The 64,719-nt window shown below is 36.4% G+C and overlaps 4 protein-coding genes across 6 annotated transcripts; 3 read left to right on the top strand and 1 right to left on the bottom strand.

Annotated features, from left to right (window-relative positions):
• Positions 1-424: 424 nt before the first annotated feature.
• LOC129785988 (uncharacterized) lies at positions 425-16,778 on the bottom strand. 3 transcript variants are annotated; one of them, XR_008750081.1, is made up of 5 exons: positions 16,337-16,778; positions 16,020-16,264; positions 12,434-15,934; positions 12,277-12,361; positions 425-502 (listed from the first exon to the last, which is right to left on the bottom strand). XR_008750081.1 is itself a non-coding variant. In XM_055820730.1 (2 exons), the coding sequence occupies exon 2, from the start codon at positions 15,037-15,039 to the stop codon at positions 12,763-12,765; it is 2,277 nt and encodes a 758-aa protein (XP_055676705.1). In that variant the 5' UTR covers positions 15,040-16,264; positions 16,337-16,778; the 3' UTR covers positions 12,240-12,762. The 3 variants fall into 3 exon arrangements, 1 of the variants encoding a protein (XP_055676705.1); XR_008750080.1 differs by lacking the exon at positions 425-502 and having other exon boundaries at positions 12,240-12,361; positions 12,434-16,264; XM_055820730.1 differs by lacking the exon at positions 425-502 and having other exon boundaries at positions 12,240-16,264.
• LOC129786117 (luciferin sulfotransferase-like) lies at positions 10,249-12,276 on the top strand. The gene is made up of 4 exons (XM_055820938.1): positions 10,249-10,592; positions 10,746-11,002; positions 11,074-11,274; positions 11,544-12,276. The coding sequence occupies exons 1-4, from the start codon at positions 10,258-10,260 to the stop codon at positions 11,789-11,791; spliced, it is 1,041 nt and encodes a 346-aa protein (XP_055676913.1). The 5' UTR covers positions 10,249-10,257; the 3' UTR covers positions 11,792-12,276.
• Positions 16,779-16,835: 57 nt separating the features above from the next.
• On the top strand, positions 16,836-18,564 carry LOC129786112 (sulfotransferase 1B1-like). Its single transcript, XM_055820933.1, has 4 exons — positions 16,836-17,280; positions 17,360-17,616; positions 17,673-17,873; positions 18,197-18,564. The coding sequence occupies exons 1-4, from the start codon at positions 16,946-16,948 to the stop codon at positions 18,448-18,450; spliced, it is 1,047 nt and encodes a 348-aa protein (XP_055676908.1). The 5' UTR covers positions 16,836-16,945; the 3' UTR covers positions 18,451-18,564.
• A 104-nt stretch (positions 18,565-18,668) lies between these two features.
• Positions 18,669-20,145, top strand: LOC129786115 (luciferin sulfotransferase-like). Its single transcript, XM_055820936.1, has 4 exons — positions 18,669-19,026; positions 19,155-19,411; positions 19,483-19,683; positions 19,794-20,145. Exons 1-4 carry the CDS (start codon positions 18,692-18,694, stop codon positions 20,039-20,041), a joined length of 1,041 nt encoding a protein of 346 aa, XP_055676911.1. The 5' UTR covers positions 18,669-18,691; the 3' UTR covers positions 20,042-20,145.
• The last annotated feature ends 44,574 nt before the right edge of the window (positions 20,146-64,719 follow it).

Genomic DNA, 64,719 nt, shown 5'->3' on the forward strand with positions numbered 1-64,719 from the left:
TGTAAATCTTCAAGGAGGAATCACAAAAAATAATCTTCTATTTGGCACCCCGCATAGGTTAAGTAATAAAGTTTGTAGAGAGAGAAAAGAAAATCACAAAGTAACTTTAAAGACCTTTTTTCATGTGGAAAATTCATTCGTCCCCAGGAATGATAAAGTATCCCCAGGCTCTGCATGACGCACACACAGCCCACTCATGGCGCACATGAATATTAAAGAAAAGTCACATAATAGCGCTGACTGGGAGGACTTCTCGAGTGTGTTGACGAGGTGGCTGAAGTGCGTGCCGCCAGTGCAAGTCCTCTCTCTCGTATTACAGCAATTATACAGCTCTGAGGCCATTTATCACAATCGCAATCATAACACCCATGAATAGCCCAACATACACGTTCCACTGATTTTATACTGTTGTACTTTACTAACGTAAAAGTGGACATTCGTGTCTCTTTTTTTACATACCTTTCTTCATACATAAAACCCAGATAGGTAGTAGTGTAGGATCCTGCGAAGAAAAAAATGAAATAAATACTAAACTGTTTTTGAGCTTTTTGCTGTAAAAGAGTTAAATGTTCTTTATTTTTTTGTGACTCTTCGGTGAATTTATTACTTTCTTCAGGCGTATTATGGTATTCATTACCAGGCGCCTCCACTGACTTGTTTTTTTTTTATTAAAAAATTGATGAAAAGAAATAACCAGGCGCCTCCATTGCTCTTATGATTTGTCTCGCAATTAGATGGAGACGCCTGGTGAATTATATTACTTTGTCTTATCACTGATTTTGGAACAAAATTCACAAACTAAAACCTCCAAATTATTTATGGACATATTCCCAAATCAAAAATTCAGGAAAGTTGATAAATATTCAACTAATTGTTTAAATGAAATTCAATAAATAAAACTTTTACAGCTTCTTTTGAAAAAATCAAAAATAAATCAATTTTACAATTTTTTTTCTAAGCCTCTTAACACAAAACGAAGAAAATCAAATTATTTGTATTATTCTAACTTTTAATAAATATACTCACAAATTATTCTACTTATAGATTTTATTCAAAGAATGTTTTTCTTTATTTCTTCAACAGCAGCACCCCCCGAATTAATGACATGAAGAACATAATGAGCTTTAATACAATATTCCGCCTATTCTTTCATAACATTTTTGCTGGGAAATGAAAAAAAATCTACAACAATGATTAATCTGCTACTTCCGCATGCGTGAAGGGGACACACGGCTATTGCCATGGAGCTGGTACGTCCGGACGGGGGCGGAGTGTATAAATCGGGGAATTCAATTAATTCAATTCAACGTGATTAATTAAAATTTTACATGGAAGTGCGGTGTGGAAAAAAATCAGCAGCAGGGGACACAATTTTATTCACTTTTCCACTTCATTCCACCAACTGCACAAATTAGGGCACCCTCCAGAGGGATTGGGCTGGGTGGTAGAGCATGGATCAAACAGACAAAATTGGCGATTGATTGAAGTCTCTGAGCCGTGAAGTGGAATCCGCCAACGCAGTGGATGAGGAGGGGATAATATGAAGAAAGAGAGCAGAAAAAAAGAGAATTCGCAAAAGAAAAAGGAAAATTCCGCATTATTTCTTCAGGACATAATCACAAAAGGATCTCAAGAAGTGTGTCCCTTCTCTCTTTCTCCTCTTCTTTTTTAGCTGTGATTCTTTCTTCAAAGAAGCACAGCTTCTGTGTACACTCAAAAATGCAAAGTCGTCAGATCGGGCTCAAACTCGGGATGAGCACGAATTAGGGTCCCTACATTCCAAAAAACGTATGCGCCAAAAATCTTTCCGTCCGGCCGGCCGGCCGTCCGTCCGTCCGTCCGTCCGTCCGGCCGTCCGGAACCTTTTGCTAAACTACAAGAGAACGGTGATAGATAGAGACTCGCGGTCAACGGCAAAGTTCATATAACGGGTGGAAGACATCCAATTATGAAGTCAAATCCAACCCCCCACCCCCGCGTCCGCCATTTTGAATAACCCCCAAATTTTGTTTTCGCTATATCTCAGCCCCTGTAATAGCTAAAAATCTGAAATTTTGATATGTTGTAGGGGCCATCAATACCTTTCCAACGATATCTCATTTTCGAAAATCGGTCAAGCCGTTTAGTCAATATGGCCGCCACAATTTTTCATCGAAAATCGGCCATAACTCGAGAACGGCTTGACCGATTTTGATCAACTCGGGCTCAAATGAAAGATATTAATGAGCCCTACAACTGCTCGGAACATTGCAAGTTCAAAAAATGACCGCAAGTGGCGCTAAAATCGTAAACAAAATTTTCGATGAGTTTTCGATGAATATCTCGAGCACCGCTTTATAGAATTGCTTCAAATTTTGATATGTTATAGCTGGCTATAATATCTTTCATCATGCCAAAAATGAAGAAAATCTATGTAGCCGTTCCGGAGATATCGCGTTTTAAAGTTAACATGTCATATCTTGTGTTGCATAAGACCAACACAAGTTTTATATATACACATATAAAAGTAAAAGTAAAGTAAAATATATATATAAATGCATAGATATACATATAAAAATGCATAGATATATACATATAAAAATGCAAAGATAAATATTAAAAAATAAATATAGCATGGATGGAACAGTATAAAGCGAAAGAACGGTAAGTAAAACTTACGGGCTGTGATTCTTTCTTTGTCAGTGAAATGTGAAATTGACTGAAAATTGAGGATGGGCAAATTTTGAGGAGAGACTTACTCGCGAGCCGAATCACAGCCAACGCGCAGAAATTTTGAAAAAAGCCTTAATCGTGGCGGGCGTTGGCTGTGATTCGGCTCACGAGTAAGTCTCTCCTCAAAATTTGCCCATCCTCAATTTTCAGTCAATTTCACATTTCACTGACAAAGAAAGAATCACAGCCCGTAAGTTTTACTTACCGTTCTTTCGCTTTATACTGTTCCATCCATGCTATATTTATTTTTTAATATTTATCTTTGCATTTTTATATGTATATATCTATGCATTTTTATATGTATATCTATGCATTTTTGTTGCTCTCATGCCCATCCTTTTGCTGCTTTAATAATCCTTCAGACAATAAAAATACACTCCACAGTGTCTTGAGGTAGACAAGGGGCTCAACACTGATATTGTATAACGATCTTTTTCACCCGGGGAATTCAGAGCGCTCCTTGTTTATGCTTCATACCCGAGAAAGGTGCCGGGTGCTATATCGAGGGTTGGAAAATATACTATACTAACTCATTTTTGTTGATTTTCAGGAGAGCGATTTGAAGTTTGAGATTTACATTGCTTCTTATGTAAAATTTTTTACAGTTTTCGCTGTAACTTTGTAGGGAACACATATTCGAATTTGTCCTTTTGAGGGAAGATGAAGGACATCAAAAGCTATCGAAAAATGCGTTAAAAATATACTATACTAACTCGACTTAGTATAGTGTATTTTCCAACCCTCGATATAGAAGTTGGTGAAAGAGCTTGGGAGCGTATACAAAAAGCGACACACAGTACGAAATAAAGGGCAATGAAGCGAAGTAAATTAGCTTAAAAAAGAACATTTCTCCGCATTAAAGACACAGCAGCGGAGTAGCCCACTTGAGGGCGAAAAGGTATGTATATAGGTGAGTTGGTTTTTGGGTGCAAAAGAAAGGCGCACACAAGAGGATGAAAATTCTCAAGTGGCTTCAGGAGGAGACACTCTGGATGACAGTTGGAATCTCTTGAATGTCATAAAAAGAAGTTTATTGGTTTCTGTCTCCCAGGTCGACCTTGTCGAGTGGAAAATCTGAAAATTGAGTGCCAATCCCCCAGTGCTATGTATACACCTCCTTTCCATTCCACGCCATTCCCTCTTTTTTGCAGAACAAACCCAAAAATTTACCAAGGACTAGGTAATTTTGGCCCGAAAAAAAAAAGGGTTTTAAGACCGAGAATAGAGCCTAAAAAAGGAGCACTCTCGAAAATGAATTAATTTGCAAGAATGAAAGAAATTCAGGTGGTTGAATACACAAAATTTCCGGTTTCTTCCTGGAAGTAGATTCCTTTTCATTTGGAATAAAGTGTCACTGTTTGCCTATACAGGAGGGAAAAAGGTGAAAAGGGGGTTCAATGTGCGTCTTATTGAATGAAAGAGAGACATTTCTGTATAAAGTGGAACAAATTGAAAATGGGTGAGAAATAGAAACTTATACTCAATACACGTTATATTTTGCTGCCTTTATAGGGATTTCGATACAAAGGCTACAACACTTATCGTTGCAAAAGAGAGGTGAGAGTTGTATGTAAATTTTAGGGCGGATAAGAAAATTTTTCCTTCAACTTATGCTCCTGATGAAGGTACACTGGAGTAAAAAATCATACATACCCAGTAAATAAATTATTGAGCCAACAAATGCCAAATTATAATTGAGTCAATTAGATTGTTCAATGATTAATCTAAAATTGATAAATCAATTGATCCAGACAATCGATTAAGCAAATATTGATCAATCATTGGTCAATTATTGGACAATCATTGATCAATCTCAGGTCTTGCTCAATATTTGATCATCTTGGCGGACCTAAACATAAAAAGGCTAGAAAAAATCGTTTATTGTTCATTTTCTTGTCTAATAAGGATTTTTTTCTTTTAGGAAAGTTTTAATATATTTCTGTTTATAAATCGTTAAAAAAATCTCTTTAATCTTAAAAGAACTAATAACACTTCAAAGGTAATAAAATAATTTAGAATGTTATACTAAACTGAACTTTTATTAAGTTTTAAAAATTCTTAAGTCGATAAAAGAAAGAAAATAAATTTCAGAATACTAAAGAGAAGTATTTGAAAAAAATATCATTCAATAGTAAAAGGAATGAATTCCCTCGCCGCTCCTTAACACCATGGCTCTCAGCTCGGCAAGTCTTTGGGTGCAAATAAGTGAAGGGATCGAGGGTAAGGCGTCACCAGGGGGTTCCTCGGGGTGCTCTATTGAAAGAAACAAATAATCCTAACACATGATCCTGACATTATGGGCCGATGAGTACAGGGATGCGGGAAGTTTCATCCCCCATGCCCGAAAAAATGTGGCAGGGATTAAAATTGTTCCCGGTGTGTACAACCCCTCTATTGAAATTTTATGTCGTATATGAATGCGAAAATGGTATGTACTTAATGCCATAATGACAAAATGCATTGTATGGGGTGAAAATGTATTTCAATGCAATGAGATTCGGATATTTGTCATAAATTTTCAACGTACAGCAGGAGATAGTTTGACATCATTTTTCACCGGGAGGGACATATACCACAGAGAGAGGAGTACAAGGCCCATTCTATGCTAGAGTGGTCCACAACATATTTTGTGCAAGCCACTACCATTTTGTTCCATTGTGTAATTCCACTTGATGGCATAATTTCTGATTGATAGCCGAAGTGGAAGTTGCTCTCGAAATTGACGGGGAAGGGATGTTTAGTGAAGGTAAAAGTAGGGACTTGCTTTAATGGGTCATTTAATTCATTTCGATAAATTTAATATTAAAAAGGAAAGAAGAGGGTAGGAAAATTACACAAAAATTTATAGGAATATTTTTTTTTATTATTATTAAACTTTTCAGATAGCATATGAACTGTCTTTGAAGATTGTGGAAGAGCTTCTTCTGTAAGTACTTTAAAAGGTTTGCTAATCCAGGTAAAAAAAAAACCTTCTAATAGGATTGATGGGTGTTAAAATTAAAGACTATATACGTATCTCTAACGTGAGGGTGCATTTGTTTGAACTCTGCAGCTGTGTCCATTTGAGAACTCGAGTGTTAAATTTATCAATTGCATTGCATTGAAACCAACACTTTTCTCTTTCACTATATAATCATGATTTACGAGGGGAGAAAACGAGAAAGAAAAATACATAAAAGACAAATTATTTCTAATATAAAATTAATATTAATTTTGAAGTCATAATTCTGGGTAAAAAATGGAAAAAGGGAATCCTATTTTTTTTTAATCTTTAGTTGAATTTAAAAAGTAAACAGATTTCTTTTTTAGGTTGCGTCAAAATACAAGGAATAAATAAAAGAGAATAGCAATAAAAATTTAAGATCTTATTTTGATCATACGCCACTGCGACTGTTTCTTTTAATAATATTAACTTCTACCTGAGGCTATATAATAAACAATACAGGTATTAAATTGAAAGAAATGTGTTTTCTGTGGTCCATAAAAATAAATAAAAAACCTTTTATTTTCTTCGAATAAAATACAATTACTTGACCTTGTTTTTTGAATCTCGAACGTATACAGTATCTACTTAAAATGTTATAAACGAATAAATTGTGAAATGTACAAAACACCGCATCTTCCATGAGTTCTATTTTTCCCTGTAGCGCCATGTTATATCACACAGTACCACTAAGGAGCTCTTCTAGGAAGTGAAAACCCCTAAATTTCACCTTGATGGTCCCTTTAGTAGCTCTCACCGGGGGTTATTCTGGGGATTGGCAAACACGATGGAAATCGATATAAGAATGGCATACTCATAACAATTTCTCTGCATTTCACTTTGTAAGATCTTCCGTAACAAAAGAAAATTTGCACTGCCACTCAACTTTTCATCTCGTGCAACTACATATGTATGTATTTGACTCGACATAAACATTTTGTAGCACTTTGTGACCTTTATTGTTGGAATATTGATGGAATTTTCCAAATTGTATCATGCTTTCAATTTGTGATCCCATGTGTATGCAAAATTTCTGCCATATCCATCGTAAAGAAACTTCAATATGATGCGTAAATTGGTCTCATACTTTGTAGCACTATAGACTTCGCACCCAAGAAGGAACCATCGCGCAACAGCTGGGAGAAGTTTATAAAATTTTCATGTGATATGGAACACATAAAATAAATTCATTATATTATCACATTTGTCAGGTAAAATTGTAAAAAACATTGCGTAAACATAAGCCTGCAGCATTGTTCTCTAATCGATCATTGTAATAAATTCTCATTGAGTCGTATTAAATCTCGTAACGATTATTCGATTGCACAAAATATGAGAAATAAATCAACTGATTGTGATTTACATTAACTGAACAAATTGGAATGAGATCAAATAAAATTTATCGGACCACCAGGAGAAAATATTATAATGGTAATTATTCGTTTGGGATATAGCCCATGGTACTACATTAAATAAAATTAAGTACTTTACGAAACTCACAACTATTTGGAATTTAATTTAACTGAAATTTTCATTAAATTCTATGGCTTTACTTAAATGAAATTGCAATAAAGTAACATTAAAGAGCCAAAGAAAAGGTACAGACAGTGAAAGTAAACTATGCGATATGATAATTTTTTACTTTCGAATGAATATTTAATTTTTAAATAATAATAAATAAAATAAAATTGTCATTTTACCCTATTTAAAACAACCATTTCTCAGAATAAAACATCACCATTTTTTCCATTCCATTTCAGTCTATGTGTCATTTATCTACTAAATTAATTTCCAATTAATACAAAAAGTTATTTATTTAACAAATTTCTCAGAAATTTATAATAAAAAAAAAATAATAGACTCTCCGAGAATTTTCCCTGGTATGCCTAAAATTAAATTTTAAAAAAATCAGCATAAAAAAATTAAATCCATATATCAAAACTCATCTGGATCAATAGTGCGTCTATATAGCTATAGGTATGTATTTAGCAAAAAAAATCCTCTTGATGGGTTTTAAAATGAATTTAACCTAATTTTCCCGCGTATTTACTTTATCATGGGAGGAAATTCACGGTATTTTCCGCAATAATGCATGATTGAATATTATGAGTGAGAATGCACTTAATTTCCCAGATCAAAATTCACCTCGTGTGGAATGTGTCATCATTCACAGAGATGCCAATCAATGTCAACTAAATTGAGGAGATTTAGGTCCATAAATTCGTCGCTGGGATTCAATTGATTCCATTTGTTGCCTCGAGGTGTTTGGGAGTTTGTATAGTTGATGCTTGCAAAGCCACTTCCCCAATACAATTTGGATGACGAGGGCGATATAATGGGATTTTCATTTTTCTCCATCTCTCCCCCTCATCAGCAAAATCATACAACATCCGTGCATAGGTTGGAGCACAATGTTGTACGTAGGTACATGATTATGTGGGTGTCTGAATAAACTTCCCTGCGCCTCATCCTTTTTGGCTCCTCAAAGTCCTGGAATCAATAATTCCACACACATTTTTCATTGATTGTGAGATTATAGCTTGATTGGTATATCAGACCGAGTACACTGTGTTATAGGCAAAGTCCAATGGGTCTCAAATGAGCTTACGATGGGTGAATAAAATCTTTTTCCTGTGGGCAGAACCCCACAGTGCATGGCGTTGGAAAATGAGAATGAGAGGATTTTCCAAGAAATTTGAAGGGATCCCTTATTCTAGAAGGGCTCTAGGCAATTATTTAATCTTTCATTAGGGGTGTCCAAATGGAAAACATACCAACATATGACAGATGTGGGCCGTAGGCAATTTTATACGCTACTTTTCACCCCATTTTACCGGCAGATTCCGCTGAATTCATAATGAATGGGAAACAGAAACATTTCCTCTCTTGATTTTCATTTTCAATTAAAATTTTCTTCCATTCACGTCTCACTTTAAAGGCAATTTTGGGTTGAATGGGGCTCATTGAGATGAAAATTGAATTTGGTTTACAGGATCATTATCATTTACTCACAGACGCCACACAGCAGTGGTGTATATGGAATTGCTCAATTCGCCTGTCTTACTTTTCATCGCAATTTATACGTCTGCTCCATCGTGATTTGAATTTTAATTGAAAAATTGCCCCATCATATCATTTGAAATATATAAAATCAATGATTTAGAAATGAATAATCCTTCACTCTCTTTCACTTTCTCTATATATAATACTGATGATTATTGACTTATCCAAAAATAGAACAAAAGGGAAAATTAGTGTAAAAGAACAAAGTCTTATCGAGTGTGTTTGTGATAAAAATTCCACGGTACAAAAAGAATGTGAATGGGAAGCTTAATTCGAGGAAAGAAATTCTCATGAAAATGTTGTTTAAATCACAGCAAATTAACGACAAAGTACGGTACAAAAATACATAATGGTGGGATTTGTATGTATTTCTTCACCCCGTTCCTCTATTTTTGTGCCTTTGTTATCAAAGAGAAAATCATTAGTAGTAATTTCCATTCAAAATGGGATAAATATAATCCAATTTTTACATACAAAAGTCATTTGTTGACTTTCGACCATACCCAAAGAGACGAGAAATGCGGTAAACACCATTGAGAACACCTCGAAGCAACGATATTTATGCATAGATTAAAGCCCACCTGGGCATGGGGTTGGGGGGAAACATGAAAAATTCTCGTATTGCCATTTGTACATAGTTCCACGTTATGGAAATAAATGGCCAAAAAAAATTATTAGAACGTCGAGTGTGGTGAGAGGAATAACGTGATGGCGCCTTGTTGGAATAATAAGTGAATAATGGGCCACCACAGTCCAATAAATAATAATCATTTCGGCAATAAAAGTGAAATAAATGCAGATATGTACTATATTGAGGGTGAATTCATCCAACGACATGTACGGTATTGGGGGTGATTTGTTCGCACGTTTGCCCTATGTGTGAACTTAAATATGCTGCACATTCAATGAGACGACCCGTGTAATTGTCGAGCAATATCATATGTAAACTAATTTTATGCCGTTCTTGAAATTTCTTTTGGCATTGATGTCAAACAAGGAAAAAAAGTTAATTACCTATAAATTGCCCAATTCACAGACAAACAATTCTAAAGAAATTTTTTTATTATTATTGTCAATTTTAATGTAAAACGTGTAATAAAGGTGACAATGGCTATATCAGTTGAGAAAAATTTTTTTTTTATATTTCATCTAAAGTACTTAAGCAATTATCTTATAAATAACTTGCTAATCTGAAGCGTTTTCTCTAACAACAATGTATATCATTTAATTTCGTTATGAGTCTTAGATGCTATTAATCTTTAAATATATGATCATAAAATCTTTAAACAAGCATAAAAACTTTAAACAGATAAAATTATTAATAAAGTCCCGCTTAAAGTTTATGATAAATTCTTATTTTCTTGAACAAAATTTAACAAGCATTTCACAAATTACTTTTGTATGACAATAAAAGCTTTTATCGAAAATAGTCGGTTGTTTAAATAAATGCTTTAACTCTTCTAAGTTATCAGTCACAAACTAACCATTAGTGTAGCACAATGTCTACATTTTGTGAAGAAATCTCGAAGGAAGATTGCAAGAAAGCCACACATTTTGGAATAAAAGAATTTCTCCGTTATGGGAACTTCGTTCCACCACCTGAGTTTCCAATGGCAGAAAAATGGACTAAGGCTACGTACTTCCTTCCGGCGCACCACAGCAGATATATGGAGAAAATTGAGAATTTTGAGGTACGTCCGGATGATATTTGGGTGGTGACATACCTTAAGAGTGGTACAACGTGGACACAGGAAATGGTCTGGCAGATCTGCAATGATTTGGATTTTGAGAAAGGACAAGCAACAGGATTAAATGCACGATTTCCCATGTTGGAGTAAGTATTATTTCCTCCTAACATCACTCCATGTAACATTGCTCTACTTGTCGCAATTAATTATTATTAAAAATAGATAAGAAATCCTCTGATTGCTAGGTACTCTAAAAATTATTTAACAGATAATAAAATTATATTTGTTGTATTTTCCAGAATGGGCTCATTAATTCCAGAGAGCGGGACTATTGATACAGTGACTCCTGTAGCGCAGCGACCATCACCTAGATTCATCAAGTGCCACTTACCGCCGTCTTTGCTTCCCAGAAGTATTTGGAAAGTAAAACCGAAGATTATTTATACAGCAAGGAATGCAAAAGATCTATTTGTGTCATTCTACCATCACTATAGAAATATTCACCACTACAATGGGAATTTTGAAGAGTTTTCTGAGATTTTTATGAAAGATTTAGGTGAGTGTCCAAGTTAAGTATTTTCCCGATGCACTAGATGCAACATAATAGTTATCTAATCGATTTTGCAGTTATCTACGCTCCTTTCTACACCCACGTTTTGGATTTCTGGCGAATGAGAAATGAAGAAAATATCTTGTTCTTAACATTTGAAGAAATGAAAAGAGATATGCCAACAGTAATTGAGAAAACTGCTAAATTTCTTGGAAAATCTTTAAATGAACAGCAAATTCAGGATCTCAGTAAACATGTGTCTTTTGAAAATATGTCCAGTAAGTACGGAATTTTATTTATTTAATATTCATTTCAGAAATAAAAATGTAGAAAAAGTGTAAATGTAAGCAGGTTATGGTACGCTAGATGAGTAAGCTTAAGCAATTAATTTTACTATAACACGAAAAAACTCAAGTTAATTTATTTGTTTTCTTGCGTAAATAAAGAACTTTACTTTTGCTCACTGCTAATTGTTTACGACAATACGACCTAAGCTTTTGCATTATCTTAGATTTTAAAGACAATCTTTTAATGTTTTCCATTGCAGAAAATCAATCTGTAGATTTACTCTTGGAACTGAAGAGTATAAGCCATGTTCTGAATGTCGAGACACCCGATGAGGATTTTAAATTTATAAGAAAAGGACAAGTTGGAGCTTATCGAGATGATATGTCTCAAGAAATTATTGAAAAATTCGACAATTGGCTCAAAGAAAAATTGAATGACCTCCAAGTGGAGCCAGAGCTATGGAAAATATTTTTCCTTGATGATGTTCCAGGGAAAAAATCAATTTAGACGTAAAAAATTATTTTTCAGTGAGTTTAACTAGGTCTTAACATTGTTTGTTTTATTTTACTATTGGATGACTTCAATAGCTAAAAATAGAATGTCTATTAAAAAAAGCGCCCGCCAGTTATGCCATGTAGTGTACCAATAACGTAAGAATTTGTCTATATACATACATACACTCTAATTAGATATGTGTCAGAGGGTTGAGTTTTTTTTTTTGTAAAGGTTTATAAAGTTTATAGAAAGGTATTGAGTTCATATAAGAAATTAAAATGTAAAGATTATCTCTAATGAGGTTTCGAAGGAAAAATCCTGTTTAGTAAATTAGTTTAGTGTTCCCCTTCATTGTTTACACCAATTAAATTGTATTAATTTTTTCCACTTCAGGGATATCTAGTTTTAAAAACACATTGTCAAAAAAAAAGAAATATGATTAAAAGCCCAGAGTTTATAGCAATTGTACGCGCGATTGCGTAAGCTCAGCTACTGACCTTTAAGTATACGCAGAAATACAAGTTAGAATCAGATTCCTAGCCAATCCAGGTGAATATGCCCAGAACACGTGTCCTCACACACCTTTAAATACACGCAGAAATAGATTAGTAAGAAAGCCAGGTCAGTAAGCTCCTAATGCAGCCGCCCACACACCTTGAAAGATAAAGAACGATTAGTAATCGGGCCAGTGCCGGTCGAAGGACAAAAATTCTTGTCCTTCGTGGCCAGAAGAGTCCGGAAGCAATGCAAAGAGTCGTCAACGTTGGGTGTGTGGGATGGAAAATGATGATGCAGCACGTGGAAATCAAAGGCAAATTTCCCGTCACCAATTTATTTCTTCTTCTTTCACTTTACACTTATTTTTCTTCTCAATTCTTTACTTTAGCACTTCTTCTCTCGATTGTCACTTAATTTGAGTTCTTCTCTTCTGCAATTAATATAGAAAAACCACTTCACTTTGGGAGCCACTTCGATCACGCCTTTCAATTCTTACGCCATAAACGGAAGTCGATGTGACACCCAGAGTGAAGTGACGTTTCAGAAAACATCACTTTTGGGCTGCGTATAAAATGTTTCCCAGCGGCCCCAACATTCTCCCCGGTGTGGTCCATTCGGTCTTCCGACCGATAGGAGCACAGAGATTTCTCTTCCGCAAGCTGAGGAATGTCTATGTTCTGCGGAAGATTCTCCTTTCGCCAGCAATGGATTGGTTGGAGTTGCCGGAAGTATTCTTGCCAAATGATGAACTTCAGGCGATTGAGCTTTGGCAAGACGATGGGATGATTATCTTGGTGTAGCATGTGACCTTCCTGATAACTCAATGTCCGGGGATCGAGGGGAAATGGCAGAGTATTCAGCCACTTCCAATTGCGCGGCTGAATGCTCCCCGGCTGCGCAATGTTCTCTGCAGCTCTCTCGAGGATTCTCGGCTGATGCACACGCGAGATGCAATGTGAAGTGTTCCTGAATTCTGACACTGGCATGATGTTCTGAACTTGGTACTTCCTTTGTGTCAGAATTCTGCAACAGTGAGCGGTAGTGGACTGTATATTGGGCAAAGATAAATGAGTCAACCAAGTTGACCCCGACGACTCAGGCTGAGGCTGAATGCAGTCTTCTTGAAGAGATTTTTGAAGCATGATTCGAGTCAGATGGATGAGCGCTCTGTGATGATGCACGCATTGAATAGGACTCCTATTGGAGTCGTCACAAAGGGGCTTCAACCACTGAACACACTGTAGATCATCAAGAGCCTTGCAGTGAGGCATTTGCAAGGCAATGTTGTGAAACTTGTGTTCCAATGCGTGGAATTGTCGGATGACAAACCCGCGCGACTCACCAAGAATGCATAGAGGGTGATGAAAGAGAAGCAGAGGCAGAAGATTTTCACCCACAATGCACTGATGAGCCGAAGCTGAATGAGATGGTGATGCAAATTGATTCTCCAATTGTAAAAGCTTCACAGGCACATCCTCAACTGCCCTGACTTGATGCAAAGAAGATTCCGGAGTTGTGGCAATGAACGTTAAGCAATCTGAGGCAGACATAACCTCATCTTCTCCCACAACCACATGGCCAAACACTGAAGCTTTCAACATGGGACGTCCTGAGCCCAGTGAGATGGAATCGCTAAGGAAGCAATCCCAGAAATGCTTGCCAGAGATGAGAATGTCCACAGGGCGTTGCACCGCCCAATCCGGATCCGCCAGGGGAATACTTTGAGGGATGCGCATTTTGGAGGAATCCACAGGCCAATTGGGAAACGTGCCTGGGATTTGAGGCAAGATGTAGCATTTCAATGCGATGCGGATGCCGGTAGTCTTGGAAACTACGGTCGCGTTCACAAAGAATCTAGCGCGAGAGGTCGTGGCGCCAAGGCCATCGACGGAGATGCATGTTGGATGTCTCGGTAGATTCGAAAGATTCGCTAGATCTGAAGCAATGACGTTAATTTGAGCACCACTGTCCAGTAGTATGCGGCATGGGATCGTCTTGCCAGCTGCTGTTTGGAGATCCACCAAAGCCGTCGCAAGAAAGACTCTTGGAGGTGAATCAGAGTGGTGGATTCCCGATGCAGAACAGACAGCAACAGTGGCAGAAGACCCTGTGGAGCTAGTGGAGCTTTGAGCGTCTGAAGCATTGTCTACCGTTGATGCAGATGGACTGGAGGTGCTTGGATCTCCAGTGGTAGAACTGTATTTTTCATGAAGCAAGACATTGTGCCGCCCCTGGCACTTGCGACATCTGTTGTAGGTGCAAGAGTGAGTCATGTGTGTCGCGAAGCAGTTCCTGCACAGACTCAAACGCTTGACCGTCTCAAACCGCTCGTCCGGGGATTGACGCAGAAAGATGGGGCACTTGTCGAGCGGATGAGAGGACTCCTTACAGCACCGACATAAATCGGAACTAGCAGAATTGATGAAGGCTGAAGCATGATGTTTGTTAGGCTGTGATTTACTCGAATGTGAACGAGCATTCTGGTCTCCCCCGGAAGGTGGTTTGGTTGAAGCTTGAGATGAATTCCTGACGTCCAGACACCGTTGATTGAGAAACTTGATGAACATTCCCAAAGAGGGAACCTCTGATCCGCATTCACGACCCCATAGCACGCGAGATTCAGTATCGAGGCGCTCAAGGATGAACTGAATCAGCCATGGGTCGCGTTGAACCACACGCAATGCATCCAAAGCCATTGTGCACTCTGTTGCGATGTTGGTAATGTCGTGAATGGCTTGTGGGCTTGAGGACATCTGAGGCATAGCGAAGAATGTTTTAATGTGTTCCGCTACGATGTCATTCTTCCTCTCAAATTTGTCCAACAGAATTCTCCAGGCGACAATGAAATTGACTCCGGTGGTGTTTATGTGTTTGATGCAAGATGCAGCATCACCGGAAACAGCTGACTTGAGATATTCAAGCTTCTGGACGTCGGAAATGTGCGGATAATTTATCACTGAAGCAGTGATCTATCCTTGAACGTATGCCATGAGCCATACGTTCCATCAAAGGTAGGTAATTGCAGTTGAGGGAGCTTGACTGTTATCACGGGGAGTGCAGAGCCGCTAGGGGCACCCAACGGGAGTTCCTTCAGAGTATTGATAAGCATTTGCATACTCTCCCGATTCTGCACTTCCGCCGCGTGATAACGCTTTTCTGATTGTTGCATGAAGGCGAGAAATTGTTGCGTCAACTCCCCGGAAGCCGTGGGGATTGGCTTCCCATCTGTAGGAGATCCGGGAGCATCAGCGAGGAGTTTTTTGAGTTTGGCCACAAGCAAGTCGCAGCGTTGAGTGAAGTCTTCGAGATTGACAATTTCAGTGGCCTTGTGAAGCTCAAGTTCCTTGCTGACGATGATTTCTTCCTGAACGTTGAGATATTGCTGTCTCAATGCCAATACGATGTCCAACTGATTGGCTAAATTTGCAGAATAGCCAGCCAGCTGTTTATCAACGTCAGTGATGTCATCTACGAAACGTTCCACTGCGGCAATTCTGGCTAAAATTGCTCCCCGGATTTCCAGAGACATAATGGAGCCCTCTCTACCGATGCACTGGGATGAAGCAGAAGTTCTAGACGCTCTTGAAGCTGCGCTGATCCAAGCAAGAGGATCGATGGACCAAATGTACGCGCGATTGCGTAAGCTCAGCTACTGACCTTTAAGTATACGCAGAAATACAAGTTAGAATCAGATTCCTAGCCAATCCAGGTGAATATGCCCAGAACACGTGTCCTCACACACCTTTAAATACACGCAGAAATAGATTAGTAAGAAAGCCAGGTCAGTAAGCTCCTAATGCAGCCGCCCACACACCTTGAAAGATAAAGAACGATTAGTAATCGGGCCAGTGCCGGTCGAAGGACAAAAATGTACGCGCGATTGCGTAAGCTCAGCTACTGACCTTTAAGTATACGCAGAAATACAAGTTAGAATCAGATTCCTAGCCAATCCAGGTGAATATGCCCAGAACACGTGTCCTCACACACCTTTAAATACACGCAGAAATAGATTAGTAAGAAAGCCAGGTCAGTAAGCTCCTAATGCAGCCGCCCACACACCTTGAAAGATAAAGAACGATTAGTAATCGGGCCAGTGCCGGTCGAAGGACAAAAATTCTTGTCCTTCGTGGCCAGAAGAGTCCGGAAGCAATGCAAAGAGTCGTCAACGTTGGGTGTGTGGGATGGAAAATGATGATGCAGCACGTGGAAATCAAAGGCAAATTTCCCGTCACCAATTTATTTCTTCTTCTTTCACTTTACACTTATTTTTCTTCTCAATTCTTTACTTTAGCACTTCTTCTCTCGATTGTCACTTAATTTGAGTTCTTCTCTTCTGCAATTAATATAGAAAAACCACTTCACTTTGGGAGCCACTTCGATCACGCCTTTCAATTCTTACGCCATAAACGGAAGTCGATGTGACACCCAGAGTGAAGTGACGTTTCAGAAAACATCACTTTTGGGCTGCGTATAAAATGTTTCCCAGCGGCCCCAACAGCAATCTTATATAATTTTTTTCCCCTTAAACCACGTACAAAAACAGTTTATAAATAAAAAACATTAATATGACATTGAAAGTTTTCTTATCAAAAAAATTCTATCTCGTCTGAATACTTTTTTGGCGTTTAAGTTTAACTTCAGTCACAAAGTAACCGTCATTGGAGCATAATGGCTACATTTTCTGAAGAAATCTCCGAGGAGCAATGCAAGAAAGCTTCACGTGCTGGAATTAAAAAATTTCTTCGCTACGGAAATTTCGCTCCACGACCTGAGTTTCCATTGGCAGAAAAATGGACTAAGGCTACGTACTTCCTTCCGGCAACTCACAGCAGATATATGGAGAAAATTGAGAATTTTGAGGTACGTCCCGATGATATTTGGGTAGTTACATACCCCAAAAGTGGCACAACGTGGACACAGGAAATGGTATGGCAGATCTGCAATGATTTGGATTTTGAAAAAGGACAAGGAATAGGATTAGGTGAACGATTTCCTATGTTGGAGTAAGTTTTATTATTTTAGAAAAACATAATTTACATAATAAATGATTTTAAGAAGTTTTTCTTAAATAATATTCTTTAGAATGGGCACATTAATCCCAGAGGCGTTTACTACTGATACTGTAGCTGATGTAGCGCAGCGACCATCGCCTAGATTAATCAAGAGCCATTTACCACCATCTTTGCTTCCCAGAAGTATTTGGAAAGTAAAGCCAAGGATTATTTATACAGCGAGGAATGCAAAAGATATCTTTGTCTCGTTCTACCATCACTATAGAAATTTTTTCCAATATAAAGGAAGCTTTGATGAATTTTCGGAGATTTTTATGAACAACTTAAGTAAGAATCTTTTAATTTACATTGAAATTTAAAATTAATTTTTAATTTCTTTGCAGTTAATTATGCTCCTTTCTACACTCACGTTTTCGATTACTGGAATATGAGGAATGAAGAAAATATTTTGTTCCTTACATTTGAAGAAATGAAAAGAGATATGCCCGCAGTTATTGAGAAAACTGCTGAATTTCTTGGAAAATCCTTAAATAAAAAGCAGATTCAAGATCTCACTGAACATCTGTCATTTGAAAAAATGTCCAGTAAGTATATAAATAAATATATACCTATCCATAGAAATAAGAAAGTGAGTAATAAACGTAAGAAAAACATAAAAGAAAATGATTAAAAGCAGGCAAAGTAAATGCTTATTCGTATTTTCTTATCAAACCAAAGTAAAGCTAATCTCAATTATTATCAAATTATTACTTAAACTCTCCTTGATCTTAAATTTTTTGTGCGTGTTTTCTATGAATAATCTTCTTTAGGTTAACTACTTAATTCTGGTTCTATCAGCTCTATACAGTTGCATACTAAAAGTGAAACCTCTAATATATTTTTTTTTTAAATCTTTCTTTCACTGCAGAAAATCAATCTGTTGATCTTATCTTAGAATTAAAAGATGTACAAAAAAGTTTGAATATTGGAAAACACGATGACAACTTTCGATTCATCAGAAAAGGTCAAATTGGGAGCTACCGTGATGACATGTCCCCGGAATTCATTGAAAAATTCGACAATTGGCTCAAAGAAAAGTTGAATGACCTCCAAGTGGAGCCTGAGCTATGGAAAATATTTTTCCTTGATGATGTTCCAGGGGAAAAATCAATTAGGACGTAAAAAAGGCTTTATAATGAGTTTTATGGTTTTAATTTGAGTATATGTACCTACTCTTATTATTGAAAGAAATACAGCTAAAAAGGCTTGACATGACAATAAAGTTTTCTTATCGAAGATAGTCTGTTGTATAAATGTTTTATCTCTTCCAAGAATCCGATACACATGTTTATAAAAAGATCTGAATAAATTACTATTATCTCTCCGAAGATTTCAGTCATACAGTAACCGTGAGTGGAACACAATGTCTACATTTTGCGAAGAAATCCCAAAGGAAGATTGCAAGAAAGCCACACATTTTGGAATAAAAGAATTTCTCCGTTATGGGAACTTCGTTCCACCACCTGAGTTTCCAATGGCAGAAAGATGGACTAAGGCTACATACTTCCTTCCGGCGCACCACAGCAGATATATGGAGAAAATTGAGAATTTTGAGGTACGTCCGAATGATATTTGGGTGGTTACATACCCCAAAAGTGGCACAACGTGGACACAGGAAATGGTCTGGCAGATTTGCAACGACTTGGATTTTGAAAAGGGACAAGCAACAGGATTGTATGCACGATTCCCGTTGCTGGAGTAAGTGTTATTCTGTCTTAAATCAGACATTACTTCACGTAACACTGCTGACGAATGCTTAAATATATAAGAAATGTCTTTATTGTTGTCCTAAAAGACTTTTTCAGAAAATAAAAAAAAAATTTCAGAATGGGCTCATTAACTCCCGAGCGGGGAACAGTTGATACAGTGACTCGTATAGCGCAGAGACCATCACCTAGATTTATCAAGTGCCACTTACCACCGTCTTTGCTTCCTAGAAGTATTTGGAAAGTAAAACCGAAGATTATTTATACAGCAAGAAATGCAAAAGATCTATTTGTATCGTTCTATCATCACTACAGAAATCTTCACGACTATCATGGAAATTTTGAAGAGTTTTCTGAGATTTTTATGAAAGATTTAGGTGAGTGTCCAAGTTAAGTATTTTCCTGATGCACTAGATGCAACATAATAGTTATCTAATGGATTTTTCAGTTATCTACGCTCCTTTCTACACCCACGTTTTAGATTTCTGGCGAATGAGAAATGAAGAAAACATTCTTTTCCTAACATTTGAAGAAATGAAAAGGGATTTGCCCACTGTAATAAAGAAAACTGCTGAATTTCTTGGACAATCTCTAAATGAAAAGCAAATTCAGGACCTTTCTGAGCATCTATCATTTGAAAAAATGTCCAGTAAGTGATTAATCTTCATTTAGAAATATAATAAAGTAAATACTAATACCTGAAATATCACTTACATATAAATCTTATTAATAATATCTATTATTTCTTTTCTACTGTAGAAAATAAATCTGTTGATCTTGCCTTCGAAGTGAAAGATTTTCTGCAGAAAATGAACATTGAGCGACTGGATGAAGGCTTTCGATTTATTAGAAAAGGCCAAATTGGGGGCTATCGTGATGACATGTCCCCGGAATTCATTGAAAAATTCGACAATTGGCTTAAAGAAAAATTGAATGACCTGCAAGTGGAGCCTGAGATATGGAAAATATTTTTCCTTGATGATGTTCTAGGAAAAAAAAGCAATTAAGACGTAAAAAAGGCTTTATAATGAGTTTAACTGGATTATAACATTGTTTGCTTTATTTTCACTGAGGAATGACTAAAATAAATAAAATTGGATATACGATGAAATAATTCGCGCCATGGGTATTGAATTTTATTTTCTATATGCCCATTTTTGTTTGTTTCCCATTCAGGGAATTCGCCAACAAATTGGAAAGGCTCACAAAAATTGTAAATCTCCTAAAAAAAATTTAATAAAATTCGCATAAAATAGAAGGATCATTATCCATCATCTCATCTCCGTGCCATGGGCCGTTTTTTGCAATTTAACGACCAGCGACAATAAAAAAAAGGATCGCCCGATGTAGGGTTGAATGAGTTATTGCTTATCAAATAGAAAGTTTTATAATTCAGTTTGCAGCGAGACATAGCGACCCCTTTTCTTTCCTCTCAATATATTAAAATTTTTTGGGGGATTTGCAAAGGGGCTGGCAATGCACAAAAAAGGGGTTGATCAACTTTCTCCAGCAGGGCGCAAGAGGCAAAATGCTTTAGCATATTCTCCCGCGATGTGGACGCGGCGTCGTCCTCTGGCGTCTCCGGGATAATGGTGAAAATTTATGACTTTTGACAAATACTCATTCAACAAGCACACTTCCCTCCGAAATTGTATATCCCATGGCCGCCGTACACTTGAGTCTCACAATTGCTCCCGGGTCAAATATCGTTTGCTTGCAGAGAGAGGCGGAAATACGCCACACTGAGATGGATGGATGGAAGGAATGAGAGCGAAATTTCCCTGGAAAATTTCGACGGCGGCCGCCACCGAAATGATTGCGAGGGGGTGCGACGCGGGAAGGCGTTTCCCATGGCAATAAATCTTGACGGATTAGCCGCGTATTGTTTGTTGTGATAAAGGAAAACTCCTACTGTGCATGTTATGGGTGAACATAAATGAAGGAATATGCCTATGTGTCGGCCTATATTGCCTACTAAATCTCGCGTATAGCACCCTCTCTACGCTCATTTTCACATCCCGTGCTCTGGATAATTTTATATTGCACCCATTGGCAATTGAGGATTCGGGCGATCTTTCTGCCACAATTTCACACGCATCTCATTTTGCTGTGATTCACCCCCATTATGTGCCCCCTTCACAGCCCACGCTGAAGATACAGAGCACACAATGTGCCTATTGAACTGACTATTATCACGTTTTATTCATTTTGATACAAGAATGATTTTTTTTTTCAAATCATGGAAATAAATTTTCTATTTCTAAATCTTCTAATACTTTAATTTCGTGAGAAATATATTTTTAACACGACATGGAATACCTAATTATAATGAAGCTCTAAAGCGTATGCTCTATGGACGCAAAATTATAAATATACAGGGGCGTGACTAATGCATTTCTGAGCAAACTCTTAAGATTTTTATAAGATCTCACTGGAAAATTTAAAAACGCTTTTTTAATGTTATAATAAATGTGAAATAAAATATGCTTTTAAACTAAAGGAAATTTTGAAATATTTACAGTTTAATTACTCATTACTGTGGAAGCAGTAAATCTTTTCCTCAGAATGTGCGCCTCCTCGCCTATAATACGAAAACATTTTCGACTTTGTGACCTCATGCTGACATCAAAAACATGGCAATGTCATTGCCGACGACTTGTCGACCCGTGGCAGAAGCAGCTGGATCCCCCGACAGCAGTGACGAGGGCAAAAGCCATTAACTGCCGAAGAATCATTTACACTTGAAATAAGGCATTGATTAACTACGACTTTCGTGGAGAGAAATCAATTCCACCAAACTGATTAATTGATTCTCCCCATGACGCTGAAGATTTCTTTTCACTATGGCGTCGCATGAGCGTCTTCCTTATCCACTTTTCCGCGTTAATCTGTGTCGCTGTCATTAAAATTAACTATCCACCCCTGTGTGTATGTGTGTGTCTTTTTATTTCCCATCTTTGCAAGCATTTTACGATATTCCCCATATATCTTTTTTTTCCACCATCCATCGGAGCATATCGTAAAACCAGCTTGCAAGTATTAAGACTGTGAGCTTAAGCAAAAATGCTGCAGTGTTACGAGTTTTTCAGCATCTCTAATAGCTCCAAAGAATCACCACCCATAAATCTTACAAGAATTTTCCCAGAATTCATGCAATGTTTGCAAAAAAAAAGTCCTTGGGATAATTTCCTTGATAAAAAAGAGATGCGAATGCTCTGTGTGGACACTCCTGATTAACTATATATACTTGCAAAGTCCTTGTTATTTTACACTGTGCTGGCTCTAATGATGAAAATAGGTCAGCTATGTACGTTTCTTTGTTGTATGTCGAATATTAGCAAACTAAACGTTAATACAAGATACAATGTTGCTAATATATTCATTTACACACCGTAACACCAACAAGTAGCAAAGCTTGATGATTAACTCCTGAACTAAATACAAACATTATTTAGAATTTAGCGGCGTTTTACATTTCTAAATCTCAAACTCATCCTGTAATCCATAAATTAGTTCCATTTCGCGGAAAATTGCAGTGAAAATTCCCACACGAGCCAGCGGAAAATCGAACTTTCTGCATGCTAACCAACAAATCACTGAGGCAATAATAACAAAGTAAAACCACACTGGAGTGCAATGCAAGAAACAAACTCAACATTTCCTCATAGAGAGGAAAATTGGTGGAAACTCCCGGGTTTCAATTTACCACCCTCTCCCCGCCCAACTGTATCCGAAAATTTTCCAATGCTCTCAATGCCATTTGGGAACGAGTTACAAACCTCAGCAATAATGTGGACCAAATAGATTGGTGTTTGTGTTCAATTTCTCATTTTTTTTTTGTGTAAAACAGAGAGCTATACGGGATGATCCATACAGAAGTGGGAGGTTTGGGGGTGGACTAAAGAGAAATCCATATCGGACCACGCTCTTTGAAAATATCAAGGAGTCTGTGGGTAAAATTATGGATGCTGGTCGATGGTTATGGATGAAAAACGACCAAGGAGTTCATACTCAATTTCCAATCAAGAAGAAAGTTACAACTTCAGAGATTTTCCAATGAATTTTCTTATACACACCAAGAGTGAATTTTCTTGTAGCACAGACGGGAAGATGAAGGAGCTTTTTGTTGGATTGATATTTCATTTTGAAAATAAAACATTCATTGAATTCATCATAATATTTTTTCTTTTAATCTTATTTACTTCTATATTTTTTTTTTTAGTGGGAAACATTTGGGAGATTGGTGTAAATACAATTTGAAATAAAAAAAAGTTTAAAGAAAAACTTCTTAAGGTCAGATTAAGGAAATCTTTCCCTATAATGTCTTGTAACTCATCTTTTTATGTCTTGAATTCCACGTAATTTGCTTCATTTAATAAACTTGTAAAACAAAGGAAAATTATTCTATATGAAGTAGAGAATTATTCCATGAAAGCTGCAAGAAGCGTCTTTTGATCTCTATACTGTGAGGCTTGCACCAAACATGACTCAGAAATAAAATCATTAACCAAAAAACTTTCGAAGAACTTTACAGAATTTATTTGATCTTTATTACGTTACGCCACATTAAACAAACAATTAATCTAAAATTACAAAGTCATTCACACGCCCTCTGGGGTACAAGATGTTTCGTGTGAGAATATTAACCATTTGATAGATTAAATTTCAGTGATTTATTGCATACAATCAAGTAATGGAAATAAACAGAGAAGGATGCTTTTCTCTAAATTATTTCTCCCAAAGATGCAACATGCAGTCTTATGAAACAAGATTACTTTACAAAGCCACGATGAAATTCTAAACTTCCAAATAGAATTTCCCACTATTTGATTAATTGATTACATACTCGGTGTTACAAATGGAATTTTGTATATTATTGGAATAATATTAAAGTGCAAATTGCGTTTTGGGATGACACACGCTCAAATATTCGCCTCATATGTGTAGCATATATAATATTGAGAGGGGGAGGGGGGTGTTTGAGTTATATACAGACTCTAATACTGCACCAAAAAGCTAAACTACATGGAAGTTGTGAAACCAGAGAGTACCTCATAACCACAAAACCTCCATCGAATATAATTTCTAATGAAGAAGTTTTTGATCAAAATGGTTTCAACTTTCTCCCCATCGTAATTCCCAAAGTTATTTTCGCACACAAACACAACTTTAAGCCACCACTAAGTCTGTATAGTTCTGCGGCTTGCCATCTGGAAAGGAAGGTGGAAAAGCTTCACGGGACATGGAAAAAGGTGAGGGTGAGCGAGAGAACCTCAAAATTACGACACCTACCAGACACATTTATCTTCCCACTTTTCACACAAATAAGGATAAAACATTCGTAATTTCTTGTTTAGCAAACCCCGGATTAGGATTCTCAAACCACCTCCCCAATACCTCGGGAAAAAACACAGTCTCGAGTACCGAATGATTTGGAACTTGTAAGAAGAACTTCCTCCTTTTTGGCCTTCGCTTCTCTAATGGAAAACTGGATAAGGCGATAAAGGACTAGAATATATTGACATTTTGTATGAACATTTTCTAGCTATATCTATCGTGATATTTTATTTCATAACACTTTTTTTTATTTTCCTCACTATATACATAGATTTTTGCTATATGTATATAAACATAAAACAATCCAATTCATAGATTAAGAAAATAAAAAAAATAATTAACCTGATTTCTATTCAGCCAATTTAAAACCTAAAAAATATAAATAAACACTCTAAAAAAATTATTGAAGCCTAACATCATTGAAATATAGAAAATAGAGCATCCAAAATCATTAAATTTATAACAACAATTTATTTTTGGGGTCGATGCCAATTTGACACACTTTCGCCCCAAAACTTGGGACGATGAGAGGATTTTCTTCGGATGAAATCTTTTCGCATAGTTTCCCACGGAGGGTGCGGGGGTGAAAAAGTTGTTTAGTCATCATGATTATTATTTCTCTTTGGATTACACTTGAGAAAAGAAATTTCCATGGAGCTCTTGCCTTTTTTTCTCTTCATCCTCATCCTCATGCACTCGAGCACGACAATGAAACTCCTTTGACTTTTTTACTCTCACGAGGTACTCCGGGAGAAGATGGAGGAGCTGGAGGGGGGGGGGGGGAGGTAGTTGGGTGGGTGAATAAAGGGACAAGCAAAGGAATATCTCTGTGTAGAGCCATGAAGCATTCGGTAGCTTTTGTGTTTATTTGAGAAGACACTCACGATAAACTTAAACTTTATTACATGGGGAAGATATGAAGTGAACAACACTTTCAGTGGCCTCAGTTGGAGACTTGAGGATCAATTTCGTCAAGTGGGTCGGTGAAACCCCACAACATACATGGGGGTCATAGAGGACCTTCCGGGAAAAACTCTTACTTCACCATAATTTCCGGTATATTTGATTTTAGCGATAGTCCTGTGAAACTTCTCTATAACTTTTCCTTCCAACAAATTAAATTATTTCAAGCCAAAACCACAATATTCTTTTCTATAAAAACTTTCAGAGCTTTTAGGAATGAATTTTAATATGCTCAGGTAATCCAGATTTTCCGGGATAATAAATTATTTCATATACATTTTAATAAATCTAAATTTTACATGAGAATTCCTAAAAAACGGATTAAGAAATGGATTATGAATAAAAAGAGAGAATGTTCATAATTCAGTCATATATGTATGTATGTGAAAATCTCTCTTGGTCACTTCATTATTCACATTGGTTCCCATTCATATAAAAGTGGCCACATGGGGTAGAGCTTTTTGAGGGGGAGGGAGAGAGAGAGAGTGAAAAAACCTTACGGTGTGTTAGTTTCATCCCCCAGATCGTAACATTTAATAGTCACCACTCGGTGCAGCAATAATAGTGAAAATAATGAGGAGGATGTTAATCTAAATTATTGAGACACTTTTATTCCCTTTTCTCTTACTCCTCCAGCCTCCATTGATGCTTTATCCTAGTCTCTGAACTGAGGGAGTCGTTTTCCCTCTAATATACGAGGTCTAGCTAAAAAACTGACCGAAAGTTTTTATGACTCATTCGCAATAAGGAACACCGAATTGCTGCAAAAGGCAAAATTCTCTTTGTGATGCTGGTTGTTAAATATTTCCTACGCTCTCAGTGTGGACCAAGAATGAGACTTAGGGGGGCTTTTTAAGGTGATATTTTGGTGCTTTATTGAGGTGTTAATATTTAGTATCGAATCATGAGTACGGTCGTTATAAATTCTTGATGAATCCTTCAAGAATTCTATAATCATTAAAAAACTATTCAGTTCACCAGAACCATAGCTAATGATGTGAAACGGCATTTTGGGCATCACATTCTGCAACTCCAAAAATCCATTTAGACGTGTTCAATGTGCTCAATTCATAGTCCATGGAACACACGATTCTTGTTCTTATATGTTGGCCAATATGCCATGGTGGGCTTGGTCAATTAATGTCCAAAGAACAATAATTAATATCTCTGTTAGGGGATAATTTTGTCGTCCCTCTTGCGCCCCATTTTTAATTACATCACGTACACGCGGAGAGGAAAACCACCCCTGGGGGGTCCGGCTACGAGGAGTTGCCTCTTTTTCTTGCGCCCACTCAGGCACGCGCGTGAGTGTGTGCTCGAATGAATGAATGAAAATGGAATGCGGCTGTTCATTTGAATTTCCATTCTTAATGATTCAAAACATGAAATTTATTTACGTATAAATTGAATAAAGCACGCAAATGTACATTTTTCTCTTATATTTCTGCAAACATTTCCTTTTTGGGGGGCTTCTTTGTCTCAGGTGGGGGTGATACCTTAGGTATAGTTTTCACCGTAAATCATTTTTCTTTTTCTTTAAAGAAAAATCCACCAAAAATATATACATAGTTCTTGCTCCCATATTTAGTTATGAAAATTTCGTGATTTTTTTTTTTTTGTTTACAAAAGGCATTTTTGTGTTACATAAAAATGTTGAGGGAGCAATAGAAGAAGTAAAACAACCCTAGAAAAAATTAACTTAAAAAAAGCCGTTTAAATGTAGACAAATTGCATTTACGGCGGGAAATCCAGAAATCCTTCCAAGGATCTACCCCTTTGCGTTTACTTTTCAGCGTAAGGACTCACACGTGTGTACACTCCACGCACGCATTTGGAACACACGCCTCATCGAACCCTCTCTTTCGCATCTAATTGTGTATACATACACCATTCAAGGTACAAGTTTGAAAACACCATAAAATCACTCGAAAATTGAATTCCAGTTCCATGAACAAATGAGTACCTTTTCTTTTTTATGCCTTCTCTGCCCTCCATATACGTACGGGGAGGTTTAATACCATTGCGCGCCCTCTTCAAAGATTATGTGTATGTATATGAATTTGACTTGTAAACGTGAAAATTGAATGGAAAATAATTTCGCAGCTCCATCATCACCGTTCCGCTGTAAAGTCATGAGAGCAAGTGCACACATCGCACTAATTAACGCCCAACCATTTGCTATGGGTACCTGGGAATCAAATGTCATTTTAGTAATTAAGCTCTTTATAAACCAACAATTAAATTAATTGTTTAAGTAAACAGTAAAGTTTTCATAACTTTACCTTGCGTGGAAATTTATTTAATACTCCACAAATTATTCAAAAGTTAATTGAGGAGGAGCGAGAGGTAAATATGAAAGCTTCTAATTTTCAACAACGCGTTCCATACATATATATTTAAATTTCCTTCTAACAAATTGTACTGTTTTGTGGTTTATTGAGAATTTATGGGTATATTTACTGAAGAGCTTTTGAATATTGACACCCGCACACGGAGAGGAACAATTGTTTATAAGGTTAAGAATTAGAAGTTATGGAAAAGCATTGAAAGTAATATAAATTAGAGTTTTTTTTTCATTTCTCCTGCATGAAATTTTATTGACGAACCTTTTCATTTGAAAGGTGGACACCAACTTTATGATGGTTAAAAAAAATAAACGAGAGCAAATACTATTCTGCTGTAAATTCGTGTTGCTAAAAGCCAAATCCACGATATGGCAGGAAAATGGGAAGAGAGACAGAGTGGATAAATTGGGTAGAGAGCTTGTCATATCGAACGATGGGAGATGGCTAAGTTTTGGTGCCTCGTGGCAATCTCCAGATTAACTTTCCATTCACCCAAAGTGCTCCATGCCGAAAGAGCCAACCATCAACTAGAAAGCCCAATTATCTGCACAAATAAATACGGGAAAAGCCACAAAGGGCAGCGCAGAGGGCAAGTACACGCAAATACAAATTTTCCGAGATGAGGCATTTGAATAAAATAATAATGGTGGATCTGACGGTCCTCACAAATGATTTGTTGTCCGTGGGAGAGCGCACACACAAGTCCCCAGAGAGCTGTATCCAAAATGTCACCATGTAGAGGGAGGAAAATTTATATAGAATTTTCATTAAATTTATCATTTTATGCGCTCATGATTTTGGTTTGTGTGGCTGTGATTTTATATAGCCCCAAGGGTGGGTGCTGGAATATGACTTTTACACTCTAGATGGGAAGTATACAATCCAGCTATCCATGGCGACCCTTGGGGGTGGTGTGTAAGGGGGATGATAGAGCAATTGTACATAAATTTTTAAAAAAAGGGGAGTGTGGGAAAATAAAGAGAGAAAATAGAAAATTTGCCTGCGAAATGGCATTGGGGCCTTTTTGTTGGGGTAAAGGGGTAATCATGAGAAGATTGAGTACGAGGTCGTTGGGAGGACTCTGCCAACTCTGATATAATTGGTCAGATAAAAAGAAATTAAAGAGCTTAAGCTCTCTTGATTCCTTCATTTTCATCCCCATTCATTCTCCCTCCCGCCATTCTCGGCATTTTACACTAAATTATAATTTAATTTAATTTCAAACCACTTCAATGAATATCATCTATCTTACATCCATTCTTCGCATTTCGTTTGCGTTGAGCTTAAAAACTGAAGGCATATTTTGTAATATGAAATCCGGGCACATTGTCTCTCATCGATTTCATCAACATTTTCCCACACAAAGCAACAATAAAGCCATCCACCCCCGTAGAAGGGTTGAAATTTCATCACGCGGAGGAAAAGATTAAATTTTATCATGATGTCGATTGAAGGGAAAGTCTCAAGATGAGACATGTACAATGAACAACTGCAAATAATTAGTTTTAGCATGGTTGTTTTTTTGCATAAAAATCAAATTAAGTAAGTTTACTCGCCTCAATGTACGAGGCAAACTTACCACCGCAGAAAGTTTGGCACAAAAAGCCTCTTGTTTTACCTTCATGGATTTTTGGGAAGACGAAACGTGGGGTGGCGCAAAAAGGGGTTGAAATGCGAGAGAGCACATGCAGCACATCAAATAGGTAATATATATTTGAGATTTTAATTAAATTTTCACGAAATAATTATTTACAGTTTAGCATTACATGAAAGTTTAATTTTGCACCTCACCCTCCTCCCTATTTGGCATCGAAAAGGGGAGCCATAATCTCAAATAACTGAAGCCGACCACAGACTCGAGGTGGAAGTTCATGGCAAAAGCGAGGGATGACTGTTTTGCCATTTAATTTATGGCAAAAACGCGCACAGCCTACAAATGGCTCACTTTTCCACCTGAATTTACACCCACGCATCAACTCTGTAAACTCCGTCAGCATATTAGTGGACTAATTCTTTATCGGGTGTCATTTCTTCGAAGGTTGTCCTTGGTAATATTAAAGGGAACTCCGGAAAATTCGTGGAAAATGTTCTTTTTACAACTTTTTTTTTTCTTCATTTTCTACCCTTTAATATGCCTTTAATGTTGTACTCATCCCTGGTTGAAAGTCTCAGATATTTATTAAAAATTCTTTCACCACAAGAAACTTATTTAAGGAATTAAAGCTTCGATAAAGATACAAAATGTGATTTAAAAAAAGCCTTAATTTTTCGTAAAATTACGATTCAAATCATGAATAAAATGATCTCAAACTCAGCTCTGTAGTCTGCACAGAAGATTCATGCAAAGTATGTACAAGGAAACATGCGAAATATTCTATTTTATCAAACTCATAGAACAATTCAAAAAGAATCTAAGCGGACACTAAGACTTTCTTCCCACAGACTAGGATACAATTCCTCAAACCTGTTGACTAGCGATGTAATTGGAGGTGATATGCTATCGCAATATAGTAATTCTGTCGACCCTCTTTTCGCATCAATATGGTAAAATATTGCATAAATATCTCCATGGCACATTGGATGGAAGGTGTCAGGTGAAAAGGCTCCACTTCAATTTGCCACTTTCTCAAAATGGAAATTCTTCTCTCTCTCTCATGGGGCATATGTCAACCACCCAGGTTCCGGCGCACGTGTAACAATCCACATAGCTCGAGGAGGTAGCAAAGAGTGCGCAAAAAGGATGTGGGGGTATACTTTCCCATTTTGCAACCATAAATTTTTAACTGAGATTCTTCCCAGTTTTGTGGTGAATTGGAGGTTGAGGATCACAAGCATGAAATTCGCATCTTCCGAGTAAAAGGGGATTCATGTGTCTCTTTTTTTTCTCAAGTGTGTGTATACCATACTCCATCCTGGATCTTTGGAAAAGTAAAGAGAGAGAGCGAGGTAAAGCAGGAACGTCCGTTGAATATAATGTGAAATCCTTTCGTGGCGGTTAGAGTAAGGGGATTCAATGGGAAAACCTGCTTGTGATTTACGAAGAAATTGTTATCCATATTGTAATTTATTGGTACAAAATACAAATTCCATGGGATAGGTTATCGCTTTTCCCGTCACACGTTGTCGTATTTGCGTCCAATGTGTCCACCAACCACAAATTTGTCCGTCGAGAAAGGATTTTCTCACATTTCCCCATCAACTTGAATGGCAAACGATAGAATCAATTGGATTTATCGCAATCAGCTTAAAATGAAAAAAAAACTCTCGAATATTTTATTTCATCTCAATAATATTGAATATTAATTTAAATTGCACCGTGAGCTCCTAAATCATTGCAATCTTCAATCGCACCCATTAAAAGTATTCTCGCGAAAGTTTTAGAATTGAAAGCGATAAATCATTCTTTTCTCCGGGCGCCTTTTGGCCCCACACCATTCCTCTCAACTTTTCGTGGTATTTTGTCAATTTGAAATTCAAATTCCAATTAACCTCCATCAACTTTTAGGTCGTTTGTCGATAAAATTCAATAAATGGAATTTTTCTTTATTACGCTCCTTCTCCGAAAAGAATTTCTTACGTGGGGCGGGGGATGCTTCCGCCACCCATCGTGCTATATGTCATAGAATTTTAATTATATTAAAAATTTCACTTCCTGGAGCTTCCTAATTTTTGTCACATCTCTCCTACGTTGCGTCAGAATTTTGCGTAACATCTCAAACCCCTTCATTGCTGTGTGGCGACGATTAAATTGAAAGGAAATGGCGAAACGGTGTGTATTGAGGAGTGAGAGTGGGGTGCTAAAGAGTCAATGGTGAAGGATATTTTGGGGGATTTCTCTTCAATTTATTGGTTTTGGGGGTTTTCAGGGAAGTGGGAGAGGGGACGAAATGGAATGAAAATTTTTGGACTTTCCGGCTGAGAAAAGGAGAATGATAACCCTTCACATGAAATTGATTTTCTCCCATCAAATACACCTTCTGATCCCATCGAGAATCCAGAGATTTCTCCATCCGCACGCCACTTGCAGCATCCCGCACATGAATGGGTGGGTACGGAGGTGGTTCATCCATCCTTAAGCTCTTTCCCCAGGATTTAATTCTATTTTCACTTGCAGACATGTAAATAACTCAACCTATACCAACCATCCCACCCCCTGAGCTTTTCTATATACACAAACTGACTTCCAATGTAACGCAATAAAAAGCAGTATACACGGGGTGTGTATATACTGAACTAACAAGAAGAATATTTAACCCCAGACCCCTCGTTCCTATTTCAATTCATTCACGCCTGCCACCGGTCCGAGATCTGAAATATGAGATTGAACAGATTAAGAGGGAGATTGCATCGTAAATCAATTTGTCTTCATCACACAAGCAAAAGGAGCGCATGTTAAACAATAATGAAAAAAAAAGATGGAGATGGAAATTCTAAACGAAAAACAAATATTGATCATTGAAATTAAATTATTTCGACGCAAAAATAATATTCTGTAAATATTGCTTTAGTAGTACATTGAGTATGGGAATATGTGTAGTAAAGAAATATGATATAGGGGATGATTCAATATTCAATATTTTCTTCCATTTCCACGTGGTTCGTTTGAATGTTCCGGGGGTTTGTTTTTTTTTAAGAATTTTTTTAGCGGTGTATGTTCATATTGAAAGAAAAAAAATATTCTGCTTAAAGAAAATTTGAAAAATTAATTAATTTGTTTAAAATTTAGAATTTGATTTTATTTAACTTTAATTAATTTATCAAAGACTTCTTTAAATTAAAAATTAATAGGAGGAATGAACGTTAAACAAGGCGGAAATTGGGAAAATACGAAAATTTTTATAGATTATCTCAATATAGGATACCTACATAGTAATTAAGAAAGTAATATTAATTAAAATCCCGAATAAAATAGACCCATTAGAGCTATTTGAATGTCTTTTAAGCAAATATGTAGCAAAAAGATAAAGAGGTACACATGACGGTTTATAGTTCAATGGGAAAATGTTCCAATGAAATTTTAACGTGCAATTCGCGGTATTAGCATTATCTCAGTGGAAAGTGGTTAGCACACAAGGGAAAGTACGAAAGCAAAGGAAAACGTATGACAGGGAACAAACGAGAAAATCCCAGTACGAATTGCACTCATGAAATTCACTACAATTTAATCTTCCTTTGTGCATTTCATTTTCAAAGCCAAATGGAGATTTCGAATGAGATTGCGGAGGAGGAAACGAAGAGATATCTATATATTTCACATATTCTCTCCATCCGGGTTTTGGGATTTATACGACAATTGCCATTACTTTTATTGGGTTTTTTGGGGAAGAATATACCCGGCTTGTATAAATAAATTTATCTCAATGGAGTACGCTTCTTTTTTTGCTCTCTCTGTTCATCTTCAAAAACTCCATGGCTCCACTTAACTAAATACACGTTACACGAGAATTTACTCAAATAGATGTCAATTTGTGTGCATTTGCTTTACCTTGGAAAATTGTTTAAGAGCATTTTAATATCCACCTCTGTGAAAACATTTTGGTGAATTTCCTTCCTCGAGAGCTTCACAAACAGAACTTGTGCCATTGGAGCTTTTTACCACCCACCCAACGGTTGAATGGTTCAAAATTTTACACACATATCCAATCCCTATATGAACTTTATACTTCCTGAAACTTTTCAATCTCATTTGAAAATCAAACAGCCAAAGATTAGACATACTCTATGCACAAAATTCAATACACAATCTGCTATTTGGTGTGGTGTTGTACGTTAATAAACTTCCCCCGCAGACACTCTCTATGTGCTATGTATATTGCACGATCCATTTCATTCCGAAAGTAACTCTTCTTATCGAAATTAAGTATCTGTTTCCCCGTTTGAATTCGCCTTGGGCTTCCCAGGGAAGCTTCATCCCCAAATAAATTTTAATCTTAAACAAAGATGGATGTCTTGGAGATAAAACTTCGACGATGCTTAAACCTGATATGTTTCATTGTAAACAATTTTGTTTTAGAAAACCAAATTGAGGAAGAAAATGAACAAAAAACACTCAAAGCCACTACAGAGAGCACTTAATAATTTTTAGCTGTGTTTCTTTCAGACACAGCTTTTTTATTGAGTAATTTGAGTTCAAACTGTCCGTGACTTTGCAAAGTAAATCATCAAATAAATCGTTGAAATTTTAAGCAAATATTTGAAGAAGAAATAATCTTTTCGGTAGCTCAAAGATCTTCAATCAGTTTTGTTAATGCTGAAGCACGATCAAATAAAAAACTTTATTTTTGTAATTTAAAATTCTTAAAAGAAAATTTTATTTTTACAAAATTTTCACCTCCACCATTTGGAAAATTGAATTTTCATTATCTATACACAAAGTAATGTAAATTTTGCAATTAAAAAGCCTGCCGACAAACACCGTATCGATCGGGACGATAATTTGCATTGCAGGGAACTTTAATGACACTCGCTGGAGAAATTCCTAGTGGAATTGGGCCCTCAACGGGCACCTCCACAATATCTTCATCATCGGGATTTTCAGTTTCTTGCTCTGTTGCCTCTTCCTCCGTCACTTCTTGTCCTTCCTCAGCCACATCGGGATTTTGGGCATTATCCTCAGATTCCCCATGAAGGAATTCACTGGGATCCGCTGCCTCAGCCACATCAGCAACATCGTAGGCTTCGAAGGGAGTTGGAACTTCAATGCAAGTATTCCCACTGGGGCACCACCGAAGGCATCTCGCCCTACGACGCCATGGGAGACGTCGTAGGAAGTGGAATCGTCGTTTCTTCACACTGAGACGACAGCATACGTAGGTCACTTCACAATTGGCCCTTGCAGCTGCCAATTCCACCTCATCTTGACACAAAATTCTCGGCGGTACAGTGAGAAGAATCACGAGACTAACACACAGAGCAATTCCAATGAAGTTCTTCATTTTTGCTCATCACTTAATTTTGGAGGAAGAACAACTAAACTCTTCTCACAACTCTGTGGAGATTTATCTGCTAGGTCAGCATGCCACAGAGAAATCATCGGCGATAACCCGACGACACTTCTGTGGTGGGAATGGGAGCTTCGGTGAATCCCACGATGCTTATGGTTTATTTAATCACAAATGTGGGGGAAAATTTTCAATAAGTGATCTAAATGGTTTCCTGGAAAGCACATATTTTTAGAAGCTTTTATGCCAATGTTGGCGCCTTGGTGTGTGCGCAAACAGAATTGTATTTGAGTTTTGCATTAAATTTTGTCACAATTTTCACATGATTTTCCACAATTTGTTCAATTTGTTAGAAGAACTCAAGGGGTTCAAGGTAAAGTTCAAGAATTTAACACAGAAAAAATCATCAAAATGTTGCAATAATAACATTATTGCATTAACAACTCCTCTAAGTCCGATAACCCTTGATCTTTTATATGTTTTCTGGTGGGATTGATGAAAGTCAAAATTATATGTATATATTTCAGCTATTTATATAGTTGCTCTTAACGCCTCCACGACTTCCGGCAATTCCCAAAACGATCATGGCTATATCCTGGCAAACAGGGTGCGCTTATCACGAAAAAGGGATTAATGGGAATCTCAATTGTAGTGCAATTCACAATAGGTTCATGCCACTCAGCACACACAAATGGTTTAGCCTGCAGTTGAGTCTTGCACTTATAGATCCACTCACATTCTTCACGAGTACTCACAATGGGTCCTATTTCGTGCATCAACGACAACTGCACAAGCCCCAAAATCACCAAAAGTCTCAAAAGCAACATTTTTAGCACCAAGTTGAGAGTAAACTAAAGCAATTGGAATATTTTTAATTCAAGTACTCGTACCGGATGCGCTGGCAGCTTGCCTTTCAGTGGGTTATCGGGAAAATTGTGCTAAAAATATGGCTAAACATGTGTTATAGTTTTACAAAAGTTAATCAATTTTATGATGGCCCTGACCCTGCCTCGGAATTTTTTGTGCCACCAATGTTTGTTTTTCAATTTAATATTTAATTTCAGAGGTTTCCAAATCGTTTATTTATTTTTTTATCTTGAAGAAATTGAATTGTGAATTTTTCATCGTAGAGTTTATTTTTCAAAAAATAATTTTACGAAAAAAAGAAATAATTTTGATCTCAACTTTCTGGTGAAAGAGAATGAACTCTTCTTTTCCAAATGAATAAATAGGGTAAAAGCTTCAAAATTCAATCAATCTCAACACACCACAAAATGCAAATTTTCTCTTGTCATGTAATCTCTGCAATTGGAACCACATTTTGCCAAATCCAATAATTTATTTGGCACAAAATGTTACCTGATATGCCACCTCAAATGGAGCAATTGTTAATTATTTGATTGAATCACCCAATTAAATTCCATTAAGAAGTGTTTTGTGAATTATTCAGTGAACTCACAGGGCGTACGGATGGAGTCAATTAATTGTTATGCAAAAGGGCAAGTCAACGGAGTTAATCTGTTTGCATATATAGAAGTTTAATTACTTCGCCAGAGGTTAAGTTAAGGCTCATAAAATGGAAGATATTTTATTTAAAATAAAAATTATAAATATGTACAAAAATGATTTTGGAAGAAAACTAAAGCACAAAAACATCTAAATCCTAAAAGTCTCCTTTGGACTTGAATACTCAATCCCTGAGGAACTTGAGGGTATTCTCAAATAAATATTTTTTCATATTTCTACTTTCATTCTCATAAAGCCCAGAATGATAAATTATCCCAACATACTTTTGGGTTAAGGAAAAGCACAATAAAAAGCTCAACAAGTGCAAAAAGCCCATGAGGTGAGCCTGAAAGGTAAGGTGAATCAAACTCGAATATTCCATTAAAGTCTTGCCGGTGACATTTGTGTAGTCTATTGCAATTTCAGTGATTTATTCTTCAACATGTCACAATGGGAGAAGCCCAACCTTCTATGGTTAGATGCCTCCTTGGCAGATAAATTCATTCTCCGGCACGTCTTTTTTTTCTGCTACCACCACCTCCCACTGCTCATCGGCATCCTTCCTAAGTACATTTCCTGTTGTTCAGTGTCTTAAACTTATTGTCGTGCAGAGCACACCCCGTACCATTGTGTAGACACAAAACCCTCAATTCTTCTTATGTCTCTTAATATTTAATGATCTGTAAAAATTTCTTCATCGCCACAGAAGAGAAAAGTTCACGCTTTGCATTTTACATTTCTCATGTGTGTGACGCCGGAGGAAAGCTCGGGAAAGCCTTGTGTGGGAGTGACGTTAGATGGCTCAAGAGAGCAAAAAAAAGGGGAGAACTTCCCACCCACCATGTGTGTGTGTACATGAGGAATTTTCATATTGTCAGTGGCAGAATAAGGTCCTTGGGAATGAAAGTGAATTTGTAAATAAGCTTTTCTTCGACAAAAACATCCACTACCCGAGAAAAATACATTTTCTCACCGCCTCCGCACGCAATTCCGCGCAAAAGTGCGAAACAGAAGCACAAAGAACGTCTGGGTGAGAAAAAAATAATATATATCATAGAAAATGTGAAAAAGCTTCTTTTTGCCATCCGAGCGTAGATGTGGAAAATGTGTTAAAAGTAGTGAAGGAAAATGAATGATTGCGAGCTTTTATTATTTTTTTACATTCATGCTTTCTTACAATTTGTAAGGTTTAACATAGAAAAGTTTATCTATCGATTACTAAAAATTATTAAAATACAATATTGGGCCTTATTCAGCGACCAAGAAACCCTTGAAATTCGCTTGAAATCTTGAAATTTCAGTACAAAATTTAAAGATTTCAAGGGTTTCTTGGTCGTTGAATTAGGCCCATTGTTAAATAAAAAAATTCTCTACATGGTTTTGAATCCTGAAAGCTTGGAAAAGTTAAAGTTTGAAATAAAAAAACTTCTTCACCGAATTTTTATAAAAAAAGCCCAAATAAGCTCATTTTCGGAGGAAAATTGAATTTCAAAGCCTCAGTTATTTATATTTTAATCCCCTGCATGTGCCAAAAAATATTAGACGTAAAATAATATCTATAAAATTAAAAACAGTACCTACAATGTTGAACAAAAAAAAACCTTTTCCATGGAATTTATAAAGTAGCAAGGAAAATCCTCTCGAACATCCTACCTTATACATAATACAAATATGTGTAGTAGGTACATACATATGATAAAGCTTTTGCACACAACAAGCATTATCCTAATGGACAAAAAATCTAAACTCACCCTAAATTGTATTTTGCTAGCATTATTTACTAAATATACATCCAAGGCAAACAAATTAAAAATTGAGATATTTCCTTGGAAAAAAAATCAGGAAACATAGAATTGGAAAACCTAACAGAACACGATGGGCGCACAAAAATATAAATAAGCAGAATAACCAATAAAATTTTCAAACCAAAAATCCGCGGGGAATGATGAGCAAAAAAATATGTGTGTGACTTGATTTTTCCCCACAACACTGTCTCTCCCCCATTTCAGTAAAATCCCCATCCAAATATTTTCCAATTTAATAACTCTTTTTCACTGCGTACAATATTAAATAAAATATGAATGATGCTTTTTGCTGAGCTTCTGGGTGTGAGTTTTGTAATATTCGTTTGACGCACAAACATCCACACCGCCCATTCCCTTCGTCTGCAAATCGAAGCATAGAGGGTTAAAATTCATAAAAGAAACCCCATGGAAGGGGAGATAAAATTTAATATTATGAAAATTCTGGACATTTGATGCTTCCCTGCGGTGCTAATTTTACATCAAACGTAAATATTTTACTTCCTTTCCCACTTCGTCTCCTGGAAAATGCATTTATAGAAAAAAAATTAATTTAGCAAGCTACAAAAAATTATCTACACTGATTAATTTTCTATAAAATTAGTGCAAAATTTATATGATATCATCACTGTGAAGTAATTTGACATTAAACAGTTTTCAAAAAACGAAAACGGGTATTGATTTTGAAAACTAATTTAAATCCACAATTTTGAATGCCAAATCTTTTAACGTATGAGCAGAAATTTTTGAAATTTTCGCAAAGCCTGACTTCAAAAATGTCTAAAAAGTCAATTCTCAACAAAATTCTTGAAATTTCGTGTAAAAAGTCCTAAAACTTTTCCTTTAATCGAATCCATTCGATTTTCGGAACAACGTTCTTTTTAAAAAGGTAGTTTTTGTGCTCTAAAGCCAACGAAGTAAAATTTCCAAACATACTATGCAATGAAGAATATCGGGTTAAATACTTATGCATGTCTGTCACTCTAAAAGGCAGATGAATTTTCAGCAACAAAAAAAATGTTTTCCGGCCATTAAAGAGCACTCCGAAATACCAACAATTGGCCACACAAAGCAATTTTCTGATTAGACACAATTATCCGTGTCCTTTGTTTAAACTCACCGCATATTCAGCACATATAGTTAGGGGTACAAACAAAATTAATCTCATACACAAAATGCGTTTTCCACCCCCACATATATGGAATACGAAAGCATCCCAAAACTTTCCCCTTGAGCCATACATTGTGGGATAATATTTATGTGACAATATCACGATAACGAAATTTGTGTGGTCGTTGTGACAAGAATTGTGAATTATTTTGTTATATTTTCTAGGGGGTGGCGCATTTTATTGAGTGAGGTTGCACGGTAGGTAGTTAATTTACACACACTTTAAAGTCACCTAACTCCCTAACGTTGCGAATTTAATTTGATTTATCAAGTAATGCATACACATAACTCACCATATTGTATATAGTTAGGAGTGTTGCAGTAAACTACTTATAAACCTTTAGAATGCAAATGGGAAGAAAATTGATGCGCGTAAAGTTTTCGCACTTTCAATTTCATTGGGTATACCTCTTCAGTTCACGACGACAGCTTATTATTTTGGAATAACTTTTCAAGCATCCCAAAGTGCTTTGGTGCTTTCCCGAGGGGCGGGGAGGGGTCCTATAAAGAGCTTTTCTCCCCGAGAGTGAAAGTTCATCAAAGTGGAAAATGTTTAATTTTGCATTGAATTCAATACAGAATTTGCGGATGTTTCATCAAAATTGCATAAACTACTCCCGTTCCGTTGTGTCATCGTGCATAATTGATGGTGGTACACTGCAATATTCACCGTGCAGTCTGCAAAAGTGAAAAAGTCAGCATTTTCGACCAAAGAGAGAGGTGATTTTTAGCCCGTGGTACTCGTGAGCCCAAAATAAAAATTCCCATTGCAATATAAAACTCTATTCCAGCGATTTTTTTCCACCAATCCACCAGTACAATGTTTAAAGAGCTTGCGTCATTTATTTTGGGAAATTTGTGGCATTTCCCAGGAAGATACACCCATCCTAAAGAAAAAAAAATCGCAAAACGATGTGTCGTTTAGCTTAAAATTGATTACAGCTTTAAGCGTCCTCTTATCTTCTATTTTAGGATTAGTGACTGATTACTTTTTCCTTCAATTCACAGCATTTTTCATTTTGTCAAAGCCAAACAAATACGCCACGATTCGTCCTTAAGGAAATCTCATTTTATTCTTAAAGAAGGGAAAATGATCCAATTCCTGATACATTAATGGCTTTTCTGTTTGATCAAGCACAGCAAATTTTATGATTTGTTTGGAAAAAAATTAATAATTGATAAAATTAATCAGATCTCTTTCTTGCAGAACAAATTCAATAATTGATAAAATTATTACTTTTATGTACCTACATTCATCAAATGCATCATAAGAAAGTCTGACAAAATCATTAAAATATACAAAGACTTCTAAAACGAATGATTTTTTTCTCCTAATTAAATTCTTAATGTTATTAGTTGGTATACCACAATCGTGGCATACCAAGTATTGTAATCGTCGGAAAAACCGACCGTCTCAGATCGGGCTCAAACTTGGTAGGAGCACGTTTTAGACATCCCACATTACGAAAGTGGTGGTGGAAAAATTTTGTTCCGGCCGGCCGGCCGGCCTCTGCGCCAAACTTTACCTTATAACTCGAGAACAGTAACAGATAGAGACTTCCGGTTTGAAGTTTTCTATAGAAATGTGGGTGTAAATTTTCATTTTTTCGCATTTTCAAAATCCAAGATGGCCGCCGTCCGCCATTTTGAACTACCGTTTACCACTTCCCTTATAGCTAGAGATCTGAAATTTTAGTATGTTGTAGAGCTCAGTGAGACGTTTTCATCAATAATTCATACTTGAAAATCGGTCAAGCGGTTTAGCAAATATGGCGGCCTAATGCAAAAAGTGTTTTTTCAATATATTTCAAGAACGGCTTGACCGATTTTGACCATCTTGGTATCAAATGAAAGGTATTGAAAAGCCCTACAACTGTTTAGAACATTTCAATTTTCAAAAACATCCGCAAGAGGCGCTAAAATCAAAAACAAAAATTGCCTAACTTTAAGGGGCAATATCTCCGAACATCTGTTATAGATTTCCTTTAAATTTTGATATGTTGTAGCCTGACTCAATATCTTTCATCAGTCCGAAAATGAAGAAATTCTATGTCGCCGTTTAGAGGATATATCCATTTGAAAAATTCTTGAATTTGAAAAGTTCTAAGAGCCATATCTCTTGAACCGCTTGTCCGATTTGACTCAACTTAGTATCAAATTAAAGGTTTTGCAATTATCTACGTCTTTCTAGAACATCAGAAACCTCTAGAACCATTCCTTGAGGACAAAAAGTGCAAAAAACTGTTTTGGTAGAGCATAAATCCGCCATTTTGTGTTCTGGAGGTGACCTTGAAATGTATCAAAATATATGTCAGATTATAGCTTATTTCAATACCTTTCCAGAACTAGTCAAGAAATTTCTGTAGGTCTAATAGAACTTAAGATATAAGCATTTTAATCTGTCAAATTGCTAAATTTTACAAAAAATCGACTTTGCCTACTAATATTACTCACAAATTAAATTACAACGCATAGACTGACCCATCCGCGTTGTGGTATACCAACTCTAATAACTGGACGCGTTATGATTGACTTTTTGTTTGAAATATATGAGAAAATTAATTTTTCAAGCAGTGAAAATGACAGAATAAACCTACATTTCTTTTTTCAATTCAACCACCCACAAATCAAAAATTTATGAATGAAAATGATTCTTAAGCAAATATGAAAAGCAAAAAAGAAAATTTCAAAAGATTTTTTCTTATTTTCACAGCATTGCACCGATTAATGGAAAAATGAGAAAAATAGAAGCCAAAGGATATAAGCTTTGATATAGGTGAGCTAATGAAATTCATAAACATTCCATTAAGGCTCAGACAAAAGGTGGTATAATTAAAAATTTATTATGAAATACTCCCCACGAATCGTGTTAATTTTATGCATTCACAATAAATTGCAGAATATGCTGAACGTTGGGACATTTGTAAAGCATACAAGTCGAAGGGAAAAGTTAAGTAAACAAATAATGTACAGAATGATTGATGTCTGGCGACATAAAACTATTAAAATAGTTTGTGGGTGGATGGAGGTGTAGGTATAAAAGGAGAACAACTAATGGCAGTGCCGCTTTGAAATGAATAGCTCCCATCCAGAAATCCCACCGCGCTCACCTGGAATGTATAAATGATTGCCTCACGTGGGAATAACCAACTTTTTTTTTTAACAAAAGAAAAACTTTTGCAGTCAATGCTTTTGAAGGCTAAAATTAAAAAGGGGTAGCTATATATAGAAAAGGGGTAGGAAAATTAGTAGGTTTACTTGGGGGCGTTGGAATTTGATATGAATTTCTGTTGAAGAATATTAAAGAATTTACAGTTTTCTTTCTAAAATTTCGGCTAACTTGAAACCTTGTTTATCCAATGATAGAATCAAGAATTATTTTTACATACTGAATAACTACTTTAATGACTTTCAGGATGAATATTTTGGATCTTTTAAATAAGCTGGTGCTTTAAAGTGGCTTTTTCAAGTCTTTAACTTTATGTTCTGTGTTAAATTCCCCAAAATTCTTCTTTCATATGAATGAATAAAAAATATTCTACCTGTACCATCACCTACATAATACATGAAAGAACCAAATAAACAAAACTCTTCATTTTCTCTCTTTTTCATTTTCCGAGAATGAAACCCTTTTACTAGGAAAATGAACCCTATTTTTACATTATTGTTTTAAGTTACGAAGTCAACAAAATGCAATGCCAAAGGAAAATTTATTAAATGGACATTCAATATAATATTCAATTAATTAGAAAAATAAATCTACCTAACAATTTTATATTAGTATACCTATTTGAGGTAAATTTCAAAATTATTAAATGAAAATAAAAATGGGCTTCATTGTTATTTTCTTTGCTATACATAGTTGGAAGAAAATCAATAAAATTTATTAATTGGAATGCCTTTGAGAGTGAAAATGTCTTCACTTTTCCAGCTCAAAGGTTATACCTTTTCCCTAGAACTCTATGCCATTACACAGACTCTTTATCAACAATGAGATGTCTCCGTGAAATGAGTGGTAAGTGCAATTCTCTGTTTTCTGTACGAGATTCCGCAAAATTGAGCTCTCAAAGAAAATTGATTCCATCCCACACTTCCAACACTCTGGACATGTCAAACGAGCATCGTCTCAATCTCATCCCGTATTGTCGCGCAAAGAAACATCAATGGTGGCCAAGGGTAAGAGAGCAAGAAGATATGGGAATCACATTAACCAAATCTACGGGGAATTAACTGACTGACTCTCAAGTGATTGATTACTCTCGTGTGGGGTGTCATTAAGTCAAAAACTTCCCGCACATAAGTTCTTCTTTCTTTCTCTCTTCAACTTTCACCCTCAAACTGACATGTATTATGTATCTATATATAGTTTGTCTATCAAGTATTTTACAAGACATCACGGAGACAGTTTTTGAGAGTTCATTTTACATTTATTAATTTTCTTTTGCATTTACATAAAATATAAATCTTGGATTCTTTATCAGAATTCAATGCAATAATTACCTTTCTCTGTGTGGCTGTGAATACCTTTCGCCCGTGATGTATTAAAGGTTATTGAATAGAGGAGTTTTCTCATCTTTTCCCATGAAATATGGGACCCTTATTCAAAGTTAATGGCTTTCTGATATATCAATTTCATTGCAATGCTGGTGTATGGGAGTCATATAGGGCGGAATACCCACCAATATGAATAAACTACCCGGGGCGCGAAAGATTTCACGTGGAGAGATTGTCATCTAAATGCATTTGCTCAAAAAGTGAATGGGAAAATAGTTAAAGGGAACTCAGGGGGGGAGTAGGTAAGGTTTGATTGAAATTGGAGAAAGAGACAGTGTCTAAATGATAAATGTGCATGGTCATAAATTTTTCACATCCCTTAGAATACGGGGCGAGAAGAAAATCCATATGAGATATTTTCTCGGTGCCATTCTGCACCTTGAATTCCTGTCAGTGATTCACCTCAAGAGAAAGCTCTCAAACCCCCCATTTTTGGTATCTTTACCTTCACCTCCGCCAACATAGCAGCTTCCCATGGAATTTTTCCCATTTATTCTCGTACATGTCTAACACCATCCCCCCTAAAATCGCTATATATGAAGAAATAAACGATTTTCTGTTTTTCGAGAAAGGGCCGGGGGTGGTGTGAGAAAAAGAAGCAATTTCAATAATTATTATTTCTTCTCTCACACCCCATTTAATTCTTCTTTTATTCTCTCCCCGCACCTTATGCCGATGTTTCTCCTTTCTCCACACAAGACGAAAATTACACAGAGAAAAATTATTTGAGTATTAAATTACATGAATTATTAGTAGAGCGTCGCAAGAAAAGCGAAGAACAAGGAAAGAAAAAAAGAGAAGGGAGGAATTTGTACACGCAAAAGTGTAGTTATCCAAAAGCCGAGGGTGGCCTGTTGGGGGATAAAAAGAACAACGTTCAATGTAGCGTGGGAGGAGGGAAGGGGGTTGGTATGACGGGGTGGGTTATGAAAGAGAAAATTCTTTGCACAAATGGGCTGAGAGTTATTAATTGAAACCAAAACCTTTCAATTATATGAAATTACATTCCTAACATGACTTTGGTGTGAGAATTCCAATTAGTCTCCCATTTTATAGATCGCTTTGCTTTTGGATTTTTCTGAGGAATTCAATGAATGACTATTTTGTCTATATATGCAAGTAGATCAAGTAGATTGTCTACAAGAAATTGTTAAATAAAATGTTTCTTATGAGATACAAGAGATTCTTAAATTTCTTGTAAACTTCCATCTCCTGTTCCAAGAATTTGACATCAAACCTACAGTTTCTTAGATTTTAATTAAAAGGAAAGTTATCTATATATAGATACGGAAGTTGAAGACAGGTGAATTTCAATGTGATGGAATGAGATGAGTTTTGAAAGATTTAAATCGATATGAAAGTGCCATTCAATGTAAAAGCATTGAATGTGAAGGAAATTGACAAGAAGGCATGTCGACACCTTCTGATAAACACCTATGTTTTTGAAATGTGAGAGGTCAGTGTAGATATGATGCTTTCTGATGCAATGCACTCTGGTCTGTCTGTGAGAACTGATTCATTTGGGAAATTGGAAATTTTGCTTAATAAACCAGATGATGTTGAGTATTACGAGAAGAGCTGATGCCTCGATTTTCAATCAATTGATTGCAATTGGTCGAAGTTGAATCTTCACAGCTCTCTAGTGTCCAGGTGTATTTGTTTATAATGCAGTACCTCTATGCACAACAACATTTAATATCTCTCAACTAGATAAAGTTCTCAATGTCGTTCCTATATAAATTAAGAAATTACTTATTTCTATCTCCATAAGTAATTCTATGGAGATTCATTAAATCTCATCAACGGGTAGACATCCTAAAAAGGCGATTTAAAACTTTTTCCTGCAGAATCCTAATTTAATAGTTAAAATATAATGATATTTTGCATAGATAATTAAACCTAATGTTTATTGAGGCTCATATTTTTTTCCCTAACACTCTTTTTATTAAATGACTTGATGGTGTAATAATTTAGGCATCAATAGACATCGATGAAGATGAAGAGTTCGAATCTATCAAATGATAAAAAATATATATTTAATTTTTTCTGATATGAAAGTTTCCTTAAAATAATCATTAAACTATTAATATTATTTCTTTTTAATTTTAAACTCAATATTTAAATTATAACTTTCACAAAGGATCCATCATTGCCAATCACGATGTTAATATACTCATTTCCGCGAAATTTTAATTAATTGAAAAAATATGCATAAAATATAAAACATTTTCCTCTATATGAGTTTGAATTTGATTTTGTTGACATGAACGAAAGCTATGGGTTTTATGGGAAATATCACGCAATTATAGAGCTTAAAACCTTTTCATTGATACTAATTGGTGATGCCTGGAAGTCCTCTGTGTGAGGATATGACATTCATGCAAAATGGCATCATGAATAAATATGCTTGAAGCACAATTTTTGCACTGGGCGTTTTTTTCTGTGCTGTGTATTTATCCTCATACATTATGCCAATGCTATTTTGCATCGCCATTGGTTCTTTTGTCAAAAAAATGACACATTGACAGGGCCTAATTTAAAATTGCAAATTTGTCAAATATTAAACGCGTTTGCTCCAATATATGCTAAATATGATGAATTTGCATATAGACAATTTATTACCAAATTGCAGAAGCACTAACAAAAAAGAGCTTTTTGGAAATTAATGTGAAAACCTTTGTTGGCTTTATATTTGAGCGGAGCTATTCCCATATGAAAAGGATTTCACAACTGAAGTATTATCAACTGATGCGTTTAATTGTGTTTCAATGAATATGGTAATATGTAGGTAATGAGTATTGAAATGTCCGGCAGTATATTTTTGATGTCTTGAAATAATTTACAACATTATGCTTCCCATAGGAAATGTGTTGCATTGCATTAGCCTAAAACACAAAACTAATTTAAAATATACTGTTGGGTGGATAATTTTACAAAAGGGTTAGAAAACATTAATTAGAGCAAGTTTTTCATCAAAATATTTTCTATTTTTAGTTAATCTTTAAAAAATAATTAAAGTATGAAACATTTTCCTTTGAAAATATACCTCCATATTTTGCAGAAAACTGTTGTGATCCAACACCACCTCCACTTAAAAGCCCCGACCAGTGCGCCTGAGAGAAGGCAACTCTAAATCTCCTCTAGGTTAGAGCTTCACTCTAACCAAATCACCCAGTAGGGTGATGGGGAAATTCTCAGATATGACCAAATATGGTCATATTTGAAAGATGAGAATTCACAAAAAGGTAAACTCCCACGATCACCAAGAGCGAGGTGACAGAGTTTTTCTTGCCTAATTGATCAAGATGCGTGGGAAAGTAGCAGCATGCAAGATGTCGCTATCGGAAGAGAAAGCGCGATCCAATGTTTGGCGATCGCGCCGCGATAGCGGGGGTAGATGCGTTGAAGATAACCAATGGGCAGCTGCCACCTCGCGTCTCTCGAAAGGGTAAACTCCCTTTTTCTTGGAATTTCGTCATCCCGAGAATAGAGACGCTCCCTTTTCCCTGGAATTTCATTAGATAGAGTGTTGAGACGGGAGACAAGAAAGAGGGTGAACAAATTAACAAAAAGGGGCAGACGCCCTCAATCTTGGCCAGTCGATCAGTTAATTCGGAAAGTCCGTATCGGGACATTTTCATTTGAATCAGGTAGTCCAAGTTGGGACTTGTAAAATTTATGTAACTAAAATAAAATAAATAAACGTTGGAAGTGAAAAATAAAACCCAAGTGTATTCATCGACTCGACCCTAGGCCCGCTTCCAGCGTCCATCATCCAGCGCACAGGACCCGTTGTGGACAATCTCTCCCAAAAATCCACAACAAAACCATATTAGATCAGTTTTAAATGATCAAAATGCGAGCATAAAAAAAAAAGAAATTTTCTTCCATATTTTCCATAATTTTTATTATTTGAATAAACTGAGAATAAACAACTTAAAATCCATTACGATTTTATTGAGAAAAATCCCTCAAACACCCCCATTCTTAACCACACACAAAAAGAAAACTTTCCACCCTCGTCAATGCACAGCACAGCATTTATTTGCAGAAGAAATCTCCATTATCATCCCACATTTAATATCATTTTGTGGGATGAAAGACATGCGAGAATAATATTCTCACACCTCTGCACAATTATTGTAAGGGAATCATATATGGTATGTAATAGGAGAATTTTCCTTTAATTATCTGAGAGAAATGTTGGCGCATGAGGCTTGGGTGGGAGTAAAATATCACAATGGGGTTTTGAAATCCATATATCTGTTTGGATTTTCTTCACACTCGCCCTTTTGAATAGTGAGCAGGGGATTTTGCGACCCTTACTGGGTGAGAAAAACGTCTGCCACCGACTGATATCTTTGCTTGGACACAAGGTGGGCTCACGCACACCCCAAATCTCCGGCCAAACATACACCATTCCCGGGAGGGACTTTCACAATGTTATAAGCCGTCTCCTTGATTGTGACCAATAAATAATACCCTGTATACGCGTTTTGATCGTGATTTGAAATTGCTTTCTTGCATTATTTCCCGTGCGTGGCACGGTGGAGATGACGGGAAATTCGCCGCTCTAGGGCTGAATGTATGAGGGGGATGGTCGTAAATAAGGGTGCTTATAGTGGCCATTTCTAACGGGGTGGCGGACGTGGTGAGGATGTGTGGCTAGTGAAAGTGCCATGTGATGAAATAATTCCTTCACTGCGTAACTTCCCCATAATGTCTTCTTGCCACGTAGTTCCCATAATCATATTTACTTATATTTAGCTCACAGGTCGCGCTGGAAGGAAATCCGCCCTCTCCCACCCCCCGAAATACATCTCACATTCCAACCACCCACAGCACCCACATAATTTCTCCGTGGAATCCACACCTACGGCCCCGGGAATTAAATATCTCCGCCCCGCATTTGAGGTAATGAAATCGAATTTTGCGATACAATCCGAAATGCGCGAAGAGGCAGAATAAAAGTGGACAGAATTTTCCAGTAAATTGAACAAATTGTTTACGTAAATCAACCGAAACACATTCACTTTCTCCCATCCATTCACTGAATAATCTCTCTTTCTCTCACTTCGTTTTTTTTCCCTATGAGTTTGGCAAGAAAAAAAATTCAATGCGTAAAAACCAAAGAGTGGGAAGTCAATGAACGAAGTATAGAATGTGTAGAGGGAAGCTGAAAAATTGTAGAAAATTTCCAGGAGCTCATAACAATTTTCCACTTCGGCCTCTTCCACTTCATTCCCCGTTTACGCACTCACCGAAAGGGGCTAAACAGTTAAACAAATTCTGTACATTTTTTTTTGTTTTTTTTTTATTCATTAGAAAATCATCTTTACTTTTGAAATTAGAAATCTTTTTGTTTCATTCCTACATTGATTCTGAATAAATTGATCAAAGAATTTCAAGACTTTTAAAATTTTAAGTTTTTTTTAGGGAAAGCTTTGGTTATTTCTTTTTCATTTTCAAGTTTTTTTTTTTAATTTAAACAAAACTTAAAGGACTTAAAGCAATTCTTACTCGCCAATAATTTCACAAAAAAACTCATTTCAAGGCAGAATAAAAAAAATAAATAAATTTTCTAAATTAATTTATTATTCATTTTCCCAGAGCTTTCGACCTTAAAGTGACCTTTTCAGCAACTAATGAAAAGGCAAAATATTTCTGAAAAGTAATATCTACATTTGAGGTTTTTTTTCACAATTTTCTTGAATAAATCTCTAAACTTTCTCTTTTCTTTGCGAAATAATTGATAGAATCATTATCGAAAATCATACGTATAGTGCAAGGTACTTCTTCGAGGAAAATGATTAGCCCCTGTTTAGACGTGTATTCGAAATGAACGAAACGAATATCCGAAGGAATGTGTCTATAACATTGGGGTGAAGTATCACTCCAGGGAAGTTTCTAATATTGAAAGAAAATTCCAATTATTGCATGGGGATGAGAATGATTTGACACTCGGGGGCTTTCGAGAGATGGGTGAGATGGGGGAGCATTGTGGGCCCACCATAAAATCATTTTTGTCGCGCGGCAAGTGCGGAATCTCACGTACTTCATTGAGAATCCACACGAAAGGAAAACGCGCGGGGTCTTCAAATGAAAATTATTCAGTGAAAATTCATTTGAATCCTAATGACTTTGAATTATGGGGAATTTGGAGTGGATTTCATCTAATTTCACCTCATGAATTTCTTCCTGGAAATGTGACCATTGATGGAGCATCTTTCGAGGGGGGGAGATACCTTATCAGAATCGCTTAAGGGCTCTCTTGTGCATTTTTATTTGTGTGAAAATTAAGGGATGAATATTAACACGTTACATTGGACATGATGGAAAGGTCAATTAAAGGTAAAAGTTGCAGATTTTATTTCAAAACTTTCTTTCCCAGAGTGAATCATTCACTTCTCATCGCATTGGGAATTCTCTTCGCTCACGAAGTTTCCGGTCGTCTGACTTTTCAAAGGGAGGTTATTGGGGGAAGGCAGTGGGTATATGTCGACTCCTTCTTTGCAAATATTCTTCCGGATATGGAGAGCTGGTAGAGTGATGGATGGGCGTGTGTAAAATCGTATGTAAACAATACAAAGTGGTGGCAGACGACACCATTTAAATATTCCAAACGCGAACTTTGGAGAAGTGTATCGAAATCAATTATGTGCTCTTGAAAAACATTTCTGTGGCACTCATCCAGAATCACTTTGGCTTTCCTTTCCCCACCCCCATCCACTCCCTTTTCTACATCACTGAACTTTGGAAATGGATGCGGCACGAGGGAGAGACCCAAATCGATTTAAGGACGCAACATTTCCTCGATCCACGGTGGCCTGTGTATGTGAATGAGGAGAAAAGTTTTAAAATTGTGGGACAAGCTTAACATAGACCTTCATTTTGTCTTTTCTCTCAATTTCAGAGTGCTTTTCCAGGGGAGCTTCACCAATACTCCAGGGTACAAGGAAAAGCTCAGTCTTCTTTATACATTTTTTCACCCAAAACCAAAATTGGATGTCTTCTTTCATCTCCATCTTTCTCTGTGTCCTTTCTTCTAAATAAAAGTTATATTGAATTGTTTTTTACACACCTTGTAATACAACCAAAATACCTATGTCTCTTTGTGGTTTTATAAAATAAGCTTAAAGCTTAATGTAAAACAAAATTAATCATAAATAAAATTTTCAATTTAACTAGACTTTTTTAAAGAAAATTTCAAGAACATTTCTGAATGATTTTGTTCCAAAAAAAAATCATCTGAATCATTTTCCCGTAATTCGCAATACAAGCCTTTTCCATCACCCCCTTATATATTAATTGAATGCCCACATGTTGATCCCCCAGACAATTTTCACATCACTATCCAAAATGGGAAGAAAGGAAATCTATCCTAGAACAAATTAAGGGGAGATTCGGGACCATTTATTTGTAAATCCTTTTGTATATTCTTTCTAGATAAAAGCGAAGCGCCAAATACGCTTCAGGGGATACAGGGAAAAATTTTATTATTCCTCCGTAGCCAATTCAAGAGAGAGAGTTGGTGAAGATCCTGAATGAGAAATTGCAATTGTCTGTGGGGGTGGGCAGAGCAAATCGATAGAGCAAACAATTGCGGGGGTTCCAAAATTGCATTCTTCTACTTTAAAGGTGCGGGAGGGTATTATCGGATTTTCCGTGTGTTGAGACAGTGCAAGATACGATGGGTTTTTAGCTGGGGAAACGGAGGAATGGACGCAGAAGGGATGCCATGAGGGCGCCAGTATCACGTTCTAAGTACCATATAAGACGCAAAAGTACCACTTTCACGCTACTTCTCAAGATACACTCAAGGAAAAACAAGGTTTTCATATTATCTTTAAGAATTTATTCCACCTCAAGGGCATTTGGTGCAATAATACTGACTGAGAAATATCTTATTTTGGATCTTCAAAACATTCTTAAAGAGTTTTCATTTTATTAGAGTGCAATTGAAGAATTTTTCTCAATGTTGAAACATTTTATTTAAAGCTTCATCAAGTTTAGAATTTTAAACTGAATAATTCTAGCAAAAATATATTCACAGAAAGAGCTTTGAAATATTTCATTAAAAGCATCAAGTATAGTGAAACAAAATTAAAGACGAACGTCTTCGGGAAGACACAGAGCACAAGAATTCCTTTGAGTGTGTGCTGTATCCTGCATAAGATTGGAATTTGCACCCCATTCGTACACAGGGGTTAACTCAAATGCCTTTCCCTATTTCTTCCCGTAGTAACAAATAATATTTATCTATCACTCCTGACGATTTTGTTGGGATTTCGCCTGATGGAAATCATTTTCATTGTTTGCAATCCTCGAAAACTCCTTTTGTCACGTCATATTGGCATTCTTCTATTTAAACAACGCGCACATTCCACTTGTTCGAGAAGGAAATCTCACCCCCACTCGAGGTCATAAATAATAAATGGCTGGCATTTGGGGATGAATTAGTTGGAAAATTGCACTGACTATTGCACCACCAAATAAACGGACAATTCCGCTCAATTTGTGCAGATCGTGTTGCCTCATACCATCGTTGTAGTACTTTAAAACATCTCCTATACACACCACTGGCGAGAGGAAGTAAATCCTGCAGGAATGATGTGATTTTGTGGAAAATTTGAGCAGGAAATTTCGCCATTGAACACACTTTACAACCCCACCCAGCGTGGACTTTTGTATGGGGAAAAGGAAATTAGTTAGCGGAAGCTCTTAATTGAATTCCTAAGTGGATTAACACGGTGTACCAGAGCAACCGAGAGCAGGTGAATTTATGCACCTTTTATGACGCCACCCACAAGACATCGCAGCGGTCAGCGTGGTTTGGCGAAGAAGGGAAGAATTATCCATTGAATTTGAGATGGGTGGAATGATCACGATGTTGCATCTTGTGCGGGAGCTTTTTGATCCATGGTGAGAAGCTTTTCCAAAGTACCTTCATTTGTTGTTTTACTCCTTCCAGAACACAGTCAAGCAGGGATATAACTTTTCCACCCTTGATGACATTGGTTTCTGCATACAAAGAAGCTTTACAGACCAATAAAAATTAACTTTGTTCTAAAAAATTCAATTTTCGCGAAAAGAAATTTTTCTCAGCAAAAATTCAAACATGAATCGAATGCAATATTTTGGATTTCTTAGCAAACATCCCAGCGAGTTGGATGCACAATGAGAGGCATCCTGAAGTGCAAGGTGAACGCGAGAAGTAAATCAACGTCCTCCCACTTGCAACTGGGCGCGCTTTCTGAGGTGCGCGTCGCAATGTAACTTCCTGCCCCGAAAAACTTGTATAATAAATTACCTGGAAGGTGTTTATGTCATTAACTTGGATGATTTAGGTTAAATGCCAACACAAACTTCACACATTACTCTCGCATTCTTTATCCTTTTTTCTTGCCTTCTTCTCACGCTTCCCTCACGGACGTGAGAGCACCCAAGGACGACATTCTTGTGTTATAGAGAGAAGAACTAAATAAATTGGCGGCATAATGAATGATGATTGCACATTAAACTTTATATATGAATTATTTCTTTAATTTTCTCCCAAAGATGCCCAGAATGCATTTCAATTTTCAAATAATTTCAATGATTTATTAAAAAACTTTCAAAATGTTTATTTGTGCAAAAGAAACTTAACTACCTACTTTGGCTTTTAGTTTGGAGTAAAAGTTAAACGAAATCGCGGCTTTTACTATGAATATGTAAAATATGAGACTCTTAACACGGGGTTAACGGGGGAAGAAAACATCCAAAATAACACTTTAATATACCACGTAAATTTTATTTGCATGAGGGGCATCCTTACACAAAGATTTCATTGCAGAAATAAATATGAGCAACAAAATACGAATAAAAAGGAACATATTGAAGCATCGCAAACATTTCCGTGTGATTTATATTGATAATAAAATCTCAGTCGTGGTTCTGCGGTCATTATTCGGTCTGTTGGGTGTACTTTGAAAGCACAAAAGCACACCCGGAAAATGATGATATACCGGATGCTACAATAAAGGACCAAAGAGTAAGTATAAAGTGCTGCGAGAGAAACCTCAACCTCTGTCACAAACCATACGCGGAATTTCAGCATCGAAATGCGAGCTTTTTGTAGAATTTTTGTAGCATAAAAACTTTAAAGCACACCCCCCTCCAACAGCCACCAATTAAGTTCAATTTCTGCGCGTTATTGAAATATTTACTTACCAGCACGAAGTTGACAAGATAGCAAAAGTATAAAATATTTTCTCTGGCCCTCCACGAGCTATCGCAATATTCTTTTGAGCAAATAAGCGCGCGCTTGAAAGAAAACAATTTCAATTAGATACATTCATCAGGGATTTATAGGCGAGGGTTGGACCACGTTGATGAAGAAAATTTAAACAATTTTGCCACAGTGTGTGACCCTACTTTTGTGTTTTTCGGTTGCTTTTTCCTCCTTCACATTCGCAATATTCCTTATAACTTGTGTAATGGGCAAGAATCCTTGGCAACGTACCTCGAATATTAATGAGACGGACAAATAAAACACAAACAGACGAGAATACACAAAAGAAATGCCGAAATTTGCACCAGATGCTGCTCCATTCTTTTAAGGTTTTCGGTTGGCGAATAATATTTTTGTTGAAAAGACGAGTGAGGAGCTCTACGCATCAAGGGAAAGCTCCCGAGGAAAAACTTTTCTCCCCCCTTGGCGACACCATTTGAGACTCACACCAATGATTGTTGCGTGTGGCAGGAAGTTGGTGATATCTTTTGACTTGGGCCTTAATTCCTGCTGTGTCGTCGGAATCCCTTGCCATCTTCCCATTTTCTCCGCTTTTTCCTTTATATTCTATTACCAACAGAGTTGCATTCGGGAGTAGATTGGAATTTAAAGAAAAAATATTTAATTTTTTTGGGTAGATTCTTAAGATATATTCTTAGATAGATTCTTAGAACATAAAATCTCTTTAGATATTTAAAATTATTTGCTTTAATATTTTTTTCGAATTTTTAAGGATCTGCTTTAGATAAATTTGTAACAGAATATCTAAAGTCAAATTTCTTAAAATAATTTTAGTGATAACTACATTATAGAGAAAGATGTTTATGGTTCTAAAGTTTATAAGTTAATTTCACCAAGAATTTCTTACTCAGAAAGAAATTTTAGATAAATTAGATAAAATTTGTTTTAAAATAAAATTAAATAAAAAATCATTCAACAGAATTCTAACGATTTTTTCTGGAACATAATAAAAAAAATATTTTTTTCAAAAAAAAAATCTGAAAAACATAAAATTACATTTGGATCTACAGAGCTTTTAACTCTCCCTGGACTCTCATACAGTACCATTTTACGCCCACGTAGAGAAAAATTGTACGATTGTTCGGGAGTCCTACAACACACAGGCAACAACCAGGCCACTCCATTGTCAACGGAGCGGCATACTCTCGTTCAGTCAACAATGGAAAAGGAATAATTAGTCGAGGGAAAAAGGTGGTCTGTATGAAAGAAAAGGGAGGAAAATTCCACTTGAGAGTATATCGTGGAATTGGCATATTTCAAAATGGATTACTTATTATCTCCCATTGCACAGAGCTGAGGGAGAAATTCTACAGTACTACCTCAAAATTCTCCTTTCCCCCCTCAGACCCAAGGTTTCTGCTGACTCGTTCTAAGGGAGTGTGGGGAAAATTCGCAATTCTTTGCCACAGAGCGTAAAGTGAGCCATTTGATACAAGTTGATGCTCATTAATGCTTCTTAATTGTTTCACATTGAGAAAGAGTTCTATTGGAGCGTGAGAATGGGGGGGGGGGGAATGGGGATTCCTATTTTATATTTGTACTCAACTTAATTGCAAATTTTCTCAAGCCCAAAGATAGACACACAAAGGAGGAAATTCCATGCGAAAATTCCTGCAATAGTGTGCACTTTGTGTGGAAGTTTTCACCCAAAGAATACAAAGTTGCAAGAGGAAAATTTATCACTTTGTGCTCCACGAAGGAAAATACTTTATTTAACTATTTTCGCTCAATGCTGTAATCTTTTAATTTAATTACAGATTTACTCACTTTCTCTGTTGAATTACCCCTCACTAGATGTTAGTGTCGAACACAATGGGCAATATGGGTATGCACTTTGAGCGAAAGGAACCCCTACCTTAGGTGAAAATGGAAAATTAACACTGCATTTCATGCCTTTCGCCCTACCACCCACACTGTAAGAATTGCAAGAAAAAACATACAATTTCTGACACACCAGGCTACATAAGAATGGGTTGGAAATGAAATAAAACTTTATTCATTTGCGCAAATATAAACAGAGGCGAGCTTTTCTGGGGTGTATGAATTGAAAGTTCTTCTCTCTCTTAAACTTCTCTGTGCAAAATTTTCCACCCTGCAAAATGTGTAAATAATTCCATCCATGAATCTCTTGGCGCACACAAACATCAAACAATTATATGATGAAGAATTCCTTGGAAGAAGCAAAAACTTGTTCGATGAACAATTTTCTGATTCTTTACCACACTTTTGCAAAAGAGCTTCCATACTTCACAAAAGCTCTCCTTCACTTCATTCAATTTATTCCACGCCAGCGGGGCGAACTTAATCAACATCTGGCACTCAATTCTCATAGTGATGAATTCACTTCGATATTATTGATAGACATGTTTCGAAAAGTAAAAGAGAAGTTTTGTTACCTTTTCACAGTTTTATTTTAATGAGAAAAAACATTATTCAAGCTATGGGAAGAAGGAAAAATTACGAAGGCAACTTTTTAATTGGAAATTATGTCCACCACATTGCTGGAAGGAAAAACAGCAGCATGTTTGTCAGTTGATGCAAGAATTCCCCCGCCCTTAGGGTGTCTCAAAATTTAAGAATTTCCCTCGTAAAAGGAAATCTCCTTGAGGCAAACAAACCTCCTTCATTCTTCCCTTCTTTTATCATGATCCTCCTCGATGGCAATTGAAGATGATTTTTGCCACATTTGCAGCATTAGCATTTACCCCAAACCCACCCCATCGCCGTGTAGAAGAAACCACCCCCCATCCATGCCATTCGTGTAATGGAGAATCGCATAAAAATAAATAGGCTTCTGGAATTGGAATCAAATCCAGAAAAGGGAATGGAAGGGGGGATTGGCGAGCTGCTCCTTCCCCCTTTCTGTGCGTTCTTGTGGCGTATATGGAAACCTCACACGGTTATGTCGATGGAACTTGAAATATGCTACACATAATGTGAGCTTTCTGCGCGAAGAAAAGCTATAAATTTTATACGTAAAACCCCACAACTCGCAGTTTCCCAACGCGGTAGAATCACCAGGTAGAAGAAATCATTCGACAAACCGTCTCAAGGGGTTTTCCGGGGCTATAATATACGCTCTACGCACTTTTTGGAAAGTGCGATAATTTAACGAGTGGAAATATTTCAACTTCCCCAGGGAGATCCATCCATCTCTTGTTACGAGAAAATGGAAACAATCGAGGTGAATGACTCTCCAAAAATTCCCATACAATGGGAACACACGGGAGAGCCTCAAGGGGGCTTTTTATTTAAATTAACTTTTTCGAGAGAAATTGTTCAATTTTTGATTTTATGAATTAGGTAAATTCTGTCTGCAATTTGTGTGAAAAGCTCTTGAAGCAATTGGAATAAAGGGCAAAATTATCAACTGATTTAACACCTTTGAAGAATTTTTCTAAATAGAATTGTATCCTTTCTTGATTAGCCTCCAAAAAACGATAATCATATTCATTGAATTTATTTACTTTATGCTTAATTCTTACAAAAACAAAAGCATTGAAAAAATCTCTCTAAATAAATTCATATCCCAATTACTAGGTAAATAAAATTTTAATGTGATTTTCCCTACCCATATTGGCTAATTTTTCCCTCCACTATGTTAAGGTTCGTGTATTGAAGCTCCCCTTTTGAATTTCAAGTGCATAAATTCAATTTCCTTTCTTGCTTGGGAAATATCAGTGTTCAATTTAGCGTGTGCATTTTAATTGGCGAGAAAATCTCCCCTAAAAGTATCTTCTATAAGGAGGGAGGATCCTTTTGGTGGGTGCGGCGGATTCAACGAAGATGTTATAACAAGCCAAGCGATAAAGAAAATATATAACCTTAAGCTTAGAGAAGAAGAAGAGAAAAAAGTCCTCCTTTGAAATTTCACTATAAATATTTCTTTCTCTGGCAGCTCATCGTCATAGTTGAGGAAAAAAATTAGAGCAATGTCAATTTCTTCTATTGAATCAAATACATTTAAATCACATTCAAAAATGTCTGTTTCTGTCATCGCGCGTAAATTTTCTCCAAGAGGAGGGAAACATCTTCAAGAGCTGTGACATGAAGGACAGAAAAATCTTCAAAAGCTTTCCGTTTGAGGGGGAGTTTGGCGTGGAAAAATCCATTCACGAGTGTGGGCACTTCTGTATTTTTCTTTCCTGGTTTTACCTCCCCATCCGCAGCTACATCAACTTAAATCTCCACGATTCCCTCCCTCATAAAAACCCATATTGGATGTGTGGGATAATGCGCCAAAGTCGTATTGGGGCTGAGGGTGCGGGAAAATGTTTATTCTCCCATATGCCGGAGCAATACAATCATATTATGTACATGACAAATCAAACAGGAGGGGCTAAACTTTATCATTTCCAAGTTGAGTGCAAACATAAAAAAAAGTTAAAGTGCTTACATTTCCCCCCGGGAGGAGGAAAAATATCCGGGACTGATGGAAAATCCCGAAAATGTTGTATGTGTGCGCCGAAGAGACTTTTGACCTCTCTTCAGTGAACTTTTCACCATTCCCAGCATGGACTTTAGAGGGCCAAACACGCAGAGGGGGCGAAGGAATGTTATTCCCACTTGGCATTGTTATTTTATTAGATTCTCGTGTTCATATTTCGCCGGGGATATGTCTGCAATTTTCTCCTATTGAACATTCCGCAATGAAATCACAGCCGGTCTTCTCGTGAAAAAAGTGTCTAAAATGATCAATCACACGCCTTAATGGGAACACCACAGAGAACATCTTTTGTCCAAGGAGTTCCCCCCATTGCCCTTTTATACGCATTTTCCTCCTCCATCTTCGTTTATTCTTTTTCCCAGCAGCAAAGAAATGGAGACTTTCAACTAAAAGAAATATATCGTAGAAAGTATCCGAATAAATCCCAAAAGTCTGAGAATTTCAGTCATGAATATATTTTATCTCTTCCTGACGAAATGATTGACAATCCCTGAAAAGGGTTCTACAAAAAGGAGACCCAAAAAATACATTTTTTATGCATTTTTTAGAAATAAAATTCCCAAAGGAAGATACCATGAAATGACATTCAAAAAAAATCTTTTTCATATTAAAATTTTAATTTTTTCTTTGAAAGAAATTAATAAGAAATGAGTTGATATTTAAAAATATAATTTTGGAACTTTCATTTTGTTTTCATTTAAATTAAGTTTTAATTGAGAGTGAAAGGTTAATTATTTAAATAGGTCAATGGAAAACTAATTCGAATGTTAAAATGACGAAAATATTCATTGAAAATTCAGTTAAAAAAATTCTTCCTAAAATTCATTCGAAAACTTTTTAAATTATCTTTCTAGATTTGTATTCTTTTTTTATTCCGTGGGCACCCACTAGTTAACCCTTTGCAAACCATGTGGTAGTTTTCGTCCAATATATTAGTTGGTATACCACAATCGTGGCATACCAAGTATTGTAATCGTCGGAAAAACCGACCACCTCAGATCGGGCTCAAACTTGGTATGAGCACGTTTTAGACATCCCACATTACGAAAATGGTGGTGGAAAAAAAATGTTCCGGCCGGCCTACCGGCCGGCCGGCCTCTGGCCCACACTTTGCCTTATAACTCGAGAATGGTAACAGTTAGAGACTTCCGGTTTGAAGTTTTCTATAGAAATGTGGGTGTAAAATTTCATTTTTTCGCATTTTCAAAATCCAAGATGGCCGCCGTCCGCCATTTTGAAATATCGTCAACCACTTCCCTTATAGCTAGAGGTCTGAAATTTTAGTATGTTGTAGGGCTCAGTGAGACATTTTCATCAACAATTCATACTTGACAATCGGTCAAGCCGTTTAGCAAATATGGCGACCTAAAGTAAAAAGTGTTTTTTCGATATAACTCGAGAACGGCTTGGTCGATTTTGATCATCTTGGTATCAAATGAAAGGTATTGAGAAGCCCTACAACTGTCCAGAACATTTCAAGTTTCAAAAACATCCGCAAGAGGCGCTAAAAACAAAAACAAAAATTGCCTAACTTTAAGGGGCAATATCTCCGAATCCCGATCATAGATTTACTTGAATTTTTGATATGTTGTAGCCTGACTCAATATCTATCACCAATCCGAAAATGAAGAAATTCTATGTCGCCGTTTTGAAGATATGGCCATTTGAAAAATTCTTGAATTTGAAAAGTTCTAAGAGCCATATCTCTTGAACGGATTGTCCGATTTTGCTCAATTTGGTATCAAATTAAAGGTTTTACAATTCTCTACAACTTTCTAGAACATCAGAAACCTCTAGAACCATTCCTTTAGGACAAAAAGTGCAAAAAACTGTTCTGGTAGAACAAACATCCGCCATTTTGTGTTCTGGAGGTGACCTTGAAATGTATCGAAATAAATGTCAGATTATAGCTTATTTCAATACCTTTCCAGAACTAGTCAAGAAATTTCTGTATGTGCAATAAAACTTAAGATATAAGCATTTTTATCTTTCATATTGATGAATTTCACAAAAAAAATCAACTTTGCCTACTAATTCTGCTCACGAATTAAATTACAACGCATATACTGACCCATCCGCGTTGTGGTATACCAACTCTAATAACTGGACGCGTTATGATTGACTTTTTCATATGACTACTTGACACCCTTTTATCTTTTCAAAACTTCCTTGTAATAATCAAATTAAGCGAAAATGCAACTTCGAAAAATGACTTCAAAAGGTTAGTCAAAAGGTGCTAAATTCAAAATCAAAATTTTCGAGTTTCAAATTTTAATTATTTGTCAAGCGGTATCGTGAAAGTAACACAGCTGGCGTCAACTTGGTAACCTTACATAAATACATTTTTGAACGCATTTACTTTAAATGATTTCTCTCTTTGACTGCAACACCATCAAAGAAGGACTTACAAGAATTTTCCTCACCCTCTTTCTCAACCATAAAATCACATCACGTCCCTTTGCTCATTTTCCCCTTGTTCAATGGCACGTCAATTAAAAGTCTCGTCGAAAAGCTGGGATGTTTAAAGGTTGTCCGTTGGGAGTGGAAAATTAAAAGGAACTTCATCAATATAGAACTGATATTTTTGAACTTTCAATAAGTTTCAAGTTACCTTCCATTTTAAAACATCCCTCTGCCGGGTGCACCCCCTTGGCAGCTGTGATGCTCTACTTTTCCACGAAGAGGGGCTTGATATTGAAAAGTGTGGTGCTGAAGAAAAAGTGCCATAGGATGGTCTGCGTAGGGATTCTGAGGGTGGCCCAGTAATTTAATGTGCTTCCATTAAGTTCGTGTTGTGCAATTAATGGAAGAAAACATGGAAGTGCTTGGCTCACACCCAGCTCAATGGTGATAATGGTGCAAGACTCACTCCCCTTAACCTTCCTCGTCTGGCTGAATTGCAGTGTTTAGCACATTTTACTGTCTCACCCGGGCCCCCTTCATGAAATTGCATACCTTTCAACTCTCTGCGAGAGAATGGCCACCCCTAAAGTGGAAAGCTCCCAGCTGTGACCAAGCTGGGGCGATCCACTACATATTCCAAAAGCCTTCAAAGTGCCTTCCCACACTAACCATTCTCCATCTCAATGTTCTCTCAGCAGCCAAATTTAAATTTATATACGTCCACCAAATGCAGCCACACCACTCTAATCCGTAAATATATAATTTAATACACTACTATATATATATGTAAGTACAATGTAGGTATGTACTGTACATTACATGATGTAACTACAATGTGTTTCTGCATACATAACAATATACTTTGGACGATCACGTAAATCCGTAGAAATAAGAGCTAATTTATTGTCATTCATTGAAAATTTAATGCAAAAGCTCTCCTTTTGGGGACTCAATTGCAATATTTGACTGACCTAATGTCCTTGAAAGCTCAAATGAAATTCAATAAAAGCTATGTAGGATTTTCTGCAATTTTCTTGATGAATTATATAAGGTATAGCTTTGTCTATTACCTAATATTTTTTTTAGAATTTCTTTTATTCTGCACCATTTCATTCAGTGAATGTTTTAAGGAGGAAATATCTAATAAAAAATCCTGTCATGTCTTCATCTTCATGAAAATGTTTTTTTTTTCTGGCAAACATGACAGAATACTTTGAAAATTAATTTCAATTTTGCAAAAGAGGAAGAGTCAAATAAGCCCCATTAGCATTTTATCTTTCCCACCCCCACCAGCTACTCTACAGTTTTGCCACATGTTGTTCGCGTATCCTCTGAATTTTGCCGGTTAAACTTTGCCCTGGAGGGTTTATGAAGTTCTTCTCTCTCTCTGGGTTTTTTTTCAGCCTGTGCCATCAATATAAAAAGAAAAGTTACAAGAATTGAACATGAACAATTTTGCTCAATGAACATGAATTGGAGGCAGTGTGGGCAGAGAGGAGGAATGAAAAAAAAGAGAATGGTTTGGAAATGAAAGAAGAGGTATGGAAAATTGAACGCACTTGAAGGAAAATTTATGAGAATTGGGAAAATATGAATAAAACATATTGGATTTCGCGCTTAATATCCCCGAATACACAACCACATCACTGTATCTTCCCCGAATCCATTTAAGCATCCACCCCCATATATAGCTTCTAACCAACTTTTGGTGGATTCTCTTGCGTGTTCTCTCTCTCTCTTCTTGAGACCCTTGCATTGGGGTACAAGTGGTTGTTTTTTTTTTTGCAGAGAGCAATAACAGTCATGATTTTTTATACGCAGACACCCCCTTCAAAAAGTCTGGCCACAGTGTGTTGGTGGGAGCCCTTACCCCGCCTTTCCACGGTGAGATATATATATGCTTCCGCTTCACCATCTATACTTCTCACAGTCGTTTTGAGGTGATTTATCTGCGATATAACGCCACTTATTCCCTTCAACCATAAAGATTTCAATGCAATTTGTGATATTCAGTGATTTCCTTTAGTGGTTTTATGACTTTTTAGTTTATTTTTTCTTTAAAATAACTTTTCTGGTGATTTTCTAGGAATATTAAGCATGATTACTTGCAATGGACGCAATATTTTCTCTCGGCGAGAGAAACTTTGAAGATTTTCCAAAAACACAATAATTCAGAAATATATTCAAGAAAAAAATAATAAAAAAAACATTTTTTCCATTTAAAGGATGCTCAAAAATATATTAAAGAGAACGACTAAAGAATCAAAGTTAATGACGATTAATAAAAGTATATAAACAGTTTTGACATCAAATTAGCAGCTTTGATAAATGTTTTTGTGCTACTCTATCTGTGACATTTCTTTTTTCTTAAAAATTTGACGTTTTGTTTTAAACGTTTGACACTTCTTTAGTGTTTGACGTTTATTTTTTACTAAATATTTTCTTTTCTAAGTTTTGACATTTTTTTCCATCATTTGACGTTTGTTTTTTAACGTTCGATGTTCCATTTTAGCTGTGTTTCTTTCAGACACAGCTTTTGTGTACCGAGCAAAATCGAAAGTCGTCAGATCGGGCTCAAACTTGGGATGAGCACGAATTAGGGTCCCCACATTCCAAAAAACGTATGCGCCAAAAATTTTTTTTTTCCGGCCGGCCGTCCGTCCGGCCGGATCATAAACTTAAATTGCAAGAGAACGGTGATAGATAGAGACTTGCGGTAAACGGCAAAGTTTAAATATCGACCTGAAGAAATCCGATTATTAGGTCAAATCCATCCCCCCACCCCCCCGTCCGCCATTTTGAATAACCTCAAAATTTTGTTTTCGCTATATCTCAGCCGCTATTACAGCTAGAGGTCTGAAATTTTGATATGTTGTAGGGGCCATCAAGAGCTTTCCAACGATACTTCATTTTCGAAAATCGGTCGAGCCGTTTAGTCAATATGGCCGCCACAATTTTTCATCGAAAATCGACCATAACTCGAAAACGGCTTGACCGATTTTGATCAACCTGGGGTCAAATGAAAGATCTCAACAAACCCTACAACTCTCTAAAACATCATAAGTTTCAAAAGTGACCGCTAGGGGTCCAAAAATCAAAAACAAAATTTTCGATGAGTTTTCGATGAATATCTCGAAAACGCCATTATCGATTTGCTTCATTTTTTGATATGTTATAGTTGACCATATTATCTAGCTTCATGCCAAAAATGAAGAAAATCTATGTCGCCCTTCTCGAGATATAGCCTTCCAAAGTTGGTATGTCATATCTCGGGTTCTACAAGTCCGATCTTGATCAACTCAAGTGCAAATGAAAGGTTTCGTGAAGCCCTACAAATGTCTAGAACATTGCAAGTTCGAGAAATGACCGTGAGAGGCGCTAAAGTCAAAATCAAAATTTTCGAAAATTTCGAACTCGAATATTTCGAAAATGCCATTATCGATTTACTTCATATTTTAATATGTTATAGTTGAGGTTAAGACCTTTCCAACGATAGCTCAAACTCGAAAATCTATGGAGCCGTTCCCGAGATATGGCATTTTAAAAATTTCTTAGGGGATGACTTTTCAACTTTTCCCGATTTTGCATGTATTTAAACAAATTCGCGTTCTAGTTTGCTCTCACAAAATTGGTACACTGAAAGAAACACAGCTCTCGTAAGCTTGGTCAGCTTACCAGTACATTTTAACATTAAATGTTTTTTTTTCCAATTTTAGTTTCTTTTCACACGTTTAAAGTTTCTTTTCTTAAATTTGACGAATAAAAGCTTTCTCTTCTAATGTTTGTCATTTCTTTTCCTCGTCGTTTGAAAATAATTAAGATTGAATAAAATATACCTTCTTCCAATATTTTTTATTTGTTTTAAATCGCATATTTAAATTCCTTGAAGTCTTTTTAATATCATTCAACGAAAATGCAATTAAAAA

The sequence above is a fragment of the Lutzomyia longipalpis genome, chromosome 1, assembly GCF_024334085.1.
Source record: "Lutzomyia longipalpis isolate SR_M1_2022 chromosome 1, ASM2433408v1".
Classification (NCBI taxonomy): domain Eukaryota; kingdom Metazoa; phylum Arthropoda; class Insecta; order Diptera; family Psychodidae; genus Lutzomyia; species Lutzomyia longipalpis.

Excerpts from the sequence above, each read along its gene's own strand:
- LOC129786117 (XM_055820938.1), top strand. The coding sequence starts at position 10,258 with ATGTCTACATTTTGTGAAGAAATCTCGAAGGAAGATTGCAAGAAAGCC. Across the intron at positions 10,593-10,745 it reads GCACGATTTCCCATGTTGGA|AATGGGCTCATTAATTCCAG; the intron begins GTAAGTATTATT and ends TGTATTTTCCAG. Across the intron at positions 11,003-11,073 it reads GATTTTTATGAAAGATTTAG|TTATCTACGCTCCTTTCTAC; the intron begins GTGAGTGTCCAA and ends TCGATTTTGCAG.
- LOC129785988 (XM_055820730.1), bottom strand. The coding sequence starts at position 15,039 with ATGCCTCAGATGTCCTCAAGCCCACAAGCCATTCACGACATTACCAAC.
- LOC129786112 (XM_055820933.1), top strand. The coding sequence starts at position 16,946 with ATGGCTACATTTTCTGAAGAAATCTCCGAGGAGCAATGCAAGAAAGCT. Across the intron at positions 17,617-17,672 it reads GATTTTTATGAACAACTTAA|TTAATTATGCTCCTTTCTAC; the intron begins GTAAGAATCTTT and ends ATTTCTTTGCAG. Across the intron at positions 17,874-18,196 it reads GTCATTTGAAAAAATGTCCA|AAAATCAATCTGTTGATCTT; the intron begins GTAAGTATATAA and ends CTTTCACTGCAG.
- LOC129786115 (XM_055820936.1), top strand. The coding sequence starts at position 18,692 with ATGTCTACATTTTGCGAAGAAATCCCAAAGGAAGATTGCAAGAAAGCC. Across the intron at positions 19,412-19,482 it reads GATTTTTATGAAAGATTTAG|TTATCTACGCTCCTTTCTAC; the intron begins GTGAGTGTCCAA and ends TGGATTTTTCAG. Across the intron at positions 19,684-19,793 it reads ATCATTTGAAAAAATGTCCA|AAAATAAATCTGTTGATCTT; the intron begins GTAAGTGATTAA and ends TTTCTACTGTAG.